Here is a 70,730-nt window from a genome sequence, read left to right as displayed (position 1 = left end):
GTTTATCATGCCTCACAGTACAGTGTTAAATTCTGCAATATACTCCTGATTTTGTTTTGAGAGCTTTTACATGTTTGTCCTGAGGACGAAGTTTCAGTGACACATGGTAGGGCAGTAGTTTTTAATCCAAATGCTGGAGCTACGATTCATTGTGTTTGCATCTATTGCCCTCTACTGTTCATTGACAGTAAAACTAACAGCAGCCCAGACTTCAGTGCATATCCATCCATCCATCCATCTTCTATACCCGCTTTTTCCTTGTTCAGGGTCACGGGGATCTGCTGGAGCCTATCCCAGCTCTCTCTCGGGTGGAAGGCAGGGGTACACCCTGGACAGGTCACCAGTCTGTCGCAGGGCCACATATAGACACACAAAGACAGACAACCTCACACACTCACACTCTTCAGTGCATATAAGGAACCTAAAATACGTATTGCACTGTAAGTACAACCAGTAAAATAATGATTACCACACAGGTGATGTGGTTCCTGCAGAGCAGACCACATGACATTTATCTGAGTGGTCAGTAAACTGACTTACTAAGTTCAGATGGATGTGTACATACTTCACATGTATACAGTTACCAATTGGCCTAACCCCAAAATGCCTGTTTCTGGACTGTGGGAGGAAAACAAAGTACCCAGAGAAAACCCAAGCAGACATGAAGAGAACATGCACACTCTGCACAGAAAGGCCCCAGATCAGCTGGGGTTCAAACCCAGAACGTTCTTTGTCATGTTTTGCTGTTTAACTCAGACATCTGGAGCCAAGGCTGCAGACAAAGAACTTTATTTACACGACACAAAGGAGAAAAACTCAAACTAGGGTATTTACACAGAACCAAGAACAAACCAGGGAGCAGGTGAGTATACACATGGGGAGGAGTAGAATGATCAAGGCAACCGAAATCCTCTGCTCAGTAGTAATAGCTGGGAGGCAGGAATCCAGGAAAGTAAGAACAACACTAGAACTGTTTTTGCTTAGTTACATATCCAGCAGATACAGAGCAACATCATCATTCACTTGAAGTCATGTTTCTGGCCTCTTGATGGAGATTAACTCTCCATTTAGCTCTGTCTCTGGTCTCTACTAATTAATTTAGCTGCTAAATGTTCTACTGTGTCCATCTGCTGTCTGTTTTATCTCTGTCTAAACTTATCTGTGATTTATTTGGTGCTGGGCAGGAAGTGAGACCAAACAAAAACAGAAAAGTTGAGATGACAGTGAGTTAAAAGATCCTGACGCACTTTGTAAACCGGTGCTGGAAAGAATGTGAATCTGATCTAAGTTTAAATATATTTAAATATACTTTACTTGAGTGCAAGCAATGTCTTCTAGTATCTTTCTATGTTTTGCATCTTGGTTTTAAAGAATTTGCGTCGCCATCCACAGAGTTCCAGGCTGTGCATAAACATGTGAGGCCACACACAAAAAAAGAAATAGTCAACTGTAATTTTACTGACATTTAGTTTTTATTACGGCCTCAAAAAGTACAGCACAGATAAATGAAGCACGCAATTACAATATCAAGAAGTACTTTGGGCTTTACTGAAGAATACAGAACGCCATAGCGATGACAGTGAACATATCTCCATGCAGATTGTGGTTTTATATGCAGTTTCAAAGCAGAATCTACAGCAGCATGTACCTAACTTCATCTACAGTATCATGGGACGTATTGGCCCTTATACTCCCATAGCACAAATGACTGATTTATTACCAGAAAGATAGCTGCATTTTTATTTTTACAGTAGTGCAAAGCTGACCATAGCAAAGCAAAGCAAAAATGCAAGCAGGTGATGGAAATAACACTGACATTCACTGAAGTAAACAGCTGCATAATACTGACAAAAAGCATTGACATTGACTTCAATGAAACAATGATATGCAGTACTATTAAATCACAGTCAACAGTTCAAGCATGGCAGTAAAATAATATTGTACTTTTTCAGTTTTGTGATGAGAACATTTGTCAGAGCTGTCAGCATCACACATGATGTTCTCATGAATAAATACAGTGGTGACATGTTGAAGAGAAGCAACACTGCTGCGAAGAAGCGGCACATGTGTCAAATGTGGGCTTTTGTGGATTGATCATTCAATGAATGCAAAATAAATTGTGACTCAGAGCTGAGATAACAATCGAACCAATGCTTGACAGAGGATGAACTGGATTGTGATTTTCTTTTAGTGCCTGTTACACAATTGTCACACAAGTCTGTATCTTTAAGGGAACTCAGTTTATCTATTATTGGTGTCTGTCCTGGTCAGGCCGCTATATAAAATAAATATTTTTAATCACAGGGAGACTTTCTGCTAAAAGAAACGCAAACTAAATTTAATTAATTTTAAAATCATGCTGACAGCAAATGGTGCATTGACTGACTGGTCAGCACCTCCATGATCAGCATTTAAAATCCAATTCTCTGTTTTAGTATGTGTCACCCAATTCATTCTCTATGGAGCATCTCAACATCTTTATGGTTACTATGTATATTTACTTCCAAATCTATGTGGTAATAATTTTTCTTCAACTAAATTCTGTGTGTAGCTGCTGTGTAAATTGCAGCTCTGAGTTAGAAAGCACAACAAATACTTAGGCACGCATGGTGCAAACAAATACACAAAATGAAAGAAATGCGCTGTGAAATTAATGTAAATTATTGCTTTGGCTGAACAGTGGACACTGTGTCACATTCAATGAATTAAAATAGAAACAAACAATCATGGATGTGAGGAACATTCATAATAGAATCTCTGTTTGGGGTCTAAATCAAATATTTTGCAAATGTAAAAAAGTGTTGAGTAATATTTTTAAATGGTTTTCTGGATGTAAGTCAGTATGTGGAATTTAAAAAAAATGTTTTCAAAATATTAATTGCAAGGAGAGAAGCTCTTTTAGTATCAGGAACAGTGCCGCCTATTGCACTTAATTACAATTTGATTTGTGTAAGTCAATTAAACAGCAAGTTTTTAAAACAAAACTACAATTTGATCTTACAAGATTTTTAAAGTTCACAACATTCAATATTTTGGCAAGGAGTAGAAATCTTAGGTGTCAATATCACGTTGAAATAAAAAATGCAATACAATCTACAGCAATTAATTAATACAGACAAAGGTAAGCGCTTAGCTGTCCCTATATTGTTTGATAGCTTTTAGCTGAGTCAGCAACATTTCAATTTCAACTTACATCATATATCAATAGCTCTTCATTTGGAAAACAAAACTTTTTATTGACACATTTAACCTCATGTCTGATATCCTGACCCAAAATTCTGCACTAAGTAAATTTGGTTTATTACAATAAGCAAAAATGTTCATAACCGAGGTGTAATGGCTGTGATACAATCATCATGAATCATTAAAGCAACAGATAATGAGTTGGTGAAGATGTGGTACAGCCTCCTCATGCACAGCTACAATCGCTATGGTCATCTCTGATGCTGGTGGTCTAACGTTGCAGTGAGGGTGTAAAGGCAGTGTGTGTGTGTGTACAAATGTGTGGGTGTGTTCAGCGATTGAATGAGCTGCTGGCAGTGACACGACATGACAGTAACTGGGATGAGGTGGGCTGAGCAGAGAAGGAAGAGAGTCTCCCCAGATGTGTCTAGCAGTTTAAGAAACCATCTATGTGAGTGTAAAGGGTTTTCTAAATTGTAAATTTTAGTTGGCCTACCAGATGTCCAGGGGAGACCTCTGTGGGAATATGAAGCGAGGGTGGTGATGGTGCAGGGGCACAGGTCATCAGTGCGTCTTTAGAGGTTGACAAGGTGAAGGTCGGAGGCGGAGAAGTGGGGGCACAGAGCCATGTCTGGGTTTTTCAGCTGTCGCAGGATCCTGCGGTGGAACTTGGAGCGGACTCGGTTGAACTCCATGATGTCACTCGGGTCCTCCTCAATCCAGAAACAGTGAAACTCCTGCATGAGGTAACCTGTCATGGAGAAAAGTATAAAATAATATAATATTTTTATATTAACAATCGCATGACTTGACTGCTCTGGGTGTGTGTTCACGGTGTGTGTGTTCACTGCTGTGTGTGTGCACTTTGGGTGGTAATGTAATTTCCCCATTGTGGGACTAATAAGGGTAATAACTTAGAAATGAAATGGATCACTTTTAATGGCCTAGAAACCCTCAAAGATTTTACAGTGTGTTTTGGTGCCACCCAGTGGTCAAAACAAAATCAGTCTAGTTGCAGGTTTGAAGCTACACATGGAATTTTCAAGCACACATAAGAAAACAGTTGACACAATCCGAATTCATACAGTTTTGGTTTATTTGCTAGTCAACAACTATATCATTTAATTCATATATTCATATCTATAAGTTATATCCACATACAAGATGCTGCTGTGATCTCAAGTAAAGAAATGTTGTTTTAATGTTGAAATGTAATATATGATTTATATCAAATTTTTAGTAGCTTATAAAGGGTAAAATAACTAGTGAACCAAAAGAAAAAAAGATCTTCATTCCAACTCACAGAAGGTCTGCTGGAAGTGCAGCAGGCTGGGCATCTCTGGGGCTACGTTGTACAGGTGGGTCTTCAGAGCTCCACTCACCAGCAGAGAGTAGGCCAAGTCTGTGATGTTGATGCCAACAATGGCAAAAGAATAGCTGGAGGGAAGTGATAAAGAATGTAAGTGTTCATTTGTATGGAGCTGTTGTTTTTGTTTTGGGTGTTTTATTGTTAGATGATTTAACAAGAAGGTTGTGCGTGATTGTGTGGTTTTTAGCTAGTTTTACCGGATGACAAAATTTTCCCATAAACCCGAGGCATTTGTAATTTAAATGTCACGGCTTTCATTAGTTCATGTCTGTAATGACAGCAGGACAGAATTGGCTAGAGTACACCAATCATCCATTTAATGTTCATAATAACAACAATAAAATTTAAGCACTGAGCACCTTTTGAAATAATTTTACAGTACAGTAAGTGAAAAATAATTAAAGCAAAGCCGCGCGACCATTAAAAAGGAAATCATCAAGTTACGAAACATTAAAAGCACAAAAATGTCAGCACACAGTGGAGCTAGAAAAATGAAACTGTGAGACAGGAGGATTTTATGTGTGTTTTTAGAGTTAGTCCTTGGTGCTTATCAGAGCTGGTGCAGACTGGAGGCGGAAGCCTGAGTGGGAGAGCAGCACACACACACACACACACACACACACACACACACACACACACACACACACACACACACACACACACACACACACTGAATCCTTCCACTGCTAAAGCTGCTTTATTAAGACCAACACTCCCACAGTTCCAGCAACAGTCACCCAGTTTATCCTCCACACAGTGTGTACATGCAGATACTTACCCAATAGCTTTGTCAAGGTTCTTCTGTTCCCATTCAGGGTTGTTTATCTCACTGTGAAGGACACACACTTGAGTCATGTATTGTCTACATGGTGTGAAACAGAGTGTACCAAAATCTAGGTCTACAGAATTTTTTTGTAATTTCATTTCATTCAGCAGATAGGCCACATATTTTATTAGGACTAATGATTAAATTAATGTAAACTGATATAATGCTTGTAGAAACAGCATGTCACAGCAAAACTATAACACTGGAATAGAGTGGTATATACTATGAAGCTGTAATTATTGTGTGTTTTCTTATGGTCACCAAACCACAAAAAGACCAAAATCAACAATGTCTTAGTCCTTCTCAGAAACTAGTGTTTTAATCCTCAGTAATTTCCTAAATGTGAGGTACTGTTTTGTATTTCTCTGTGACGGGGATATTCTTCTCAGTGTAAGCCTCACATTATGTTTCAGGCTAATAAGACAGCAGGGTGTTTACATACAAATCATGCTTACTGCAGCTTTAAATTGTGCACGGCTCAACTGAAAACAAGAAGCTATGAATGCAGCAAAAAGCATGTGAATGAAAGTGAAATCGAGTACCTTGGCTTTCTGTGTGTGCTCCTATGTGACATGTGACAGACAAGAGAGGGAGGCATGGACAGAAAAGTGGAGGTGAAAGAGAAAAAGAAGAAAAATCTTTGTTTGTGAAATGAGACAGCTCACTGAGATGCTGATGACAAACAACACCAAGCAGCAGTAAGAGATGTTGCAGTGAATGACGTCAAGCTATAAGAATGAATATAATCAAAGCAGTGTATGGTAAATGCAGAGGTATGGATGATAAAGTGCACTTTAAAGTTGAGGAGATGAACCGAGTGTCTTGTAGAAATTTTAAAGCTGCATTAGTTGATGTTTGACCACTACGAGGCCGTGGAACAAGATGAAAACAAAAGTCTTCATGTTCTTAGGTGGGAATAATTTGAACCTTGAGTTATTTAAACTCATCATGTACTCTACCCTTCAATTGCATGGTTAGTTTTAGCTGCACAAAATGCCATAAACACTGTATATGAACAATTTATCAGTTACATTTCCTTGTTTCCTGGACTTACTACTCAGGAGTCAGTGAAAGCACACCAATCTAACAAAGGGATCTTCTACCAGATACTTGGGTATTTCATTTATTATGGCCATGCATTGCTAGAAGTTAAGGTGAACCATAGTGACGTACTTGTGCTTTGGCTGCAGGGAGTCATGGAGCATCTGCAAAGCAGTAGCCTTGTCATGTTCTGCAAAATATCTGTGCAGAAAGGAATTCAAGGAACAGTTGAATTTTCCATTCAAACCTGTTTATACAATATATACAGAGAGTTATCTCAATGCTGATTTTTGAACCAGTAATTTCCAGTTACATGGAAAACTAATGCGTGTGTGTAAATGTATATTCACAAGTCCACATGTAAACACTCATATACGTATATCCTATTACTGTTTAACACTGACTGTTTTTTTAATTAGTATCAGGGGGACTGAGAACTTACAGCAGGTTGTGCAGGCCCAGTAAACCCATGCCTCTAAAATCAGTCTTGGGATCGCTTCCTTGGAAACCGATCTCACACCACTGTTTAGAGATGCGACCGGTGAGAGGAGTGTCAGGACGCAGCTCCTTCCATAGCTGCAACACAAACATATCACAGCTCAGCACAGTGTGTGTGCAAACTAGTTAGCATTAATTAGTTAACACAGAAACAGTTAAAAGTAATGTGTACAGAATAAAAATAACTAGCTTGAAGGGATGGGTGAACGATTGATTCCATATTTCTTCTGCTATCCCATTTAGCTGTATACCTTCATCAACATGTCCTCATGCTTAGGGTTTTCACAGTCATAAGGCTCCCTGCGCAGCTTCTCCACCTCCGCCACCAGGCTCCTGTGGCCCACAATCTGCAGCAGGCTTGCCTGCAGAGAGATGCCCAGTCTGGGGACATAGAGTTAGAGGAAGAGCCTACTGTATGAGGGAAATCTATTAACAGTCAACAGTCCAAACACCCTGACAAAAGTGACAAAGTAACAGGAGTATAATATGTGAATTAGTATCTCACTGTGGGTTTGTGTCTGGGTTAATCTTCTTCAAGGCCATGATGTCATCAATAGTTTTCTCCACTTTATCTGGATGGACACTGAGGGCAGACTGCAGCAGCTACAGAAGACAAGAGCAGGGACAAAATCGAAGGGCAGACAGCGGAATAAGAAGTGGGAATGAATGTAAACTGAACAGCATACTTTATACCAAAGACCTTTTCTAGATTTAGAGATTCCTACCTCATTTTTGGAAAATCTCAGAGACGATTCTGGAAAGCAATGGTTGTAAAGTGTAAGGCAACTGCATAAGGTGACATGGTAACATGAAAAGAAGTGCTATTTAGAACATTTTTGAAAAACATATTAATATGTGTTCAAGGCATGTATGGGAAGAACCATTAGATACAAACAAGGTGACATTAAAATACCGGAGACATGTTTTGGTGTAGATTTATCTTGGTAGATCCTGTTTAGTTATATATTTGGTTTAACTAAATAAAAAACCTTATCTAAAATGGCAGGCAGTGTGCATGTGGGCCTACCTATCTTGAGGGTCCTGCGGGCTCCATGCTTGTTGTTGTAGCAGATTCGCTGCAGCTCGCAGCGTCCCGTGAACTTCCTCACAACAAACTTCAGGCCCCGCCACAGTAATTTACAGTAGAGAAACACAAAAAATTGAGTCACCGCTCTGGAGAGGAGAAGACAGGAGAGGTTAGTTTGATAAGAAGATAGACAAGATACTCAAATATATGGCAGATATTATATATGTTCAACAGTACAAAAGACTGAACTGGTTTTGGTTTGTTACTCTTTACAGCCAAGCTATGCTTTGTAAGCTGTTGCCATCTATTATCTCCAACTTTGGAATGAATGAATGATTGCACACTCCTCTTTGTGCTGAAATGCCATGTAACAATTTCAAAAACAGGGCATTTTTCTTAGCCCACTGAAATTTCATGCAGTAAATGTAATGTTATCAGTATATTGGAAGTCTTGGACTACACCTACCACATAAAAAAGAAATAGAAAGACACGACACTAATAGAAAAGAGAAGAGCTAGAGGAAGCTACTGTTTAAAGAAAAGTAAGTCAGGAAATTGTGCTTCGCTTTTTGTCTACCAGGGGAGAATTGCAGCAGACCAAAGTGTGCTATTTTTACAGGTAACACAGAGAATGAAAATGGAGATGAGTGTCTTGGGAAATGCAGAGTGACCCATTAAGAAACTGTGCGGGCTAAATGGTCTCCAGCATACCCCTGCCTCACACTGCACTGAATATTAGAAAGGAATATTCTACTTCATATTCTTCTATCATCTGTTTTTAGGATCCTACATTACTAAAGATCCAGGAAAGGTTATTACATTTATTTTATTATGTATTATCAGGGATAACATTGGCAGTGAAGCTGAGAAAATACACCAGGAAAACAGCAGCACTCCCTCTGTGTGCCAAACAATCATTGCCTCACTCCCTTCTTTGTTTGTTTTTTGTGGAACAGAGCTGATATAATTTTCAGGTACAAATAAATCCTTCTCATTCTGAGGGATCACTGCATAACATCATCATCATTGTCAACAAGTAGAAGGTAAATGCATACAACCCAGAAGGATTAATTCCTCCTGTCTAGGTCCAAGGATGAGACCGGCATGCTAACACCTAATATAGTTTTCTTCTTAACCTTCAAGGAAGCGAGCACCAGGCAAGAGGGATGATAGTGGGAGTCACAGGTTTGCACACTAAACCAGTCACAGGTTTGACACTAAACCTACCACCTGCTAATTACCACTGTGACCACTGTGTTTTATAAATTTGTCTCTAGCTCCATGGAAGTGCAGTACTAATTCACTGGGTAATACTGTTATCAGCCAAACCCATTAAAGGTGCAACATGAATCATTTTTACATCAGTAAACTATTACCAAATTCATTTTAGCACATTAGGATAATTACTGTAAACAAACACAGCCAACAGTGAAAAACGTTGGCAGCCTGTACTGGCCTCCATAGCACAGGGAGTAAAATGTAAACTGAAAAATGTTTTCCAACAGATTTATTCTCTTAAGTAGTCCTGCAAACAACAGGGGATTTATGGGAAATGTAGTCTGATTAGGGAAAGGCACAAAAACACTGGTGTGAGCACAACAATTTGTTCATGGCAAAAAGGAGAATGGAAGCAGTAAATGAATGTGTAAAATGTGATTCACTCTGAGAATATATAGGGGTTTAATTTTATAATACACATATTTGAAGAAAATCTCAGAAAACCTGAGCTCTGCTCCAGCTTAGTTCATTTTAATCGAAGCTTGAAAGTTTTCTGTCTGACACTGCTGTTGATCAAAATGAATTAGCAACAATTAATTTCTTGCACTGAACTGTAGCTGCCCTGCACTTTTGTCTGTTTTCTCCATTTCTTTCTAATCTTATTTGTATGTGCCTTTTGATAATTCCTTGTTTTGCTTTCATATACTATGTAGAAACAATTGAAAATATCACTACTGTACTTTATACCCTTATATCTACAAGTTTGAATAGAAACCAGTCATGAGAATCATGTATAACCAGTAACAAGGGCCACTACATGTAAAACATGACTGTACTATTGGCATTTGTCAAAATGTATGTATAAAATGTTAATTCTCCCATGTTTTAAAGCACATCTTAATATATTGTATAGACAAGTTCACAATACTGCTAATGGAAGAGCATTTGAAAGGTCTCCTCTCAAACCAGTTTACACTACCTTCACTATCGATTCTGAAGAGATTAAACGGGAGAACTGGAAATAGGCAGTGCAGAGTATTTAGCATAAACAACTCATTACAGTAGATCGAGAATGTAATTTACAGTAGTAGTAGTAGTAGTAGTAGTGCAAATTTACATGCATTCCCTCAGGTTTGGACAAAAAATATGCAAATTTAGCCCTGCATGCATCGTAACAATAATGGAGTCTCACTGGCGTTTCTTTACCTCAGAAAATGCTTCATCTTGGCCGCTGTCACCCCTCAGGTGTCCTCGGTAGGTTTCAGTGAGGTGGTCACCTGAAAACAGAGCGGATGTCGGGGGTATTTAGGTTTGTGGATGAGGCCCACAGAGACGCTTGGGTCGGCCCCGCGGCGACGGCTCCGGAGCTGTCCGTGGTGCTGAAGAATCAACGCGCATGTAATCTGCGGCTTTCGGTTTCAGTTTAGCTCACACGGTCTATACGACGTCTCTATCAGGACACACAGGGTCCGGAGAAACACAAGCACGGACGGAAAACCTACCTAGGAACGTTTATTTCACCTTTCAGAGGCGCAGTCCTACAACATCAGCCGATTATTGCTCGATCATCTTCAGTCTCATAAGCGAATCGGAGCATAAACACCATGCAAGATCCGTAGCAACAGACGATTTAAACACAAGAGATATATGCAAGAAGATGCATGCAGTAACAGACACGCAGTTCTCTCACCGATTTCGGATAATAAGAGGCGAAACAATCGATGGGATGTGGCGGGGGAGCAGCGCTCAGGTCAGCTTCACTCAGCTACAGTCGCCTGCTGCTCCTCCATGATGACAGTAAGTGACTGACGCTGCTGAGGAGCTACAGCCTAAAAGCCACAGTACAGCAACGCAGTGCAGAACACAAAGGGTCAAAAAGCCCAACAACACAGCATTTTGGTCAATAAATAGATAATTTCTCAAAACATTATTAGTTTGTCCCATGACCCTGTATTTTCAGATAAAATGGCTTGATTCCACACATTTCAGTCCTGAAGCTGACACTCTCATATCTACTGTGACTTCAAAGACAAAGAGCTGATTGTCAGATCAGACAGCACTTACTGTAACATAAGTACAATATACTCTGCCACCGACACTATGTGCAGGCGTTTGTGGCCATCTAAAGCAAAATCATACTACATCCATCCCATCAGGCTTCCTTTTTATTTTTAAAACTGCAATTATTCTCACCTCACAAAGTGAATACAGTGAGTATATATTGCCATGTAGTTTCCTGTTGCACACATTAAAAACATTAACATAATAAATTGGAGAACACCAACAAAACAGTGAACAAAAAGAACTTAAGTGTCTTAACTCAGTGGTGGAAATATGCATAGTGTAAAACCTAAATTTTAAAAAAATGAAATGCGACAAGTTAGGGTGGCTTCAGCGTTGTAAATAAAGCATCTAACATGCCATAAAGAGGGGCTTCTGATTTATGTACAGTATCATTTACAGTACATTTTTATCAGTAAACATTTTCACATAAATCTGAAACCCACGGGTTTTATGTTTAGATCACTGAAAATAAAAATAAACACACATTACCCTCTAATGCAGCTCTGAGAAATGATGCAAAACTAAATTAATGTAAAAATGTTCTTTAATAGATAAAAAACTGGCACTTAAAAAAAAAAAAATCATGTGTATACTTTACAGTATATGTGGTAGATTACTAAAACCAACAACACCAGAGGCAACAATGGTAAAATACAACATTGCGAATTATAACTAACATTCAAATTCAAATGATTTATGTTATAAAATATCAAATATATTCATATAAAAAAAGGAACTAACCAGTTTCGAGACAAATATCAGTCATACTGGTCCACTATTGATGTTGAACATGTCTAATACAGTACAGTATACTACAGTACAGTAAGTGCAGTAACAAATATTTTATCATTAGCTTACCAAAATTTGTCTTAACAATGACAAAACTTAAATGGGGATAAAAAAAAAGCGGGGTCCGTACAAAATGTTACTTGCCAACTAGCCAATCAAACAACGTGTATTTTCAAACTGACCTTTGTCCACTGACCTGTACAGGAACAAAAACAAACAAACAAACAAACAAAAAAAACAAAAAAAAAACAGACACACTTTTGAGTAGTGCAAAGTAACGGCTTTCATCTCACCAGAGACTGCATAACTTTCACCAGGAAGTCAGCTTCTTCTCTCTTCAGTCAGTGTCAGTCATAGTCTAGCAACGGCTGTGAGTGTCTCACTTCTCTGAGGTTCTCTGCCCGCTGCCAGCAGGTGGTCTGAGGAGCTCTCAGCTGTGTGAACAGCAAACACTTCAGCAGGGTCGGCCTCCGGTAAAGCCGAATATGTGGGAAGGGCATTGAACATGATGAAACCCACAATGATGACAACAAATGAGACGATGTACAGGGCTGAAAACTAGATGAGACAGGGCACACGTTATTACTTTTTGTGCATTAGTTGCATGTTTCCACTTAAAAGTAGTCACATGATATTTAACAGTGGATGGCTGCATAAATGGTTGACATTGTTCAAGTCTGAACATATTGATTCTAATATCTTACTTTTCACTCTACGGTTATATATTTCAAACCAATTATTGTCCTTTTTGCTTCTGAAAATGAAATGAAAATCCTTCAATGAAGTGATCTCATATGCTTTTATCCTCAATGGCAAAGGCTTCAAAAGTGCAGCTCATTAAACCTGAATAAGAACCTGAGAGCAACACGACAGAACCAGCTGCTTTTTCATGACACTCACTGTGCAGTGGAACAGGAAGAGGCCACAGAAGAGGCTGAAGAGATCGGCAGTGAGCAGAGAGAGGTTGACTGCTGTGGCGCTGGTCATCTTCACCACGACAGGCATGAAACTGTACAGTGCATACATGCACAGGGCATAGACTGCAAACAGCATGGCTGCACAACACAACACACAAACTTCGGTCAGAGAAGGTGCAACTATTTCGGTCAAGTAGGACAAATCCAGTGTTTGTGATTTTGCTACAAACTATCAGATACTATAATTTAAAAAGAAAGAAATTGAACTTACTAATACGAAGGTTCCACTCTACAGCCAGTACTGCATGAGTTTCCAGTACAGCTCTGCAATCACAGGCAATGTAAAGTTATGACACATAGGAAATGCTTTAATGCTTTAAAACTCATAAACAAAAAAGAAAAAAGACAAATTTTGTTTTTTGGTATGGTGTGCTTTTTCTTATCTGTTGATACAGACAGCAATACAGCTTTGTAAAATGCACAACCAAAACAATGAGCTGAAAGACAATAAATTGATAAAAGTGTGCGAGTGAATCAACGACACAGTCTCAAAGCATTATACAATCAGGCAACAGCACTTTTAAGATGCTCACAACCCAAAAAATTGAACACTCTGCTTTTAAGTTTAATTTTTAAAACCACATGCAGAGACTCCAGCCAGCTTTAATGAAAGATGTAATCTGACCCCAAATTTGGTCCCGGTTTGATTTTTCAAGCATTAAAAAGGAACTTTATGTACCTTTATGTAAACTGATGAATTATGCATTCAGTTTTGTAAGATGATTAACCTTAATAAGAATAAGCAATCTTTTCAGATTAATTAGAATTCTCATTTGTTCACAGACAAAAACAAACTTTAATTGTGCTCTTACCCACTCTGAGTCATTATGTACCAAAAAATGCCCTGCAAGGTCATGTCTGACATCAGCAAAATTAAACAAAGCTCCACTTAATGATTTCATTTTATCACAACTAAGCACATATAAACCACAAAACCAAATAAATAAAAACTACTAACTTATGTTGAGGAATCAAATGATAAAAAGGGCACCAGAACACAAAGTAACTTACAGCTGTATGCCACTGATAAAAGTCCCGAACAGGCCAATCATGCCCAGGAATTCAACTCGGCTCAGGTTCTTCACTGTGTATTCTTGGCCCACGTTGGATACAGCATAGAGGACGGAACTGAGCAGCACCAAACCATCACCCAGCACAACATCACTGGCTAAAAGAGGAGGATTTAACAGTGAACACTATACTTTGGGTTTTTAGCTGTTAGCGCAACACTGTGTTATGATAAGAAAATGTCCTTACTGGATCCTTGGTCTCTCCCAGCCAAAATGTCGGCCCCTACCATGGCCCCCACACCCAACAGACACACCGTCACGGCCACAAAGTGGACCACCCTGTAGCGAGTCTTCAGGAAGAACCAGGAAAGTACCATCAGCACCGGTATCACGAAGCAGTCCAGCAGCTGAAAGACACAGTAACAACAACACTGATTAAAACACTTCAAGTCCTAGCTGTTTGGTAAGGAACCAATAGTAGATGTCCACTATTCACTGGAACTGGATCTTTATCCACATAATAAATCCCAGTTCCCATCATGATAACAGAGGGTATAGCGGCTACAACAGATAACATTCACCCACAAGTGAGTGAAACACAGCATATATCCACAACATAATCTAATCTATCATCTCATATCTATCCCATTCAATTTGAAATAAAATAATGGAATTTATTTAATTAGTTAGTAGTGTTAGTTATGTGATACTGATTTGAATCACATTCTGTGTGTGGTACAACGGTAACAACATGTCTGTGATGTGCAAGTCAAACAAAGCTACAACAGTGACTCCAGCAGCCAGAGTTTCCTCTTACCTGAATACTTGTCAGGTTGGTAAACTGGTAGGCTTTCACAACTGCATAATTTGCTTCCACATCTGCCAAGGCCAACACTAAATACTTCCACCACTTAGTTTTTAAAATCTGTAGGAGGTTCCTATCACCTGAAGAGGCAGATAAGGGTTATTTGACATTGGCATACAAATAGACTAAATGTGGAAAGATGACAAGAAACAGACCCAGTTTTTAATTACTGTATGCCAAAATGACAGGATTTGCCCTAACCATATCTGTGTCTTTTGTGATCATAAATCTTAAAACTGGTAAAATCCATCCATCCATCCCCTAAATATGCTTATTCTTATTTAAGGTCACAGGGATCTGCTGGAGCCTGTCTGGTATAATCTATGTTTTATAATAACAATGTGTATCTGTTAAGGGTCACTCAATGACATTGAGTGACTGAACATTGTCCTCTGACTCCATAGAACTTTATCTCTTAGCTCTATGACACATTTGATCCATCTGTCTGCTCTTTGTTTTTGTTTAAACATTATTGCTTTGGTACATCAGGGATAACTCCTGATGCAGGAGACAGCTCCATTCAGAAAAAAAGGCTATTAAAATAGTCTTTAAAAAACATTGTATGCAACCTACATCAAACAGCAGGCAAAGTTAGCAACTATCTGGTGAACACAGTGGAGCATTGAGCCAGATGTTTCTGTTAGAAATTAGAAATTTATGGAGAGTAAAAAAAAAAAAAAAAAGAAAAGAAAATTAAAGGGGGGAAAAAAAAAATCTGAATGGCACTGTTTTGCCATATCTACTTAATTGTAATGCCCTCAGAAATATTGATCTGAAAAAACTGGACAAATTTACCATTTTTGCTACTAAAACATAACCTGCATTATTTCACAGCAATGAATCTTTGGGAACAATTACAACAACAAAAAGGAATGATGGTCATACCTTTGCGTGTGCTGAGGATAGTGGTATAGACGAGCAGCAGCAGGACATAGTTGAGGAAGCTCTGCAGCATGGGCGTCTCCACCTTGGCAATAGCTAGATACTGACAGCTCACGGCTGTCCCACAGATCAGCAGCGACAAGACCTGACCCATGACTATGGTCTTCAGTAGATGCCTGGAGTCAAGAAGACAACATAAAAGTTTTATAATATGAGTATGAATCCAATCAAGCACAACAGCCCCACCAGAGTGACTCTTTCTCAGACTCATGATGGTGCTGTAAGGTAAGCAGGAGCTATGTTAATTAAAATATAATAATTATGTTCAGAAGTCCTGCATTAAATGCAGATATTACTGCACAATAAGTTTAAAATAATGAATAATTGCATTGTCCAAAAGCCTTGATGCAAAATATCATTCACACTGTATTCTTAACATGGCCCCAGCTCTGACACAATGTGTTAAAAACTTTGCAGTTTTGGTATGTGTGTATCAAGCAAACAGAGATTTCAAATGTGGCTGATGTAAAATACCAAAATAATTTGATAACTGCAACATAATAAATGCATGGTGTGTGCAGACTGGCCTTATGATGTAGATTTTTCTCAACAGCATTTTGACTTGTCATAATGGGAAAGGCCCAGTTGTTATTAACAACATTAAAAAGGTTAACGTCACAGTTAGACACCATGCACAAATGTAGCAGAAACAGAAAATGAAGCAGCCAAGCAGTTAAATGGTCCCTCCAGCTCACTGACACGTCTTTTGCTCAAAAGCTGGATCAGTGCTCACCATGTGAAGACATCCTTGAGATTGTAACTGTACAAACCAAAGGTGACCCTCCATTTCCCACACAGTCTCCCCTCTACATTCCCCTCCATTTCGTTTAGACTTAAACCTAGAAAGGCAGACAAAAAAGGATTAGCGTCTTTTACATTTGCTGTCATCATCAGACTACCTAAATCTTCACAGGAATGCAAATGCCTCACTAATCTCCTATTATGATTTTTATTCAAAAAGATTATCCAGAGCCTAATAGCACCTCAAAACTTAAATCCATAACAATAAAGGTATGAAAGCAAGGAATCCGCACCGACTAATTTACAGCACTGTGCCCATTCACTTTAACCTTACTGGACTTAACAGAATGGGTTTACATTAGAGGCGTTGGCGTTATTAGGGTGAACAGATAAGCACGTTTTGGAAATGTTTAAATAAAGCACTGGTATAAAATACTGACATCCCGAATTTAATTGTAGTCTCTAATGATTAAAAACTGCTGGATTTAAGAATGTTTAAGCATGAATTAATGATTAGCACTAACTGAATCAACATTAAACTGGCTTTTTTTTTTTTTTTAATGCGGCTTGGTTCTTTCAACCCACTCTAGTGATAGCGTGGCTTTCCTAAACTGCCAAGAGCTGAATTGAAATGTAATGTAAACAGAAGCCCTACGCTAACACATAAAAACAGATCGTGTATAAGCCTACATACCTTTCTTCTTCAGTCAGGACTGGTGTGACTCCGATTATATTTCATGTTTATTAAAATATCACTACAAACCGAAGCGAGCTACTTTTAGCTCAATCTAACCTCGTGCTTTCTGGGACCGCCCCCTGCTCTCTGATTGGTTGAAGGAAAGAAAACCCGGTGACGCATCCCCCGGAGCGTGGTGGTGATGTCTTTAATGACGTACGAAGCTTCATCCGGGCTACTGGCTCAGGAAACGCTTAGAGAAATAAACTAAACATGTTCAGAAGTAATAATATTTATCTCCGTTTGCGCAGTTACAGAGTCACTTTCACTGTTTTACCCCGTTGCATTTTTCTAGCTTTACTAAATATGCTTCTTTCCTTATGGCAAGAATATTCATTTTATTGTATTGGAAATATATTTCTCTTATACAGAGTTACATATACAACACTAGCTCCTATTATACAAATTTCTGTTTGTGTTGTGTTAATTTCAACCATAAAAATATTTGCATATATTCACTTTTTTTAGTGGGGTTAGTGGGTGGGAACATGCAAACTACACAGCCTACCTCTGTGTGGCTAGAGTCCCAACCAAAGTGCCACTGTGCCATTCTCATTGTGGAATCTGGAGGAAACAGAAACAAAAAGCCTAATATATTTTAAACATCTAAAATTGAATATTCTGCATTATACTAATAAGATTTAATTAGGATAATTAAAAGTATGTTGTGTCACCAGAAGTAAATCTGACTGAAAGCCTTCATCTCTGTGTAGCTTTTTATTTCACCCATGTTTCACGTCCACATTTCAACCTTCAGGATTTCCTTGCCTGCCTTGAAACCACCACTGTCTATCAAAACCACATTTTTATTTTTAGATTAAGGTTAAAGTCTGTTTTGCTTGTTTAAGAAACAAGGCTTCCAGGCTTATTTATTAACTGAAATAGAACTCCTATTAGGACTGATGTTTTAACCTCTTTTTCACCACCATTTAAACTAGAGATCAACTAGCTGCTCTGATAGAATCAGATAGGCACAAAACGTTTCACACACAGAAAGAAAGGTACTCTTAGAAAACATAAATAGATAAATAGAGATGCTGAAAATCTAGTAAATGTCTTTTTTCTTTCTGTAGAATTTCTTTTACTTTACAGAAATTACATCTACAAATGATATTTGTGTAATCTACTAAAGTAAATATAAACTATGACAATGTAAAATGTACAAACTTATATTGGAAAGTTATGATATATTAAAATAAAACCATGCAACAACTTCTGAATTAAGAGAAAAATCTGTAGCGCACTGTACATTAAAGATGCCACAGGCAATTGTGTGATTATGAAAAAAAATGCTTGCGTTTGAATTATTAGAAATATATAGAATTTTAATGAATAGTATAATATAGTATAGAATAGTATAGTATAGTAGAATAGTATTTTAATGAAGAATTGTGCATTGCAATTTTGGGCATCACCTGTTTTTTTCTTCTTTGCTGTTGTTTGTTGAAGTTGTCTATTAATACTTTATGTGTGCTGTGCGATTTTTTATTGTAAAATATTTATTTTATGTAGAAAATGAAACAGTCTTCTATGTGAGTATATGTAAACAATGACATATAACGTTATGTAATGTGATGAGCTAATTCTGTGAAGTATCAAGCTTAAAAAACTACAACTTATAAAAAGACAACAAAAATAGATGTGAACGTAATTCAATCAAATTGTTTTAACAAATACTGTCATTTATTTATGACGACTTGTTTAAAGACTAAAACTCCAAATTTAGAGTCAGTGATGTGATAAGGTTAATCAGCAACTCTCGTGCAGCTCTCGCGAGATTTTACGAGAGAATAAGTTGAGGGAACATGGCGACATCTAATTTACTAAAGGTAGGACCCACTTCAATTCAATTATTTGGATTTCACGCTCGCTGCATTTCTTGTCATTTTTGTAGTGTAATGTTGCCGTTTTGCTCTCACCTTAACGAACAGTCCACTGCATCTGGAGACGACGATGCTGTCAGTGTTGACTGTAGCTGGGAGCAGTTAAGTTACATCTGGCTAACATTAGCTAGCAATCAGTGATTTAGCTGGCTAACCAGAATAGCTACAACACAGCTAATTATGAAGGAAAGAGGCAGACCCCGGGGAGACGGAGAAACACAGGGATACAACGGGTGGGAGATACAACGTTATCTTTAACTTACCCTGCGCTAAAATACGTCTATTGTCTGTGTGTGCGCTAGCTACACATCATATCATCTGTCAGTCAGTGGAGCAGGAGTCTGGAGCTGACCAGCCCCTTAACGACATGGTAAAGGCTGCCAAAAACAACAGTCGTATTAGTTTCTATACATTGACTCGACGTTAATCCAATGCTGCTAGCTTGCTAACTAAGTTTAGCTTGACAGGCACCTATAGGACTGTGTCTAATTCATTAAGAAGCAGCGGCACAAAGTATAGCTTTATGCAGTTTCGTTATATAGCCTTAACATGGATTTTTGCAACGACATATAGTAACCAGGCAGACAGTGAAGTTAATGCCAAAACAGCTACCTTAATCTTCACTAATAGTGAGCTCCACTGCATTAATTACTGTCCCACCTTGGTCACGTTGTCTCTAGCATTGTAATAACATTAGGACAGGTTAGTGTTAGCATCTTGCAGAACAGGCTTTAAGGTGTAATTTGGTTTAGCCAAATATTTGCCCCCCAGCATTGCTGAATTTTTTTCTTTCATGGTTTGCATCGAAACATTTGCTTACTTTTTCACAAATCTACTGTAGGTGTCAAGGGTGGTGGATTTGTGGTTACCACTGTTGCCTCACAGCAAGTAGGTTCCTGGTTCGAAACCAGACAGGGGCCTTTCTGTGCAGGTTCTCCCCCATGCCAACAATAATAATAGTATTTTCAATAGCAGATAACCATCAGTTACATTGTATGTTGTTACATTTGTGAATAGGATTAGTTTGTGCCAGTGGAGTTTTACAGTAACACATGCTGCTGTAAATTGCTTTTAGCTAATCGCTCTTTAACGTGAAAATAACTGTCCTTAGATACAGCCTTAAAACAATGGGGTATAGTGCACAGAGTTATATTGAGTGCACAGAGTTATATTGAGTGATATTACCACAGGAAATTCTTCTGTAACCACAGTTACAGTTCATTAATCAATTACCTGACTGACTAGTTAAACTATTTTGATAATCCATTCATTGTTTTCAGTCATTATTCAAGCAGAGAAAGCTTCTGAAATTTGTAGAATTTGGTTCTTTTGTTTGCCTTATTTTGTAATAATATCCTTTGATGAGACACCTTGAGCTATAGACAGTGGTGATGGCCATAACAGATTCTGAACACCCTGAATCATGCTTTCACTTCCCTCTGTTCATAGAACAAAGGCTCCCTTCAATTTGAGGACAAATGGGACCTGATGCGTCCCATAGTACTGAAGCTCCTACGGCAGGAGTCCGTCACCAAACAACAGTGGTTTGACCTGTTTTCGTAAGTTTACTGCTGCTGTATGAATTCACGTTCAGCTTTGTCTCTTATACTGATCTGTTGTATGTACAGGGATAGGTCATATTAATCTCCTCTTTGTTTCCACAGAGACGTCCACGCTGTATGCCTGTGGGATGACAAAGGTCCAGCTAAGATCCACCAGGCCCTCAAAGAGGACATCCTAGATTTTATCAAACAAGCACAAGCAGTAAGACTATTGCCATAATGGGATTTTTTTTTTTGTCTTAGCATCTGTGAAATGTTGTTGTGTCATGTATAATCTGCATTTTTGGCATTTCCTCATTGCCTTATAATACTGTAAGATGCAGTGTTTGGCGAAAGCTGCACATAATAGTGACTATCATTGACCCCAAGCTGTCCCTGTCCTGGTATATTGTTAATGTCCTGTGTTTTATCCTCTCATATAAAATGTGTGTTTTATATGAGAGGATAAAACACAGGCCAGGGGATGTATTCTAAGAAAAAAATCTTTGTGTCATTCTTTTATTTTTATTGTATTTCTGGCATCACCTTTAAGTTTGTGCTTTTTTGTAGCTCTTAAGAAAATTAAGTATTGCATAACAATACCTAAACATTTTCTAAAAGAATTACAGTTATCTAATGCTGACAATCGAAAGCTATTTTATCCATCCATCCATCCATCCATCCATCCATCCATCATCTATACCTGCTTATTCCTTAACAAGGGTCACAGGGATCTGCTGGAGCCTATAAGCTATTTTATTTGCTTAATATCTGTCAGATTCTGCAGGTGCTAATCATATGGTCTTGCATTTCTTCCTTTTTAGCGGGTGTTAAGTCACCAGGATGACACAGCGTTGTTGAAGGCCTATATTGTGGAGTGGAGGAAGTTTTTCACACAGTGTGACATCTTGCCCAAGCCTTTCTGCCAACTAGAGATCACTCTCATGGGGAAGCAAGGAAGCAGCAAAAAGTCCAACATGGAGGACAGCATCGTCCGTAAGGTGAGGAGGAACAGGATTGAGAAAAAAGTTTTTTCTCTGTAACCCAAAGAAGCATGTGATTTGTATATGCTGACAACATATTGTGAGTAATACTATATTCACATGTTTGTTTTTTTGTGTCTGTCCTCCCTGTGCAGCTGATGCTAGATACATGGAATGAGTCCATCTTCTCCAACATTAAAAACAGGCTACAGGATAGTGCCATGAAGCTAGTCCATGCTGAGAGGCTCGGAGAGGCCTTTGACTCCCAGCTGGTCATTGGAGTGCGAGAGTCCTACGGTGAGAAACCTGAACACAGGTCACCTTATAACTTAATATCTGAATCCTGAGAGGCTTCTAGAAGCTTCAATGCAAAGGGCCAAAACAGGGGAAAAACATATTGTTGAATGTGTAGCATGGTTGGGATGTATACTCCATATCTCAGTGTGTGATGGCAATGTGTTTTTTTTTCCTCTGAATAGTAAACCTGTGCTCCAACCCTGATGACAAGCTCCAGATTTACAGGGACAACTTTGAGAAGGCATACATGGATTCTACTGAGAGGTTCTACAGAACACAGGCACCTGCCTATTTGCAGCAAAATGGGGTTCAAAACTACATGAAATATGTGAGTATAACTCATGCATATCTACTTTGAAAACATATTTTATCAAGGATCATCTTACTATGAGTGATAGGATCTCAGACATACTATAATAAATATGTATTTTAACCTGTTGCACAACATTATTTTCTAGGCAATCTCTATCTGGCAATATGGATAAAACAATTTCATAAAGTTTAGGTTGAAAGTCATAAAGACATATCATAGTTATCTACAGCTAGTCAGTTGATGGTGTAAAAGGGTTGATATGCTGGAATGACAGTAGTCTGCTCTGTGTTCAAACAGTATTTAGTCATTTCACTCTGGATTTGTATTGGCTGCCCCCAGCTTACTTTACATTCACACTGAAAGAAAATCATCTTTGGATTTCTTTGTAGGAAATGATAACTGCTGCCCCGCAGATACATCTTACAGTATGAATTTCAAACTTGAGACTTGAGGCTTCTCCTCCCTGTTTTGGTCGTCTTGGCAGTAAGCCAGCTGGATTTATCAAAACAGAAAATGGTCAAGATCAGCTGCTGTGACTGATCTCAGGCCTCTCCTCTTCACAACACCCTTCTTGCTTAAACAAAGCTGACACCTCATGTCTTTTTAAACACAGCATGTTCAGTTTCTCTAGGAACCAGTCCCATGCTCAGTTTCTTGTTTGTCTTCAGAAAGACTATGACCTTGTTCTGGACAACTGTTGTACAATAAAACTATTCAATTAGATGTATTTATAAATAGTCCATACTTGAGGAGAGACATTAGACTGATTGTTGGAATAGAATTGTAGGAATTGCACTATTTTTATTTTGACATCCCTTTTAACTTATTACTCTGCTTTACAAATGTCTGTTCCTGAATTATTTACAGGCTTAAAATCTCGTGAACAGCTATGAACAGCAAAAATAGTTTGTTGATATGACAAGTTGGAATTAAAGTATTGCCTTTTTTTAAACTGGCAAACAGTTTCCCGTTCCATTTATTTGTTGATTAATGGTTGCATTTATAGTTCATTTTAATTGTTTGTAAAATCAATTAGAATTTGTGTTTTTATTTGTAGTTATCTGGTAGAGAAGTGGTAGGTGCTAACCTCTCCTCTAAAATAATTATAAAATATATGTGCTGTTTACTGTTTTGTGTGGAATAAAATGTTTATATCTTCTAGTAAATAATGTTAGTCTTGTGTATTTTCACCAGGCCGATTCAAAGCTGAGGGAAGAGGAGAAACGTGCACTGCGATATCTGGAGACGAGACGCGACTGTAACTCTGTACAAGCAGTGAGTATTACACAGTATTCTGCATACAGTTTTTTTTTTTTTTTTTTTTTTCTTCCACACACCAATTTTTTTTAGTTTGCATTTTGATTTGTGTTTTTCCTTTTTCAAACTTTTATTTTAAATTGTTCGTAAAGCTTTTAAATGTTTTTACCTTTTCTTTTCAGCAGTTGTGTCATTGAGGTTGTGATATAGTTGGATTCGGGTGGGTACAGATTTGCAATGCCAGAGTCATTCAAGGCTATGTATTGGAAACTTTAAAGAGCTGAGTGGTGGCCTGTTGCACAAGTCCGTGGTTTTTTGACTTCTACTTTCACATCAGTTTTGCCCACAAACTGTACATGTTGATCAACACAGTAGCCAAAGACACAGTACAGAAGTGCTGGGTGCATAAAATAACCTTGTGTTTGTCCAAAAGTGGTTACAACACATAACTCCAAACTACAGCTACAAAAATTTACCCATGTACACATTTTTTTGTTTTTACATTTCTGTTTTTCTACAGATGAAAAAATGAGACATTTGAGATTAATATTGATCTTATCATCTAAAAACAAAATTGTTTGTTTCTAAAAACAAAATTTCTAGACAAAGTTTCTAAAAACTTAAATTTTTCGGTGTGTTATATTTTATTGATGTACTGAACATAGAATTACATTTTTCTCCTGTATTTGTCTTCCCAGTTAATGGAGTGTTGCGTCAATGCACTGGTAACGTCATTCAAGGAGACTATCTTAGCCGAGTGTCCAGGCATGATCAAACGAAATGAGACAGAGAGTGAGTACGGCAGGACTGCTCCCACCAAAGGCTCAGCCAGCTCAGGTTTGCACCAGGAAATAGCCCTGACCAAACCTTTGTGTCCGGCACCCGAATGCCTGTAGAACATTAATTTGTGTCAACACCAATGTATGTGATGATATGCTGAGGATAATCAGGAGCATATTTCAACTCCAGAGCCTGCCTGAGAATCAGCATGTTTTTAAGATTTCATTAATGTTGGAGTTACCTAGTGACAGCTGTCTGTACATTTTTGGGCACACCAAAAAATGTAAACAGATAAAGGCTCTAAAACTGGCAAAAAATGCTATTTAAATTATGAGCTGGATGAGTAAACAATAAGTCTGTAATATCTGACCAGCAGTGCAATGTCACCTCTTTGTACGTGACAGTTTTTTGTTAGTTTCTATGATGCATTTCTTTCATTGCCAAAAAAACAAAAACAGTATTGGGGTTTTATATCTGTCAGTGCTAGAATAATGCCATAATTGCTATTTGCCAAACCTCTGTTCACTTTCCTTGTTGACACAAGTTGCAGTTCAGATTTGCTCATCACAAGTTCTGAAAGTACATTCAGACGGGCATTTTTCCCCAGACATTTTTAATGATTGAAAATGTAAAATAGAATAAATTATCTTAACATTACATTTCAGCGTAGATTGAAGATCACTTGAATAACTGCTCCATTAAGTGCTCATCATTATTTTTAATGCATTTTTGTGTGTGTGCATGTTTTCACAGTAATGGATTTTAAAGTAGCTCATCTTCTGCTAGTTTTGTAATGCAGCTGCCGAATGAAAGTTCAGTTTTGAATACATCATCAAATGTCAGCTTACATTTCCATTGGTATATTATAAAACAAGCCTGGTAACACAAGTAAGATTTTATTAATTAGTATAATTTTATTATCTTTTTTTAAATTATTATACCTGCTCATTTCTTTTAAAATTTGTTCTAGGGACAATAACTAACTAAACAAAGGCAAACACGCTTAGCAGTTTGACCAGTACCATTCAGTTTCAGTCAGCGGGTATTAGTCTCTTCAGAGTATGTGTAATAATCTTTTGAAGTAATACTAATCATCAGTCAACATAGGACTACCTCCAAAGCTCAGAGTACGAATTTATCTAAAGAGTGATAACTTTGATTTTTCCTCCATCAGAGCTGCATCTAATGTTCTCTCTGATGGACAAAGTGCCCAGCGGCATCGAGCCAATGTTGAAGGACCTGGAAGAGCACATCATGAGTGCTGGTCTGGCTGATATGGTGGCCTCAGCAGAGACAATCACCTCTGTGAGTTTTGCATGTCAAAACATACATTATATACAGGTATAAATTAAAAACTGTGTTAAAAGATTAATTTATTTCAACTTGTGTTTTAGTTACAATCTTTTGATTGTCTTTTCTCTCTCATGGGGGTGTACACACCATAGTAATTGCTGAGATCTGCTAATACAGTGATTATTACTGCACTAAAATTACTACAATAAAATGTAACAGCGTAGGAAATACAAACAACTGTAAGCAAGACAGATTGTCCTAACCAGTGGTTAAAAGCGCCAGAAAAACTAGTTATTAGATCCTGATTATGATTATTTTGTCAAGATATTGTTTTCAATATTAATAATGAACTTTCACGATCATCATGTTAATATGTAATACCACTTGTTTTTTGTTACAGGATTCAGAGAAATACGTGGAGCAGCTGCTCACCTTATTTAACCGCTTCAGTCGGCTGGTGAAAGAGGCCTTTCAGGACGACCCACGCTTCCTGACAGCTAGAGACAAGGTGACCTTTGACTTTTTCCAACCTTCTCACCTTCTTTATTAACAGGATATTGTGATTGTAGGATACACCTGTCAGAAAATGTTCTTAACTGTTTTTCAAACCTTCTTACAGGCATACAAAGCTGTAGTGAATGATGCCACAATATTTAAATTAGAACTTCCTATGAAACAGAAGGGGTAAGAGATGTTCCCTGTCTGAAAGTCACTTTTTAATTTGAATGGCAAAAGCAATGACTTATGGCTACTACTGTTCTTTTCTCTCTCGTGTTTATAGGGTTGGTCTGAAAACTCAACCTGAGTCTAAGTGTCCAGAGCTGCTGGCCAACTACTGTGACATGCTCTTGAGGAAGACCCCACTGAGCAAAAAGCTCACCTCTGAAGAGATAGAGGCTAAGCTCAAAGAAGTGGTATGTGTCAGAGCACGTCCATGTGTTTTTTTAATGTACCGTGGTTATTATCCCTGGTGTTAGCAGTGGATCTGGTTTTATCACTGCAGTCTTTAGTTTATTGGAATTCGTGTACAACAACTCTTTTTAATATCCAGTCAGGTTGCTGCATACACACTCAGTGTAAATACACACATGCAGATATTTATCTAAATTGAATTGAACTGTTGTAAGTCTTACAATACAATTACATTTAAAACTAGAAAGAGGTTATAAAAACCTTTTTAAGATAAAAATAAAAAGTGAGATTTGGCTGCCCAACATACAGCAAATTCACTCATTCATCATTAAGTCTGTTTGAGAAAAACAGCACATTGTACAAATGTTCAAATGCAGACAAATTGTTTATAATATTCTATTAATTTGGAAAAGGTAAATATTGCTGTTTTTAAAACTGAAGAACATAATTAAAATTTAAAATGTCAGTAAAATTGAAACTGTGATTGTTCTTTAAAAAAACTATCACTAATATTTTGTCTCCTCTTTTGTAGCTGCTAGTGCTGAAATATGTCCAAAATAAAGACGTGTTCATGCGCTACCACAAAGCCCATCTTACTCGTCGGCTCATCCTGGACATCTCTGCAGACAGTGAAATAGAGGAGAACATGGTGGAGTGGCTCAGGGTAGGAACTCGGTGGATGGTTTTGTGTGTGGGTGTACGCGCGATCGCGCGCATGTGTTTGCGCACGTGCGTGCCACCTGAACGATTGTTTGATTTGGCCAGTAAAAATGATAATGTATTAGAGGAAACACCTCTTCATCACTTTTAAAAACTGGTTTGTTTATTTGTTGTTCATTTATCCTAACAGGAAGTAGGAATGCCAGCTGACTATGTCAACAAGCTAGCCAGGATGTTTCAAGACATCAAGGTGTCAGAGGACCTCAACCAATCATTCAAAGAAATGCATAAACATAACAAGCTTGCTTTACCAGGTATGAGATACATCAGTTAACATGATATAAATTACTGTCTTCATCATATATACGAGTAACTGCAATCACTATATATTTGGCGTTTTATTTAATAAATTGCTAAAATAATGAACTGATTATTTTGCTTAATTCAAATTAAATGCTTTTAATGGATAAAGGAATAATGTGATATTTGTGATATTTTTAATGTGAGTTAAATGAGAAGGTTGATACCACTCTCACGTCTGCCAAAATATTAAGCTGGAACCAAAAGAGAGGTAGCTTAGCTTAGCATCTAGACTGGAAACATTTGTGCAGCTTAAACAAATGAGATAATAATCGTTAGTGCTGGTAGTAATGAGAGTTTAAGTCTATAGTACCCATATAGTTCAAGATTATAATTTTGTACAACATGAGCTGTGTTGATTGTAAGCAGCTGTCACTGAATATTTCTTTGTCTCTTGCCCTCTAGCTGACTCTGTCAATATAAAGATCCTGAATGCTGGAGCTTGGTCTAGGAGCAGCGAGAAAGTTTTCGTCTCTCTTCCCACAGAGCTGGAGGATTTGATACCAGAGGTAGAAGACTTTTATAAGAAGAACCACAGTGGCAGGAAGCTTCACTGGCATCACCTCATGTCCAACGGCATTGTGAGCACAACACATCTGTACAGAAAGCACACACACATACCACATATAGCTTAGAAGGCAATACAGTTTTGTCAAGCCATACATATTTTGTGGGTGTGGATTTTGATAAACAAGTTTGTTCATGTTCATTGTTGTTTACCTGCACTGAACACAACTATGCAGATTTATGTATTTACTGGCACAGATGAGCAGGTCTTTATTACATGCAGCCTGGTTTAGGCTGGGTTGCTATATGTTTAAGAACCGCTTATTTATATCATCACATAATCAAAGGTTATATAGTGGGAAGTGATGATTTAATCCATGGCAAGATCAAGAAACTAAATAATAACTGCAAGAATTTAAAAAAATCTTTTACATCATTGTTTTCCATGATTATTTAATTTGTACATGTTGTTTATTTATATTTTTTCTCATTGAGGGTGATTATCACAAGTGGTACTTTTCATGAATTTCTAAACGCAGTGTTTGAAACTGGACTCCTTGTTCCACCCCCAATAATTTTTCATTACTCCCTCTGGTAAAACTTGTGCGAGGGACTAAATATATTGTCCTTTATTTCTCCAGATAACCTTTAAGAATGAGGTGGGCCAGTATGACCTGGAGGTGACCACCTTTCAGCTGGCTGTGCTATTTGCCTGGAACCAGAGGCCCAGGGAGAGAATCAGCTTTGAAAACCTCAAACTCGCCACCGAGCTGCCAGACGCAGAGTTGCGACGCACTCTCTGGGTAAATGAAGATGTGTGTGTGTTTGTGTGTGTGTGCGTGCGTGCGTGCGTGCGTGTGTGTTTCACTGAAATAATGTCTGTGTTCACTTTCACGGGTGACATTTTTTTTACTTTTATTATATCAACTCTTTCTTTTGACCTCTCATGGTGTTCTCTCTCCTCACAGTCTCTGGTGGCATTTCCCAAACTCAAGCGGCAGGTGCTCTCGTATGACCCCGTGGTGTCTTCACCCAAAGATTTTGCAGAAGGAACACTATTCTACGTCAACCAGGAGTTCTCTCTCATGTAAGAAACATTACATAATATTCAGCATGTTCATCGTGCCACTTTCACATATTTAACTAAAGAGCTTATGGGCTTTAGAAGTGCAAGAATTTAAAAACAAGAGTTAAAGAGACATGAACTCTGTCAGAGGTCTTGCCATCAGCTGGTATGGCATCATGTTGTGTCTTGAGTCATTAGTTACTGTTAAAAGAATGTAACTGTCCAAAGTGAATAGTCGAAACAGAGGAATAAGTAAAACAAACCAGAATTTGGTGCGATCGGATCGGATTCACTAGTGTGAATTTTTAAAGGAACTTGGCAGCTGGTTGTTCCAAGCATCTTGAGAACTCAGTGGCCAAACCATTTGTTGCAGGACTAAATGTTCTTGTCACTGTAGGTGTTTTTTTTTTTTTGTGTGTGTTTTTTTTTTTTGTGTGTGTTTTGGCTGTGTTTGTGTTGTTATCAAGCTGCAGAATGAATTTAGGGCCAATCACTGTACTGCATGATGGATAACAATCTTAACATCTAGTTATCTACATATATTGTTGAGATGGAAGAGGTACAATTCTAAATCGTCTCCCGTAACTTTTAACATCATTCATTTAGGTTTTTATTTAATTTTGCAGCAAAAACTCAAAGGTTCAGAAAAGGGGGAAGATCAACCTGATTGGTCGGCTCCAGCTCACCACAGAGCGAATGAGAGAGGAAGAGAACGAGGGTATTGTGCAGCTCAGGATACTAAGAACACAGGTATGTTGATGAGCTCGAAGCATGCAGGTGATGATGCAGCTGGCTCTCCTCTCTTACATAACTCCACCCGCTGTGAATAAATGTTATCATCTTACATTTCCCATCGTGGACATCTGCGCTTTTGTTTGTGTAAACTTGCAGGCTACAATGTAATCCATATGTCTTCTGTTGCACTCTGATCTATTTGAATTGTTTTTTCTACCTCTTTCTTTATATTTCCCGTGACCAGGAGGCCATAATCCAGATCATGAAGATGAGGAAGCGCATTAATAACGCCCAGCTGCAGACTGAGCTGGTAGAGATCCTTAAGAACATGTTTTTACCACAGAAGAAGATGATCAAGGAGCAGATCGAGTGGCTGATAGATCACAAGTACATAAAGCGGGACGAGACTGATATAAACACCTTCATCTACATGGCATAGCACAGCACAACACATTAGAATGACTCATGTTGACTTTGGTTTCAGTGGATCAGACCTGATGGACTCTAGTATACTTCCAGGCTCCCCGTCTTCTATTTAACAAAAAAAAAATCTAAACTTTCGCAGGGAGGCATGAATTTAAGACTGAGACTTATTTTAAAAAGTGGAACTTCCTGCCTTAAAGTTGTACAAAGGAAAAAAAAAGAAGAATGCAAATGCAGTGGGAGTCTGAACCAAGTGGTTAAAACTGTTTTTAGTTGGAGGGAGTTTCCTTTGCTGTGCAGATGAAGCGGGTAATTGTTAATGGTCCATTTTTGATGCCATGGTGTGTCATCTGGGCAGCTTCCACAACACTCCTGCTCAACGTTTGTGCAAGTCTAAAGGCATGCTGACAGGAAAAGGTGAGAAACTTTGGATCTCAGAACATCCACAGTCCAGTTTAATACGCATCAGACACAGACCATCTGAACCTTGAACAAAACATGGCCCTCTTCACTCCGGGACAATGCTGCTTTAACCCAGCTACTCAGTGATGCTGTCGTGACTTTCTCCCGTCACAGTTAAAGTGATCAGGCATTTAATCCGGACATTCCAGTGTATAAAGAGCCAGATAAGCACTTCACAGTTTGCAGGACTAAACCAGACAGCAAAGAAGAGTCAACTCCACTCTGTCCCTGGGTACTAAAAGAGAATATGGAGAAAACAAATAGCATATTGCTGCTATCCATAGTCCATTTCTGTCTACCTAATGCCCCCAAGGACAAAGGTGGTGTTGGAGTTAAATCAGGAGCTCAGCTCATGTTTTCAAAATCTCTTTTCTGCAGGGAGCCTGAGAGAAGAGGTTGAGGTCAGTATTACACATGGGAAATACTACAGTTGAAAGCTATAGGAGAGTATACCATGAGATGTGAATAATAAAATGATTAAATAAACAGCACCTTATTATAAAACAACGCATAGAGTTGTCATTCATCCTAGCTCAGTCTTACCATTTCCACTTCAATACTGTGGGAGATAACAGATTTTTATTTTTTTACTGTCAGTCAGATGGCAAGATTGATTATTCTGCCGTCTGTACAGTAATGCGGAAGTTACATGCAACTGTCCCTTTGTATTCATGATGAAGGACTGCCAAAATTTATGAAGCCACTGAAAGTTGGTGAGAGATGGCCTGAAAATATGCACAGTAACTGTTCATAGAGGTTTCCTGTCCAGTATGTTTGGGTTTGGCAATTATGCATACGGTACCACTGGGCTGGTACTAAATAGCCTTCAGCATGTCTTTTTTCTTTGAAACATAGTTTTTACATAGCCCTATTATTAATTCTTAACAACTGCACAATGACAAACAATGCTTTGGTCTTGAGTGAAGCATGGTGAGTCATGCCAGCAGAAACTTTACACTGCAGCCTCCACTTCTGGGTGTCCACAGGAGGAGTTAGAGCCATTGACAAATGCTTAATGATGCATTAATAAGCGCTTTAACCTTCATGCAGTTATATTCTAGTATGGTATAAATAATTCAGTGTTTAGATACATCTTATAAATGCTAAACAAGAAGGGTAGAAGTATTGCAAAATTCATATTTTAGATATGGTGGAAATTACTGTTTTCTAATCAACTGAATCAGCACTGCTCTTATTTTACCCAGCAGGTGGTTCAGAGGTGATCATCAGAACCACATCTGCTATGACCCCAAGAGACTACCAGGATACCTCACTATCCTGACATCAGTAGGGCTACTTCCACTGTCCAAAAAAAATAATAAAAAGAGGATTATTAAAACTTTAACCCACTGGTGATATATTTCAGTCTGGACTAATGTCATGGACTGACCATCCCTGGTCACTAATGTGACTACTGAAAGTTCAAACCAGTAATTACTCTTCAAATGAAATCATTTACTTCAATAAGTTTAACTAATGAAAGTTATACTCAGTAAATATTAACATATATAAAGTGACTTATATTCACATTGCCATGTTCAGTACTCTGCAGATCTCTCTGTGAGCTGTACATCACCTGTGGATGAACTCCTTTTTCATGAGGACACCACTGAGAGTGGCGGTTAACCAATAGATGGTGCCAGAGCAATTCAGTTCTAACAAAGTAATGTAGGAACTGAAGTCTGTATAAAACCAGTACTTTTGTATAAATGTTCAATACAGCTGATTTTTCTTTCCCAAACTGAGAGTCCTACTTTTTCAAGGTTTGTTTTATTTGCCTTAATTTTATTTACCTTTTTGCTGAGCCTTATATTCTATGTATCATCAAATTATATCAAAACTCTCATACAGCCGACAGTGACAAGACAGTCTGGTTCCATATCCAGAAACTTTTGCTAAACTGATTTTTCTTTGTGAAATTTGTTTAAGAATGAATATAAATGGAGCTGCCATGGTGTGTAGTTTTAAGTTATATCATCGAGTTACACATAGGCAGCACTAACACCACTAACACAACTTAGCCTTTAAGTAGCCTAAGTTGTGTTAGTTTTTTTTTTTCCGTCTTAATTGCAGCATCTTATTTGTGACAAAGGGGATTATAGCAGACCTGTGAGCTGAGCGCATGCTCAGTCTGCAGCATCCCCACGTCTGCCTCTTCACTCCACCACTGTTATGGCGCGACATAGGAATTATAACACTTCCTGCCCTTACCTTCAAAATAAGTTTGAAGATAGGTCTAATTGGAGGGATTGTTGTAAGGCAGGAGTGGGAGAGTATTATTTTACAGTGTTATAAGAGTGTTTTTACTTAGGTAAAATCACTGGGTCACTGGTCGTTGAAGTCATGTTAAAAATATTAGAAGCGACTTGTTGGGGTTAGAGATATGGTTTAGTTCATATTTTGGTAAAGGGAAATAAAAACAATGAGGTGAAAAAACAAAGCTTTTTTATTTTCAAATGAAATAATTTATAGTAATAAATAATCTGACATCTTTGGAGATTCTTAGTCGTCCAGGTAAAGTTATCTAGGGGTTGAATTATGGCAACTGGACTTCCAAGGAAGGATGCTCAGAATTCTACATAGGAGAAACCAAACCACTCAACAGGGGCATGGCCCAGCACAGGAGGAGCAGCTCCTCAGGACCACAGTCAGCTGTGCAACCTCCATTTAAAGAAAACAGAACACTCATTTGAAGACAGTGATGTACATTTTGGACAGAGAAGATAACTGATTTGAGCGAAAAGTCAGCAAAGCTATATATGTTCAGGTGGAAAACCTCTCCCTTAACAGGGGATTGTGGGCTTAGACATAACTCATCTTCAATCTTCCAGGCTGCCCTTTCATCTGTTCCCAGGAAATTAAGGAACACATCAAATGTCTTCCAGGGAGGACACACTCTTGGTGAATCAGAGTGGTCACACGAGTCCACCATTAGATCCTAACCACCCTCACCTGAGCTCACTTCTTTTGTTCACCTAACGAGCCTATTCAGACCAGGTGTGAAGTGAAACCAACTCAGGAGTGTGGGTCTAAAGACTCTCACCTGATTTACACAGCTCACCTAATGAGCCTATGGGACTAGGGGTGGAGTGAAACAACCTGAAGGATAAATTGGTTCCATACCAGCTTTCTGATAGAGTGGTGAAACTTTTCGACCTAAAAAGTAGAAGTCCAGGTGCCATGACTCAACCTCTAGGTAATTTCCTATGACGTGAATATTGATCATAGATGATAGAAGTTTTAGAATTGTGGCAGAACATAATTTGTAGTCGTAGGTATGACATTCTCGAAAGAAATAGTTTTATTTTGAAATCAGGAGAACAGAGCTTTCTGCCCTCTTCCGTCCGCTGCTCCGCAGCAGCTTGACGCTGCTTGGCTGAGGAGAGGAGAGAGGAGCTCCGCTAGCGGTCCAGGGAGAGCGTGGTGAGGAATCCCAGCAGCCCCAGGAGAGTGAGCCCGGCTGGACCCCCGAGAGAGAACCACGTTGCCACGGGAGAGGCCTCAGTTCAGGTAACCGTGCCGTGAAACCGGTTCATACTGCTTCTCCCCGGGCAGGCAGGTGTTTTTTGGAGGGTTGCTGGAGATGGAGAGGCGGCGGTCGGAGAGCCGCACGAAGCGGTTTGTTAAATCTCAGGAGATCCCAGATCTTATTACTTACTTACTGCGGCCGTGTGTCCGGGGTAGCATAGGCGATAACGGGAGGTGATGCTGGGAGTGAAGGGGGGATATTTGTCGAATTGCTGTATTGTACTGGTGAGAAATGGACCGTGCGTCTTTACTTTGCGCATAAATAGCGGCATATGTCGGATATCTGTGCCGCTGTTCCAGCTTTACTGATTGTATGTATGCTGCTGAGCTTATTATCCTATTCAGGGGAGAACATGGGCGTTAATTGGATATAACATTATAACAATACAAAGTATAATCTTGTCATAATTACAGTGTGCACGCTATAAATCCATATGGAAGCCATATCTGAAAATAACATCAGTAGATCACTGAGGGAAGGTAATTACTGGTAATAGTAGTTTGATAACATACAACTCAATATTACTCAATAATACCATAATACCCCCCCCCCCCAATAAGGCTTTGGAGACTGTCCCTTTACTGAGCATGTTTTACTCAGCAAGGAGTGATAAATTAATAAGTTCAGAAGTGTATTGTCCTGCAGAGCACCAAGAGAGACATGAATGCACATTAATAGTCTGTGCCAAGTTTGGGCTACTTGCCAGGTGTAATGGCCCTAAAAGTGGAATCTTGGGACTAGTGGTTTGATTTCTTGGGTTTAAAATGACTCTTAAATTTTCAGAAAAGCTTTGTGAATGGCTGTTTTATTAACTGATTTGACTCTCACTATCTCCAGTCCAGTTTAATACAAGAATAATAGTTCTTTTGAATTAGATAAGGATCCATGGCCATGCTGTGTGTATGTGTGTGTCTGTGTGTAGATTCCTCAGAAGCAATTGTGTGTATTCAGCCTTATTGTTCATCAGAGCGACATCTCACATGATGAAGCCACAAGGAAAGCCTATCCGTTACTATTATAGGGATTACATGTGACTTCAGTGATGAGTGCATAGCAAACTCATGTCATTTTGTATTCCTAGAGCAAATCAAATTCTTTAGAACTTTGTATTTGAACAGCATCTTGTTATGATTCGTTATAAGACTAGGTCAGTTCATAACAGGTATCTGGATAATACTGTATTGCCATTCAGATGTTGGGGAGATCCCAAGAAGACAGAACTTAATATGAAAAAATCAAGCGGGGTGGACTTCTGAGCAAAGGAAAATTACTTGGTGTAAGGGTTGTGTTTCATGGCCCAGCCTGCAGTAACTGGCAATGGGAGAACATACTGCAGAGAGGAGATTGCAATGCTGGGAGGATGGGAAGCTGGGATAGCCCTCCTACATGATGCAGGGGGGAGTGGATGAGGGATGATCTGGTGCTCCCCTCCCTCTCTCTTTTCTCCCAATCTGTCTCTCTCTGGTATACTGGTGCATTACTGCTCCCTGTTCATTTCGCTGAGCGTAATCAGTCTGTCGACAGAAGCAGATTCAATCAGTCACTGCCCCACCACCAATACCACCAACAACCAAACATGTACTTCCTGACCACGGTGCTGCTGTAATCTGTTGCTGCCTGCTGTGTACATTAATGATGTGATACACTGAACAGATATAATATTGATCTCTAATGGTGGAAAAACAGTTATTTCCTTGACAATAATATTTTTGTTAGGACTCAGAGTGTAGTCATGGTTCATTTTGTTTATTACCTCTGATAGTGTGGTAATTGTAGCCTATAATGTTCATGTATTTGCCTCTCAAATTTGCATATTTCATTGGTTTGTAATCCTGCAGCAACCACGCAGTGTTTAGCCACTAGATATACAGCAGCAAGAAAAAGTGTGTTAACCCTTCTGGTTTTCAACTGATTCTAAAATACGATGGGATCTTTATTTTATGACACACGAACACAATGTGCTTAAGCTTATAACACACAATATGTCATTTCAGGGGGTGCAGATTTGAACAGTTCTTCCCCACAGAACTGCTTCAGATTAGCCATATTCTTAGGATGTTTGGTATGAGCAGCTCTCAGGTCATTCAGCAGCATCTGTTTTGGTGTTAAGGCCTGTTCCCTGACTAGGCCACTCCAACAGGAGGATTTTCTGTCTGTTATTTAACTCTAGAAGATTTAGTTCAGTGTTTAGGGCCATTGGTCTGCTACATCATCCAGCTTCCACTGGCAGACAGATATCCTCACATCATCCCACGAGATTCCTCAATAAATTGGGAATCTATTTTCTACTTTTCAAACTCTACTGATCCAGCAAAGGAGCCCCAAATCTTGATGTTCACTCTACTCTCCTTCACAGATGAGTTGATGTTTTGGTAGTGCCCTCTCCCCCCATACGTAGTGTGTGTTCTTACCAAAATTCAAACATAGCTTCATCAATCCCCAAAACGTTTTCCTGTAGTATTATGGAGTTGTTGTCATATACTTTATCCTGTGCTGTGAACGCTTTTATTAAAATTTGTAGCCTATGGTCAGTAAGAACAACATGCCCACATCAAATCCAGAGTAAAACAGGTAAAGTAACATGCTCTTTTTATAATTCCAAGCAGAATGTGGAGAAAGCTGAACACTGGAACACTATTATCCTCTGGTGTTACCACCTTCCTAGATGTAATTAGAATTGACTTTTTCTGACCAGTTGATTGGGCTGAAACAATGTTGGCTGCCCTGGTCTAAGCACTCTGGGTCCTATTTAGTGTAGTAACACGGGAGCTGTCCATGGTACCACCTCATTTGTTCTGAGTGGGTAATACAGTAAGTATCCTTGATTATAAATGTTAAATGTGTTTCCTTTCACTTTCATTGTAGGAGAAGTATGGGAGAAGTATTTGCGGTGAGGTGCTTGAGTTAAATCAGAGGAGGGTACATCTGATTATACATGTACAGTATAATGTCTCTTTTAATCATATCATTTTAATTTCTAGTCATCATGTTTCAAATTTAATGACAAAATTTTCAAAAATTGGATGGTGTGTTATACTGTTTAACAGATAGTACCAATGTGACAAACTGAGAATTTCTGAACGTGAAGCCTGAACAAACTATAAAGTAGTTCAACATAATTTAGTTATGGTGCCTATAATGAATAGTTTTATATTAGCGGTGGATCGGCATGAGTACTTGAATGTGAGAAGATTTCATGTAGAGTTGAAACCACAGAGAATTATTACCAACTCTGCAGCTGCTCTCAACTCTATAAACACTTATGGTGTCATAATTCAGCTCAGTGTTTTAGTTTTATGACCCACAACAATACTGCTTTGGTTCAGTCTCGCTGCTCTCAGTGTCATAGTGTTTCAGCCACAGTAGACTGCTGCTCCTGGCAAACAACCTGTATAACCTCAGTGTATGTTCACAGTGAGTTAGTGGAAATCAAACTAGGCCTAGAAAGAGAGTCAATATTGGACTTCATCAGGTGGCCAGACATGCACCCCCAAATGTTCCATATGCTAATGTTGAAACATACCACAGTGTCCTAAAAAGTTAATGGGATATTAATGTGTCGGTGTTGTTTAAACCTTGTTTCTGCTGCCCTCAAGTGGCCAATAAATCAGTTATTACTAAGTTTAAAGGAAGTTTAGAAACAAATCAAACATCAATATACAATATTTTGAAATAGCATTTCCCCATCGGGTTATTGTGCCTTTAGCCTGTAAGGCACCTGTAGTACTGTCAAATTTCACTTGGCTATGATATGTGCCTTTGTCTCTTATGTAAAAATGCCTGTTGCTCTAATGATCAATACACATTGCTATAAACACTGATGAATTGAATTGCCAGTGTCTTCTATTTAATATCCACCCATCTACCCCAGTGCTGGTCACATAATGTTAAAACATAAGCAGTAAATTCTGTGACCAGTGTTCACATAGTATGAGGTCAGCTAATTGTGGATACTGGCAAAACAAGACACTGACATGATGTAAATTGAAGCAGTTGTGTGGGAGATCAGTATAGTTTTAAAACCCTCTATTTCTCTGCATCACTTTTCTTTTTATGTTGCATGGCATGTAGAGATGCAGCACAATTTGTTAGATGTATTTGATTGAAAACGATTGTTCATAAATGAATTAATCTTGGAACAATGGTTCAGAACAGAAGTGTTGATCTGTAAAGAATAGTGCAGGTTCATTTCATTCTGTAGATATGGAAAAATAATAGGGAGGAAAACACTACTGTATTTAACCAGTAATTTATATCCTGTCAGTGGTAGGGTGGAAATGTTTCTGATAAAATTAATGCAGTCAGTTGCCACAATTCTTGAATGTTAAATTATGTAGTGTTAATATTTAATATAGTATTTATATATTTATGCATATTATATACAGCATATACTCTGTTTCTGACAGTTTATCAAGCCTTTAAGCTTTTCATTAGAGCAGTGTTGGTGGTGTGCTTGTTGCAGTAGTAAAGACATCCAGCACAGTAACTTCTCAGGATTCGTTCTCTGCAGGTAACAATATTGGCCGTCTGCACGGGCCAGATGACAGCATGGTTTTCCCCAATCACGAGCCAAGACACCAGGCCATCTGTCAGTTTTAGCTTCCAACTGCGACCTCCTCATTCCCTAAGGAATCTACTTTATCACTCACTCAAGAGTCAGCTATCTTTTTAATGCCTTTTATTGTGAAATATTATTTAATTTATGTCAAAGGCTCTGCAGACTCCAGGATTTGGTCGATGGTCAAAACATAGCTCAGGTGTTATTTGTGACCTATGCTCGTCTCCACTAGTTTGTGATAGTATTGAAAGGGCAAGTCTCCTGTTTGCATGTATAGTAATATGTGATCATAGCTATTATTGAACTGTAGAGTATATATCATCTGTGGTTGTGCATTTCCTTGGCTGGTTGCATGACCTCCTTAGTCTCAGCATAAATGGATTCTCCTAAATATCAGGAAAAGTTAGGTTTGATACCTTCATGTTAAAACTGTTTGAAAGATCAGTCCTCAGAGATCCAGATTCTTCTCTTGCCCTTTTAATTTAGAATTCCTCTATTTTCTATTCACTTAATTTCCTTCATATATTAGATGTCATTAGGAACCACTGAAAGGTGAACAGGTTAACCCAGCCCAATTAAAAATAGCTTTATTTAATAGTGTTGGCATTAACAATGTGGCAATAAGGAACCTAAACTCATTAATAATTTGAAAATGACAATAAATAGTGAAAAAAATAACCACCACAGTTTCTAAAGGCCCATTAGTTATTTTGTCTGTACAGCAACTGAAAAACCAAGAGCAAAGCAAATATTCACTTCTAAGGGGCTGGATAAATATTTTGGTTAAAAAAATGACCTCAATGATTAATGAACTGTGAATATGTTTCAAGTTTATTTTCACCAATTTCAATTAAATTAATAATGAATTAAATCATACATCATGTATTATAGATTTGATTTGCTTCGCATGTTTGTCCAAAGTGACATGCAAATAGGGATCCATTGGTATGTACTCATGAACTTTACAGACAACACATACAGTACCAGTCAAAATTCTGGACACACTTTCTCATTCAGTTCAATGGTAAAGTGGAAACCTTTGACTGATAGTGTATATTGCAGTAGTAGGTTATAATAATGAACAATCATGTATAATGGAGAAGCACTAGGTAATAGTATGAAACTTAGGAATAAAGGTTGAAAAGTTTAAACTTTACCCTGTTTGTGTTGCTTTTCCCTCTGTTAGCTTAATCTTAGTCTGCCGCTGCCCTGGTTCACCAGTCCCTCTTTATGCCCTGCCTTTACGAAGATAATCAATGTGTACATGGCTCCTTCAATGCATGGCAGTGACAATTAGGCCCCAGAGGATCTCAGTGAATTGACAGATTAATCATTTCGACCCCATCCAGGCTGTGCTCAAGGCAGCAGTACACATCGACTTTCTATTCCACTAAGCACTTTCACTGTTAAGGTATTAAAGTATGCTGGATTTTGCTGTCAGTCAACTGTGCGTGTATATGTTGTGTACATATATATATATATATAAAACATATGTGTGTGTGTGTGTGTGTGTGTGTGTGTGTGTGTGTGTGTGTGTGTGTGTGTGTGTGTGTGTGTGTGTGAAAAAACACAGGTGAAGGAAGAAAATTGGGTGCAGAAAATGTCAGGAGATGGAAGGCTTGGGGAGATTTGTAATGAAATACAATGTTCGTAAAATGTGCAACTGAAAGTGTGGGGTGATGATATATACTCTACAGGTTTGATCTGACTGGTATCACTCCTTGTCACCTGGGTTGTGATCCTCAGGGCTGCAGGATGTTCACTTCAGTGAAGGCCTTCGAGGGACAGCAGCACTCCACCCTGAAGAGACAGTGCTTGCAGAGTGGCCTGCTCTTTGAGGACCCCCGCTTCCCTGCCACCGATGACTCACTCTTTTACCAGGGCAACAGGATTGGACGTGTAGTCTGGAAGAGACCTCAGGTAAGTTGGTTTGTGCAGTAAAATGTGCAGTTTCAATTGAAACTATTGTTACTATTATTTGGTTTGATGCTGCTAATGGAGCAGTGATAGAGCAATATTAACCAGTATCAGCACACATGTGACCTGGGAAAACAAAGGCCCAATTTAAATCTTATTTCAAGTGTCCTGGGGAGATCACATAATATCCACCCACATATTATCTGTGTCTGCTTGTTCCTATTTTAGGGTCATGGGGAATCTGCTGGAGCCTATAACATGAATATCCGAAAAAGAAAAATGTACAAACATTATTATTAATTGTGGTTTTAATTGTTTTAAACTGACTGTAATTATTAATGATTAAAGAAGTTGCATCACCAGTATATGTGCGGTGATGGAAGATGGTATCAGATGTAAGACTTCAGGATTTAGAGAGCTGACTCCCCTGCTACTATTATCCCTCACACACAGCAGGCTGTGGTTCTGGATGGAGTAACCTCCTTCTGCCTGTGTGCCACTGCAGCGACAGCCAGCGTGCATTGCCATGGAAACTGGGTCACGCAGATTATATGTTTTGGTCTGTGTTGATGTCAGTCATGCAGACTGAAAACTGGGAGAAATCGTGAGGAGAAAAAGCAGGAGGAGCCTCCTTTTGATTATTCCAGGACACGATTTGTGTCTTCCCTGACAGTGATTTGTGTCAGGAGGTTGGGCACATGTTGTTCAGTATTAATAATGATAATCACAGGACTGAATCTGGCCTTCTGATGGTTGCTAACAATTTCTTGGTTCCATCTGATGCTGGTAACGCCTCAGATCTGATACTTTTAGACTTGAGTGCCAACAGGGTTGCCCATATGGTCTTGTGATACCTTGAGAAGTGGGTCAGCATTTCTGATTTTTGTTTAAGTTTTAATATATCTTAGGTCCTGTCCTAGGACTTAAAGGACTCACTGCCACTGTATTTTTTCAACAAAAGCCACAGAAAGGCAGCCATTCCCCTTGTTGGTCACTGATGGCAGAAAGAGCTTTCCACTTCACCACAGCTTTCAGGTCATCTGGTAATATTGTTTACTGCTGGAAAAGCTTAGTTTCTCATGAATCCTCAATCTCAAAAAGACCTTCACTGGATAGCTATCTTATATTAAAAAAAAAAATTAGAACAAATCAAGAAGGGATGATGTTGAAGTTTGTCTCAAAATGTCCCATAGGTTTGGTTCCCTGGGTTTGTGCAGATCTTTTTTTTTTTTTAAATGAATGTGTAAAAAATGTTTCCAAACTAAATAATGTAGAACATATGCATGCATCATTGATGTTGACACGTCAAGATGATTGTGTTCACAATTTCACATTTACGTTGTAAATGCAGAGATCTGTGAGGTGGCATTAACAGTGTCATGGTGAAGGTTGACAGGCATAACCCCCACCCCCACCCCCGAGCCTGTTTTGCTTGATGTTGTCTTTGCTCAGATGCATTTAGGTGATATTTATGGCTCCAGTGAAGTCCCAGTGGCAGAGCGTGCAAGCATAAAGAGCCAGCTCTAATAAAATGTCTGTTTGTGTCACATTGTCTGTCAGGCTGTCTGTATGCTTTCCCCCACTGCCCGGCCTCTGTTCTTCTGCCTGCATGTCTTCCTCTGCTTTGTGGTTATTTGTCTAGGTTATGCCAGGGTAAACTGACGCCACAGTATCTACTGTGAGACAGTGGACGTTTGTCAGTGTGTCGAGTACAATTTTTCTGTACCACTTATACCAATGTTGCTATCCCTTTTAAAGTGCATTAGGTCATTGTGGGCAAAATTGCTGCTGGATGTTTTGATTTGGTTTGCCTGATCAGTATTAATGATACTGACCGGGTTGAGTGGGCAGACATTTCTGTCATTATAAAATTTGTTATTTCTGCTATATCTGAAATTATTCAATCACAATAAGCTGTTTATTCTTGTTTTGTTGCAGTAGCAATACCAGGCCTCACATAAAAACACTGCCATGATTTTATACATTGAGTTATGCAGATTTTAAATTAGGGAGAAAGAAAGCTCTTATGTCAGATTGCAGAAATGTGATGAAGTACATTTTTTAGAGGTATGATGGTGACGACTTTAGTTGTAGAAGAATGTTTTGTTTTGTTTTTTTTCTTCATTTTAGCCAGATTTAACATTCTATTCATTAGTATATGATAATTGCAGGTGTCTGGGAACATGATCACATTGCTAAGAAGAAGTCAGGAAAGATGGAGCAGTCAGGCAGTCAGTTTTTAAAGAAACCCCCAGTACTGCAGTTTAAACCCTGTTGAGGTTGAGCATTAGTATAAAAAAAATAATTTGTAAATGTTTTTTAATGTGTCATTACTGTGAAATTTAAGTATAGATTACATTCTTATTCACATTATCATCAGAACAGTGTCTGATCAGTCCCACATTCATTCAAGGATTGGATATGTACTGTATTGCTGGTCTTTTTGTGCTGATGGCTGGTTGTGTGTTTGTGTGTGTGTGTGTGTGTGTGTGTGTGTGTGTGTGTGTGTGTGTGTGTGTGTGTGTGTGTGTGTGTGTGTGTGTGTGTGTGTGTGTGTGTGTGTGTGTGTGGCTGATGGTACCTCTCACAAGCTGATGGATGGTGCTGAGAAGGGTTAGAAAGCTGGTTGAAAGGTTCTCAGTAACAGTGTAAATGATTAGGCTGTGCTCAGCCACAATATTCACATTATTTCAGTGTGAGTTGGACAGCGATCGATACTCTATTATGCTTCCACCTGAGCCAACCATTGAATGGCGGGCCAACACAGGGAGCCCTCACCACTTCTCAGACTCCACTGAACTGCTGCAGACCCCAAAAAAAAGAGCGTGATTAGAGATCTTAATTCTGGCACCGGTCAGTACCACAAAACAACATCCACATTGACGCATATTTGTGTGGACTTGCACAGATACATGTTTCAGGCAGGGAATACTTCAGTGCTGGTGTGTGTAAGGTGAGAGGGGCTGTTGGAGACTGCAGCCCTCCAGGGAGCACTGCAGTGGCCTCTGCTTCTGATTAACAGTGATGCTGCACTCAGCTTTGCAGAGTCAGCAAATTACTGACCTTGGCTTTGTCTGGTGTCTAATTGTGTATATGTGTACTATATGTGTGTGTGTGTCCATATGCATGTTTACTTTTGGCTTCCGGTCTTAAACATATGCCAACATATGCGCTATATGCTGTGAAGGGAAAACCAAAATATGAATTATACAGTCAGATGTTTGATGGCTAGTGGAGACATGAATGTGGTTAAGTAAAGAACATGTATTAAAGTGTATATGTATTTTATCTGGATACAAGACACTGTAAATGTGGCCTTAAAAAATATTCACTTGCAGTGGTTAAGTGTATCTGTAACATGTGCGAACGCTCAGATACAACCCTCTCCTTCCTCTTTTACTTTTCTGACCTTAGTTGAGTGTTGGGAGTGTGTAGAGATAAAGAGCTGGTAAGTGGTCCTGTGCTTCCCAATGTCGGTTAAGTAATGGCCAATGAGTAAGTGCCCATGAGCCTGCTGGTGCCATAAAGCAGAGAGCAGAAATCACGGACTGTTCATGGTGCTAACAATTCTGTTGGTTGTAGTAAAAATTAAGTTGTTCTGTATATTATATTGAGCAGGTGTTAACTTCATATTAAAAACAGATCTCGTCTAGTTTGTGGGGTGATAAATATGAAGCAGTTTGATTTGATTCAACATTTATTGTCAAATCAATGGATCATGGTCATGACATTTACCTCAAATTCTATTACATTTAGGTATAAATGAAAATGTTTTAGCGATATTAATAAATGGTCAGAGGTTTGTCTATTTGAGCCCTGCAGGATGATCACAACAAGCAGACTAAACAATGTGGATGACATATCCCTACATGTACACTACAAGTAAAGAAAGCTAAAAGGAAAATTAAATAGTTTACAGTTCTTTGATATGCATAACGGTCAATGGGTGAATTTTGATAATAGACACCCCCACCCCCTTTTTTTTTTCAATAAGGTCACATAGTGGTTGATGGCTAATATACTTTTAGCTGTTCAAGATGTTGAATGTCTATGTGGTACAAGTGTAACAGAAAAAGAGCAGTTCACTGAGCACCATGTTAGCAGTAATAGCAGTTTGTACTGTTCATAGACTGGCAGAAAATGGGCTTCAACACAGTAGTCACAGGAAATGGGATTTCACAAATACAGTCCTCCTGCACTACAGTAAAAGATCATGAATATGATATGTGGGTGGAAAAGCACAGATGGTCTGTTTGTGATTCATGAATTTGCCTCAACAACCCATTAATGATCCTCTGTGTCTTGAATTTTGGACTGTATACATAATTCATTGACCATTTCCCTGTGTCAGGGCCATTTCTCATCATACAATGGATCCAATTTATAATGAAAAAACTAAAAACACAAAATCAACACCTTATAATTAACAGTTTGATAATAGTAGCAGCATGAAAATTTCCATATCTCAACTTCAAACTAGATCGCCCATCATGTACTCTTCTTGTCTGTCTTTTGGAGTGTAGGAGCTGTGTGAGGACCCTCACCTGTTTGTAGATGGCATCAGTGCACACGATCTCCACCAGGGACAGCTTGGTAACTGCTGGTTTGTAGCAGCATGCTCCAGTCTGGCCTCCAGAGAGTCTCTGTGGCAAAAGGTAAAAGTGTGTTTCTTTGTAATGTGTATATGCATGTTTGTCTGTTCTGAGCTTCTTCTCTTTTCTTTCATTGTTATTGGTTTTGAGGCCAAAGGTTTTCATACCTCTCACATGGGTGTGTAGATGTGAGTGGACCTGACGGACCAACCTGATCTCAAAGACCTAGTGGCAAAGTGATTCTTTCAATCCAAGCTAAAAGATGACTTGTCTATTGTGTTAGGCGATGCATTACTTCTGCATATTGAGTACACTGCCTTTAATAGCTGCATGTTTCACATCAAGTCAGGCATCTAATTAAACCCATTACTGAATTACCAATGTCTGCAGGGAGTACTGCTGAACTCTGCTGCAAACACTGCACCTCTGTGAGGTTTGAGCACCATCTGATCAGGATCCAAAAAAATATTTCAGTATGTTTGTGGACTTGTTTGAAAAATGTAACATTTTAAACATGCTATAAATTTCTATTTTTAAGTCTATGTTCACAATTCAGAAAGCACTAACTTTTCTCACCACTGTAAAATTGATTTAACATTGTCTGATGTTTAGAAGACAAGCTGTCAACATAGCTATATGGTATTTGTTTGTTGTCGAAGAACCGGCTGATCAACAATTTCCAACAGAGCCAGAAACACCACAGAATGTTTTGAAAGGAAAAAAAATGAACTCTGCATTTACTCAGTTATGATTTTTCCATGCTTAGTGTTTCATAAGTGTCCATTATAACCCATTATGAAAAGAAGTAAACATATGGACTCTTATAGCACCACAATGCCTCTTTGGTCTGAACAGACTCCAGCAGTCAGGTTTCCACTAGCTGATGGAGTCTGCTAGGACAGGCAGTCCTGTTGGTAGCGAGTTGAATCTGAAAGTGTTTTGTTTTTTGTATTTTATTTGACATGGCTAACCCTCAGTGGAGTGGGCGGATGAATAGCCAGACACAATTGTCTGAAAAAGTTTAAATACAACTGGACAAATAACATATTTTGTTTGAAGTGAAAGAAAATTCAATTTAAGTACTGCATTAGTGTGGTGTCCAAACCTCTGCACGGCACAATTACAATTTTGTACAATAAGCAGAATATTTTAAACAGTAACTAGAATACATGGTACAAACCTGCTTGAAGGTAGGCAAGACAAAAGCACTATTGCCAGTGTTAGTAATTAGTGATGTCACATTTCAAATAAGCAGCATTGTTTGAACTGTACTGAGCTTTTGCGTTTCGGCTGCCAGAATTATTCTGAAATGTTAGTTGGCATCCATCCTGACAGAGGAAACAAAGAGATGACGGAGGTTTAACAGGATTTGAAGCAAGATGCCTCTGCCTGTTTTAGTGAGACGCTGGTTTGTGACAGACAGCTCAGAATCTACATCTACATGCTGGCACGTTTTCATGGCATCCTTCTCTCTCTTTATTTCCTATTTAATAGTTGATGTATAAATGGGCATTATTTCAGTAGCTGAAGTATGTAACTAAACAGGTGACAAGCACAGGCTAGTCTTCTGGTGGTTTGTAGTTGTTAATAACAGACTTAGGTGCTTTACCATCACTGTCTGGACCAGACTACCTTGATTAGTAAGTGGCTGGAGAAAACCAATACCTTTTTGTATTTCTCTGCTCTACAGTTTTGTCTCATAAATGCATGAAATAGAAAGATGAAAGGAAATAAACTCTGCATCAACTTTGAAGCAGAGTGACTTGCCTTTCCTCCTCTCCCTTGTATTGAATACACTGCTGTGCATTTTTAAGGCCACTTGAGACTCTGTTTTTGGAAAACAGCAGCTTTATTTCCGAAGTAAAGACATGAGCCATTTGCCTTAAAGTGTCTACTTGTCTTGAAACTGTCAACCCAACAATGCCAAATGTAACTACATGAACCTGTTTAACCATATAAAAACTATAATATCATAGAAAATGTGTAATTTATAAAAAAATTAGGGGAAACCAAACCTGCAGTTACTACACAACAGCTAGTTATTATGTAGTTTTAGCTGTTTTTACACATATATGAGACTGACTGAAGGTATCATACTATAATGGATAAAATAAGTAACATCAGCTAGTCATTATAAATCAACTACCATTTAGATGGTCCAAACATAGACATACAATAGACAATGGTATCTGATTCTGTTTGACAATAACTTCTTTATTTGGAAAAGGGAGAAATAGGAATAATTGTTGTAAAAAGTATAAGATTTTAAAACTTACATAACTGCTACGTATTTTGGTTAAGTAGCTTTAAAACTTCAAACCATTTGGTTTTAACTTTGCTGGATCTGTAGATAAGCTTTTCTCCTTTTGTAGAGCAGCATAGTCAAATCAGCCATGTGCACAGTCTCCTCTTGGCAACTAGCTTTACTTTCTGTGATTGCAAAACAAGTAATGGTCCAAATCTCAGGAGCAGACACTGTTCCCGAGAGAAACCAAGTGCTGATACTTCAAAACACTATTATTTTGTATTGCTTTTGAACATGTTAATTACCTGGCAAACGCTTTCAAACTTGCCTTTCATTTCATTTTCAGTGTGTATCTGTTAGATCCTTGTAATTACTCAACACAGGACAGATTTAAAGGTTAGCTTAGTGCCTTTCTTTGTCATCAGTGGGCTAATTTTTCCTAAATCTGTTCCATTTGTCACACCTCGGTCATAGGATGACAGGCAAGAGTGAGCAAAAGGACCCATACCAATGAGGACACTCAATAATGATTTATATTCATGTATTCAGGACTATAGGCAAGATTGATTTAATTGAGACTCCTGAGAATGTGCAGTGTTAGACGTTTATTTCAGGGAGAAAGGGGGCTCAGCCTTTAAAGATTTGACAGTTAGGTGGCATGTTAGTTACATTCTTTGTACTGCCAAGAAATCTAATACCTCCTGACATCTCGGATATTTTTTTCTCCAGCACTCTATCTGACATGAGCCTTCTCATTCACAGTCACTGTTACAGTTTTATTCCTTGGGCAGTGCAAAGCAGCGAGGGCTAACCTGCAGGAGGAGGAGGCTGAGAGATGAAATCCACATGCCTTACCTTTCCTGTTTGTCAGGGGCACCAATGCAAGACGGAGACTGATGAGGCAGCAGGAACCTGTTCCCCCATTCGCTGGGGAATACTTACACTCACACACACACACACACAAAATACAGACTGTCGCTATCCATTATCTCATGTGGGACCAAACCTGTCATGCCTAGCTGTTTGTCAAATAGGCGGAGAGGGAGGATGATCGTTTTGCTCAGCACATAAGCCCAAAGAATGATCTGTGTTCAGACACTGATTAAGAAAATGCACACACACCATTTGATGTACTGGATTTATTTGTTTTTAACTGTATATATGCCCAACATCATAGGATACAAAGGTATAAAGAAACACCTTTTTTGGTCAACATGTTAAATGGCAAATTATTTATTTGTTAATGCACTAAGATGTGTTGCAGAAGCATGAAGAGAAGCATGAAGTGTGAGGTCATGTAACTTTTCTCCAAAAACAATTTGCTGCCACTTAAGAGGGAGACTTTAATATAAGAAATGCAGGGTTAATCTAAAATGAATTTCTCTCTAACAAGCACACAAGCACAGAATAAGTACAGACAAAGAGTTTTTAATAACTACAGAGATTTTTACTGCCAAGTCTCAGCTATCCACTGTGAAGGTGATGGAGCAGTCAACAGTCTCTGGGTTGCAGCTTTCTGCAAATGCAAACAAAAAGTACATCACCTTCCTTACCTTAGCCAGCTCAGCAATCCTCTCGCCAAACTCATGTGCATCAGCCTCGTAGCACTGGACGGGTGCATCGCTGGCATCACCTGCTGCCCTCCAGAAAGTCCCGACAGGCTCCAATAGTTGACGTGTCATCAGGTTAGTGAGGTCAGGTGTCCACAGCTGCGAGGTGGCTGTGATGGTGAGGCGTCCCGGTTGAGCCAGCCGCACTGTCCAGTGCAAGAATCGGAGGGACTGTTGGGAAAAGTCCAGCCGGTACACTGCCTCATTGGGCTGCAGTAGCCGCTCGCCATCCTGCCTCTTCTGGCCTCGCTGCTGAAGAGACTGAACCCTGAGGCGCATCACCTCTGTTAGCTGGGTGTCAGGCAGGAAGGGCAACTCCATTTCTTTAGACATGCCTGGGCTGCACACCTCAACAAGCTGAGAGGTCAATACTAACTGCAAGGCTGGATTAGATTGGCAGATATGCCAAAACAAAATGTCTTCACTTTCTTTGTGTCAAGTAACTCCTACTTTCTGCTTTTCCTGCAGGCTTGGACAGTGTGCATGTGTGCATGTGTGTGTGTAGCATTGGTAGAAGAGGGAGGAGGCAGAGTACCCATGCACAGAGGTACTAGGCAACCAGATCTAATGACATTTGCAACCGCAGCACAAGATTGCCTTCAGGGAATTGTCTTCAGTAATGTTTGCCATGCATTTGTTTGACTCGTGTTAATGTCCAAAAACTATTAAAATCACAACAATGAACCACGCCATTACAGAAAATTAGAGCATGATAGTTTTTCTATGAACACCTCTACAAACTAAGACCAGTGATCTTTTTTAAAGTCTCTAAGAAGTGAAATCAGATTTTGGATGCACAAACAATACTTACTAAAAGAATTCATTGTTGGTTTTAATCTTTTCATGCAATTTTTGACAATAATACAAATACAGAGAATTGCCAGTTTTATCTGTTCAGCACCAAGATCCTAGAAGTTTGCATGAGCTGCAACATAACTGTGAACCTAAAAACTGTGTTATAAGGGTAAAGTTGTCCCTTGGTGCTGTACTCTACTGGGTGAGAGCGAATCGTCTTTATTCCCCTTAGTGAATGTATTTGCAGATAACAGGAGAAACCAAGGTGCCTTTTTCTTGTTTTGTTTTTTTTTTTTTTCAGTCATCAGTCACTTACCTACTGGAGTTCAGCTGCTGCATAAGGACAATGAGCCCTGATGAAAGATGAGATAGACAGAGCCTTTGGTCTCTCAATATTCACAAAGCCAGAGAGAGTAAGCAATAGTGTAGTGAAGTACAAGAGAGATTGCCTCCCGAAGGATCACAAAATGACTCTGAGGTATCTGCGGTGCAGCGCTTTGTTTTTTTTCTTCTTCTTCCTCCTCCTCCTTCTAACTGACCCAGCCAGTTTCTTCCCATCAGCAGAGTGTCACCTCCCACAGAGAGGTTCGACAGGAACTGCTGTTCAGTTAGCGCACCTTGACATCTCCAAGGACACCCACTGGTAGTTCATATGTAGTGTCGGTCACTGCAACATTTTTAGTTTTTATTGCATGCAATGTTTATATATCACAAGTGCCCTTTTGCAGGTCATTTCTAGGTTGGGTGCTCTGTTACGACACTGTGTCACTGTGGGATAATGGGATAGCCACACTTCATAACTTTAAAAGAACAATCACAACATGACATAGTGCAGAAAGGACTTGTTACGCTCTTTGCTGTGGCTGTGAACCATGTATATCTGGACACTCTTCTTCTAAAGTTTTAAGCACTTTAGTTGTTTAGATTCTTATCCATCATGCAACACCATCAGGCAGAACTCTAGGGTTGATAGGAACTTACGGAAGAAAACCTCAACATTAAATCTGTATCGATTAAAAGCAAATCCCTGCTGACTCTGGTGAGAGGCAGGGTGCTCCCTGAACAAATCGTCTGTCTATCACAGCATCAAAATATTCACTGCTTTCATGTCTTCAGGTCTCAGGAAATTGTTGAAATCAAGTAGTCCCTGAAGCTGGATGTTAAATGGTCCTCTAGAAGGCTTCTTTAAGTCTTTATTTACACAAGGTTACAGGACAAGTTGAATTTGGCAAGACTGGTTTCTAGTACTACACACCACACTACTCAAAGCAGCTGCAACACATGTTGAGGTTAAGGCCCTTCATTTGAGAGCAAGCTTTACCAGTTGTTTCTGTTTAATAATCTTTAAGACTTCTAAGCAGCATGGCTGAGTGTAAAGTTTTTGAGGATGAAAAAAATGTTATTTTCTCATCCATGGTGGGAGGACATTACTTTTAAGGTCTTAACTCTAAATAACTGTTTTTTGTTGTATATTATACAATTAACTGTATTTACCATATAATTAGTAATGTGAAGTATAAAGTTACATTTATTTTACCTTTATCCTGAGTGGAATCATATTTTCAGCCATTATTTATATATCTCTATTGACTTAACAGTATGAACTGTGCTGTTCTGTATGTTTCTTACTTTCCATAGCAGGATTAATGTCAATAAGCAATGTCTGATACCTGTTTGTGATGGCGCTTGTTTTGTTTTTTACTCCTCTTGTCAAAAATAATGACTCCAGTGTGCAAAATGGAGGCTCGGTTATAGGGATTTCAATAAACCACAGCAACTGCACGCAGATGAAATACACTAAATGACACGCACACACTGCAGTTAAACAGTTATTACCTTTCACCCATGTCCTATTACAGCTAGATTTATGACCAAGAGCCAAGGTTATAAATTTGTCCCTTAAACTTAAATGCATCAGCAGACCTGAGGGTATGCTGGCTCGCCCTGGCGCTCCACTCCACACTGACATTATTAATGCTGTTTGTTTGGCCTTCCTCCCCTCAATCCCTCTTCCTCTGTCCTCTTCCTCCTCTATCACCCTCTTCCTCCAGGTCATTCCTGACTGGAAGGATCAGGAGTGGGACACGGAGAAGCCAGACTCGTACGCCGGGATTTTCCACTTCCGCTTCTGGCGTTTTGGAGAATGGGTGGATGTGGTCATTGATGACCGACTACCGACAGTGGACAACCAGCTTGTCTACTGCCACTCCAATGACAGCAATGAGTTCTGGAGTGCCCTGGTGGAGAAGGCCTATGCCAAGTTAGTACTAGCAGAACTAAAGATACAGATTTAGAGAAGGAAAACATCCTGAAACTCAGGCACTGGATTTAGTCATTTTAAACTTCTACCTTTGAGACACACCTTTCATATAAATCTAATGTCAATAGACCTGTCTTTGTCAGACTTCAGACAATAGATGATGTAATGATGATTTGATGTTAAATGTGCTAACATTAGGATTAGTAGTGTTTTCGTTAGTCATTAATTTACAGTTTATTTTCTTTGTCAATAAATTCATTTTTCCTGTTAAACAACAAAAAAAAAAAATCTTTCTCTGCAGTGAGCAAATGTTTTAACATTTTTTAATTAATAAAATAATTCATTTTCTGACCAGAATCATTGCAGCCCTAATAAGCATTAGCCAGCTTTTGTCCTCCTGCTGCAGGGTTTATGGCTGCTACGAGGCTTTGGATGGGGGAAACACGGCCGATGCACTGGTAGATTTCACTGGTGGTGTTTCAGAACCGGTGGACCTGTTGGAGGGTCAGATGGCTACTGATGAAGTTGCCCGTAACCAGCTGTTTGAAAGAGTTCTGAAAGTCCACAACAGAGACGGCCTCATCAGCTGCTCCATCAGGGTAAGCATAGAGTTGCATGGCTGAATCAGATACTGCAGCTTACTGCAGAGGGATGCTTTTTAGACCTGATTGCTTAGATTAAGATTCACTTCAGTTTTTAAGGGGGTCATAGGCAAATATAATATAATTATTAATTACATGCTGACATGCTCTCAATGATAGTGTTTAGTAGCTTAATATTTACTGAGATTACAGTCTAAGTATTGCAGGAAGGGAGCAGGCTGCATATTAAAAAAACATTCGAAAATACTAAAGTCCCAGTTTTACAGTGTGTTTCAAATAGAGCTTAATAAATCAAACTTTATAATTTCAGTCAGTGAAATCCCTGATTCTCTGCATTTGGTGAATTCATGTCTGTCTAAGAAAACATATATGCTGCAACTCAGAACTACAAGAAAGTTTGGCACTTGGTCTAGTGTCCCATTACAGTCTTATTCCCTGACGTCTTGCTCCAGCAAGAACTAATTCACAATCCCTTAATGTGATTCAGAATCAGGTGCAGTTCAATTCTTAAATGATATGCCTCTTTTAAATGCATGAGCTTTTACTCTAGAGAGCCTATTATTCAATAGAAAAAGTGAGGAAAGCTCAGACAACATAACCAATACCATACAAAATTCATTTCCACCTTTCTCAGTTGTTGTTATTACTTTAACTTGTATTCTTCAATCAGAAATTATTGTTTTGGGCAATGCATGAATTGTACATTTATTCTCTGGGAGACCCTTTATTTATTGCGGGATGCTGTTATTCATGGATCAATGAACATATGGCTGTTCTGCTGTTACTCCTAATGCATTTCCATCATCCATGGACAGATTTAAGTAAAGAAACAGGCTGGAATAAACAGCAGAGAAGGAGTGATGACACATAAGATTGTAATGCAATCATTCATTATCCAAATCTCCTACTTTTTATATGAATGTATGACATCTGCAGTGTAATGTGTCATAATAAAGACAAGTGCACTAAATACACAATTATTGGATCGAAGAACCGTTTTCTGATAATGCTGCGTAAAGACTCTCTTCCCATTTCCTTTTATCATCAGAGCTTTTGATTCACAAATGGTGCATTGCTCACATTTAGTAGTATTACATCACTTCATTTGCTCAGTCAAATACACTCATCTAAACTCTTCCAGTATGGGGTTTCCCCAAGCAACAACACAATAAAACACCTCCCTCACATGTGCTTCCTCAAGCTGCCATTAAAAACCTTAATCAGCCTCCATTATTTCTGTAATTTTTTGGGGATACACATTAGCGTCTAGGTTTGTAAGCAGCAGACTTCCGTATTTTGCGGTTTCCCAGGCGACTACTGTGGAGGACATGGAGGCACGGCTGGACTGTGGCCTGGTTAAGGGCCACGCCTACGCTGTGACAGATGTACGGAAAGTTCGGCTAGGTCACGGACTGCTGGCCTTCTTCAAATCAGAGAAGCTGCACATGATCCGAATGAGGAACCCCTGGGGAGAGAAGGAGTGGAGTGGCCCTTGGAGCGACAGGTGATCACAGCATTGCCAACTAGAGCTGTGGATGAACTACAGCAGCTCAGCAAGTCTTAGCTCTTGTCTCATGAAAGTTCACTGAGCCTTCTTCTTACCACATTTCTTAATATTTAGAGTGATCTGTGTGGGTCAGATGTGAAATATTTCCAGAACAACAAAATTGTGACTTTGTAGTGACCTGTACCAACTTAACCAATTTCACTAATTTAATTCTTAAAATGTCAAATGCTGTTGGTCCTCGATACACTGGTTTCTAAAAGACTGAATGTGATCAATGAGCAAAGAACAAATGACCAAAGCAGGAATAATGCCCACAGTGCCAGACTCTGTGAAACAAACAGGGAGGTGGTAAAGGCGGATCATAATGGAGCCTGAATTATTGATAAGACCGAAAGAGAGAGAGATGTTATTAAAGCGATGTGAGTCATCTCTTTTCTTTCTCAGTCATTCACTCGCGCTCACTGAATAATTTATTCATGGTTTGATAAAACCTGCTTACTGTAAATGGAGTCTGACAGACTGTTGAGATGTGGCCGTTTGTCAGTGAATCATAAACAGACAGACGTAAACACAGAGCTAATGCGTCCAGTAAATGCCTGTGTTTCCCCTGAGTAGTGAATACAGAATGGACCTTGGTGTTTAGGTACGATTCACAGTAACCAATAAACATACAAGGTGTTATGACAGTTTAAGATAATAGTACCCATGAGGGATAGACACATACATGATTTATATGTCTGAAAAATAAATGTTACAAATGAAAGATTATTATAAGGATTTGCAGCTAAATGACCAACTATTATTCATCAAATAAAATCACAAATCACTACTAACATTTTGAGGTTAAAACATATCCAACCTCTTTACTGAATCATGATAAACAAGAATTACCTGTTTACACTTTTTCTGCGTCCAAAATTATTCCGAGCATGCAGGGAATTGTCAATTTGTGTTTGAAGTTTTGGACTAAAAATATATTCTAGATGTGACATGTAAAAGCCAGAGTTCAAATAATGGCAGAATAAAAAAAAAAATTAAAAAACACTGTAGGTGTTACCTGCAAATCCCTCCCCCCTCCACCTTAATAACTAATCTTGCTGAAAGGCAACTTGACAATAACAATTATTAAATTTGTCACAAAATGTTTTCATTGAAAACAGCTTAGCTTTAGCTTTTTTCTGAAAAATTTGAAAAATGTAAAATTATTGGCATAATTACTATAAATATATTGCCTCCGTTGGAAACAGTATATCCTAAATGTGTCTTTGACCTCATGTCTTTCTTTACTGTAGCTCTGAGGAGTGGAACAAAGTCAGCAAGAGCGAGAGAGAAAAGCTGGGCGTAACCGTACAGGACGATGGCGAGTTCTGGTGAGAACCTGAAATGTACTGACATAAGGAGTACTTTGACATTTTGTAAATATGTGCCCATATATTTGCCCATCAGCAAAGAGATTTAATGAGAAAATGCCACTCTGTCAATCCAGTAAGGCTACAGCCTGTATGTAGCTGGTTAAGTTAGTTTAGAATCAAGTCTGTAATCACAGAAACAGACTGACACTATCCAAGGGTGATAAAAACTGGCACAACCTAAGATTGCCATGTACTGTATCTTACAAAATTGGAAGTGCAAAAACAACAGTCTGTGTTTGGCTACTGTGTTTTTAAGGAAGACAGCATGAAAAAAAAGCAAGAAAAGACCAAACAGCACTGCCAAACCTCTTATCTAACAGCAAGAAGGTGAATAAAAGTATTTACCTTCCTAAATTTCCATGTCAGCACCAGAAATGTTTATTCCCCCTTTAACATGTGACTCTTTCCTTTGTTCTGGTCTCATTTCCTCTATTTTTATACCTATTAAAGCACTTCTTCTTTCAAGCTCCTTCCTGTGTTTGGAATCAACTCCCTCTGGTGTCTTCTCTGTTCTTCTCTTCCTGTACTCCTACAGGATGACGTTTGATGACTTTTGCCAGTACTTCACTGACCTGATCCTGTGCCGCCTCATCAACACCTCCTACCTGAGCATCCACAAAACCTGGGAGGAGGAAGTGATGAGGGGCTCCTGGATCTACCGTCAGGACCCCCTCCGCAACCGCTCTGGAGGCTGCATCAATCACAAGGTCACCTTCCTGCAGAACCCTCAGGTGAGTTGAGGTAGTGATGTGTGCAGAGGTGTTACAGGCAGGCGTGTGACCAGCATTGAAGTGTGGTGTTCCAATTTCTGCTTCCCAGTACGTCTTTGATGTGAAGAAAGTGGAGGATGAGGTGCTGATCTGTTTACAGCAAAAAGAAAAGAGAGCCACACCTAAAGAGGGAAAAGGAGAAAACCTCGCTATAGGCTTCGATATTCACCGGGTAGAAACACACACATGCACAAATGCCACCTCCGCAACGCTTTCCACTTGTGAACTGTCAACAAAGGCAAGATTACTGCAATTTTTTGTTAGAAATGTCTTTTCATCTTGCAGGTGGAGCTAAATCGGAAGTACCGTATGCACTCAGCCCAGCAGAAAGTAGCGGGTTCCATCTACATCAACTCGCGCTGTGTCTTCCTCAGGAAGGAGCTGAAGGAGGGCCGCTATGTCATCATTCCCACAACCTTTGACCCCGGGCAGCAGGGCGACTTCCTGCTCCGTGTCTTCACTGATGTGCCTTCAGACTGCAAGTAAATCTGTGATCTCTCTCTGTGGTCTCTTGTTTTTCCATCTCATTATATGTCTGTGCCAGATATATTACCTAAATTTAATGACTATTGTATTTAGTTAGCTTTAACAGTCCTCTAACTCAGGCACTCTGCCTTTCACAGAGAACTGACTCTGGATGAGCCTCCTCAGACGTGTTGGACGGGGATGTGTGGCTACCCTCAGCTGGTCACTCAGGTCCATGTCATGAACGCTGAGGGTCTGCAGGGACAGGACTCCAATGGAGGTAAAACCCACAGCACACAGTGAATAGCTGCTGTGTGTGTATTGTATCTATATGCTGATCATCATGTTCCTGTGTAGCGAAGCACTGTAAACATCCACAGAGTTTCACTACTTCAGTTATAGGAAGAAAAGAATTATGAGCAAAGCACAAGGTACCACAGCACCATCTGCTGAAGCTACAGTGACTTGATTAGTTCTAACCCGCAGTATACAGCAGTTACCCCCTTGATGCTCCTATGGTGTGCACATATCTGTAACTTTCAAAGCCACCATGTGTAGATTTTTAAGCAATTATAAATTCTTTCACAAGTAAACATGCTTTCTATCTTGAAAAATAACTAGCTGAAAAATCAATATTGATCATTATAATACAGTGGATATTTGGTAATCACCCCATATAACCTGATGTAGACCTGTGTAATCAAACCAAATGCATGCACAGTACCAATAATTAGTTTTTTATCAGCACAGTAAAATGATCTGAAGACTTTTTTATCCTGCAGCTGTAAATCCCTACATGATCATCACCTGTGAAGGAGAGAGGGTTCGTTCACCAGTTCATAAGGACACACGGTGCCCAAACTTTGACATCAAAGGCTTGTTCTACCGCAAGAAACCCAAGGAGGGTATTCACATTGAGGTGAGCTGTCACTCTGCAGTCACCCCCCTATGGGGCTATTTAATAGCAACTGACCAAACTACATGTGTGTCAGAGCTTTGGTCTGCAACCAAAATGTAGCAGCTCAGATCAACCCCATTCTGACCTGTAGAATCAACTATGACATATCTCACCTCATATCTCATACATTTCTCACCCCAGGGTAATTTTATTCAAATTTCAGATAAATGTGATATTTTTAATTCCATCTGATGGTATCTAGTCATGCAAATGATTTTGATTTTATTTATATAAAATAAACCTCAAGAGAAACCTCAAGTGTTGAAAAATTACAATTACAAAATTCAGCTGCAGCAACCAAATACTTCAGTATGGTGCTACAGTACTAGTATGTGAGAGAACATATATTCTTTCTGTAGTTCACAGTACATCTGATACTGACGCCATTGAACAGAAATTGGCACGTCAGGTAAACACTCAGAGCCTGCTAATTCCCTGAGCCTGTGCTGCTCCCTGTTAGCAATGTGATGCATGGATGGAATATGTTGTACTCCTCTTACTCTTATGTGTCATTAGATCATTGAGTAGTTGCTGGACAAATTTGCTCAGCTATGATGTGTTTAAGAAGAATATTTGCTTTCTTGTCTGTTTGACTTGTTGAAGTGGGACCTCCTTTAGCCACGAAGGCTGGAACTGAACTAGGGAGTCAAAGTCTGTGTTTCCTCTGTATCTTAAGACTTGTGAAGCCAAAGAAAATTAGAGCAATAACATTAAAATATGACAGCAGTGTTTAATAATGCAGTTTTACACATGAGGAAACAAGTCATCAAGTAGTTTTTTTGTGTATTAACTGCTGGGTTGGAGTTAATGAATAAATAAAAAGGAGACTGAAAGCCCCCCTAAGTGACGTCTAACACAGGGTTTGATGGTTATTTATTTCTAGTTTAGGATATGATCACAATGAAAGCATCAGCAAAATAATTTTATTTTTTCCTCTACAAGAGTTCTTCCTTGTTTTATGGATGAGGTTGTACCCAGTTTTCCACAGTGTACTTATCTATGTTCAATCCTGCAAACTCACCGTGAAGTTCAGAGGTGTTTTTACACCTGATCTATAGAACAGGAAATGAATTTCATGTTATTTCATGTAATTCATTTGGTCAAAATGTGGATGAAGGTCCTGACTTCTTCCCAGGGAAAAATTCCTATATTAGAAATGCCTTAAAAAATGAAATGCTATGTTTATCCCAGCATGTTCCACCTCACCTCCTCATTTAAGTACTCTCATTTAAGTAGCCCCAAGATAGAGTACTCTTAAGTAATCTATCTTGACATATGCTGGGCAGCCCAGCTAAATTTGCTTGAATACCCTTAACCAATCAATTCCAGGGTCAATCTCAACTAATATGTGCAAGCAGTGTACTCGTGGAATTATCGTTGCTGATGTAATGTTAAATTTACTTAATAGGACCTGTGTAATTGCATCATTTGTATTATGGTGAATTGTGTCAGTCAAGCTGGCCCTGTAAATAGGGCCGCAGTGATCTGACGTCTTCTCTCCCAATATGCACACTCAGGATATTGGCTGATATAGAGTGCCAGTCTACCGTAACACACTCACTTTCTGTGGTGACCAGATAAGAGACTTTACAAACAGTGCTGAGCTGCTGTGATAATTGATGGTCAGAGTCAATGCTACACTCAGTGTCCTCTGTGTCCACATACTGAAAAGGCATCACTCAGTTTACATGCTTCTGCAGCTCTTCTCCAAACCATTACTCTTGTGCATGGCTGCCTTGTCCCTACGGAGCGAATGTGTATTTACATACATAAGGGTTGTTGTGTGAAAAACATTTATTCTCTTCTACTTATTGCTTGAAATTCATAACTCCAGTAAACTAATGCTTCTTATCCTCAGTGTTTCCTTTCTGTGCTTCGTAGTGTCACTATCTTCTATCAGACTTTAAAGGATAGGTTAAAGTCTACATTTTACTTATTTAGAACAATTGTCCTGTGTACATATAATCATTGAAACAGGCTTTGTTTTCTGTAATTGTTCCTCTTGTTCCAGTTGCAATGGGGAAGTCTTTGTTGCAAAAATGTATTTGAGTTTATGTGACGCTAATATGAGGATATCCTCCAACGTTAAAGTCTTGCTTTGTATACGATGTGCTCTTTTAATAGCTTTAATTAAGTTCAATAGGTAAAACAGTGATTTTTATACTAAAAAGATTAAACTCTAAAAAGTAAGGATATTTAATTTTACACAAGCAGTTATTAAGCTGAAGGTTCATATTAAGTTTAGATAAACTTTTCAATTCATTTTTAAACAAAAATGAGCACTGTGGACAGGGACAGTGTCCCCTATCATTTACACTGAAATCTTTCTATGACCAGTGTAACCAGGAGGAATCATTACAGCAAGCAAAACCTGTTATAATTATCATATGGGCACCTGTGAGCCTGTTATTTATTGCCTGCCCTGTGTGTTTTTTCTTCAGTTTTTTTTTTCTCTCTCCTTTGTGACTGTTTATTGCTCTTGTCTTGTTTCTCCTTTCTGATTCTACTTTCCCGTTTGCTTTCGGATCACTGCCGTCCTCCCACGAGCTGCGAAACAGATCTACAACAGGAACATGATTGTGGACACCTTCCTGGGACAGATAATCCTGTTCGGCGACCCCAGCGAGCGGCAGGAGCAGCACACGCTTCACCTCCGCGACAAGGGAAACCGCCAAGACAACGACCTTCCGGGCACACTCACAGTGCGCCTGATCACCTCCACCACGCTCACTAACATCTGATGCAATCGTTTATAGGGGTACAATGACCAACACGCACGTTGGTGTTCAAACAAGCCCATTTATGTTCACCGTTCATCCTCCAACGTTCGTGGGAGTTCACTGTCTTTTTCTACCACTTGTGCTCTTTTTGTGTCTTTTCTTGTTTTCCCTTTTTCTCTTTCTTTCTTCTGCATTTAAACTTAGCTTTGTTATATGGAGTTTTCAAAGGCCTATTCCAACATTTCTGGATGCATGTTGTCCATGGACAAAATTGGGGTATTTTACTGAATATCTTTGAATACATTCCTGCCAAAATTATTATCTATTATTAAGTGCTGGTTTCAGCCTTTACTTCTTAAAGGAGGTTCCATTTGCAGGTTTTGCAGCTAGAATCTCATCAAGTCAGCAGAAGATGACATCAACTGAACTACAGTTTAACAGATTTTTAAGAAAAGGCCAATATTTTATCAAATGAGTTCATGAGCCTGAACCTGATCTATAAAAATGTCTTTTTCTTTCTTCATAGTGTTATACACACAGACCCACACATACATACATGTACAACACATACAGTATGTAGACATTTCTGCACTCGCCATGCATGTGCCAATGTTTCCAAGGGCTATGCATTGCCTTAAGGCTGAGTCTGTCTCTCCACTTTGAGGAGATGGGGAGGGGTTATATTAGATACTCTTCATGTTCTTCCTCAGCTGTCTTCAGTGTTAGCACAGCCTCAGTTTGTGTTTGTTAAAATCAGCATTACACCCTACTTTTTGTTATGCTTTTGGTTTCTCTCTCATATGTTGTCTTAATATATGGTCTTTGGTATCTGTGGATGATCCTCCCACACAGTCTGCCCACCCTGACACCTCAAGTCTTCACCAGTTTGCCGGTGCTTTGGAGAGCATGCAGCACTGTCTGTCACTTTTTACTGTGGACTCTAAAAACAAAAGCCAACAGCAGCTATTCTCTCCCTCTCCTGAGAGCTTTTCTGTGTTGTTCTGTGAGCGCAATCACGTGTGAAATCTTGCCTCCCGTCTTCCATCACTAGCGCCATTTGAAGCTACCTGAGATGCTTTCTGCCGGTTGCTATGGACGATCTCCAAATTGCATGGCTTAAAAAAAACTAAACTCTGCCTGTGCCGCACATCTCTCCAGTCGTAGCTTAGCAGCCGGTGCTTTTGACAATGCTTCCCTTCCTCCTTTGATCCCCCCATGTGTACATGTTCCCAGTCCAGCGGAGTGCAAAGATTCATGCAGACATAAATCAAGTGCTTTATGGGACCAAAGAAGAGCCAGGCCCTTTGCTCTCTTAGTCCCTTTTGGACTGGCCTGCCCTGGCCCAAGCCTAGCTACAAATCACCACCCCCTGTGCCACATCATCTCTTAACGGCAACACCACTGCCTGACGCTTCCTCTGACTTGATTCTGTCTGTCCGGGCTAAAGACTCATGCCACGTGACCCCAAGAGACAGCAACTGTGCTTCTGCTGTTGGCACAGAACAGACGTGTGTGTGTGTCTCTGTGTGTGTGTGTATGTGTGAGTGAGTGTGTGCGTGCGTGCGTGTGTGTGTGTGTGTGCGTGCGTGCGTGTGTGTGTGTGCGTGCGTGTGTGTGTGTGAGGCTAGTTTCATTGTTCTTAAATGGGAGTATCTGGGAATGCTTGGATGAATGTATATCTGTAAATCCATGTTGTACCCGGAAAAGAAAATGATTTCTTAGGAAAGGTGTGAACTGTGAACACGAAAGAGCCCTTTAGTGGAAAACACACCTTGCACTTTATTTTGTTTTAAAAGACCCTTTATGATGAAAGAAAGAGGAGGGGGAGCAGAGGAGACATCCTGCCAAATAACCTGTGCCATCACCTTGGTCCTGGCTTTGCCTCCACAGCAGGAAAACAGCAGAGAACATAGGGTGAAATGTTCAGTGATTTCAAATGGCTTTTGCATATTGAACCAATTGAACTGGTATAAGGTAAACGTCTCATATGAACCATGGTATTTATTGCATAGAACATCCCAACGGATTTGATCTTTTAGAACTTAGTGGACTTTTTGTGACAGAGGCCCAGATAGAAAATCTCAACTTTTTTTTTTTTTTATTTGAAAGTGTAATATCATTGCAGAGATTTTTCATTCCTAGTTTCCGTTATGTCTTAAACTTATTTCCCCCCATGTTTCATTACAAATAATAAAAATGTAAGTTACTGTTATTACACATTTCTTTTGAATGTAAGACAGTTAGTGCACTAGTTTCTCTGAAGCTAGCATGTCCGTTTCCCTAAATCTTTCAGCGCCTTTTTACATGACTTGAACTGTCAAACATGGCATTTAATCACACACCTTTGTGAACAGCATCTTTAAAAATGTGTCTTGCATGGGTTATTTTCCACTATGTTCATGGCCTTGTATTGTACTATTTAATGATTACTATCTATATATATATATTTATTCTTTCTATCTCAAAAATCTTGGTAATACTAGTTTTGAGCAGTCCGCATGTCCACAGTAATGCACCTCATGTCAGTCTGATCATATGAACTGGTTTGAAGCAGTTATGTCCTGTAACACAGTGATGCATTCATAATGCCTCTAGCAATTGTGAACATTAGCAGCAGTTGTTGACTACTATTTAGGTGCTATTTACCTTCTCTGTGCTCTTTTTCGTTTTTAGCCTGACAGAGGGACAGAAAATGAGAGTTAGATAACATAAGACTGCATTTTCATGTCACTTTAGCTAGACATCCACTGTTAGAAATTGTAGTGCCAACCACAGAGAGCTTAGATGTGGGCCATGCTGTTTTTTTATTTATTTACAGAAAGAACCTTCCCCCTATTAACTATTGTTGAAGTGTCCTTCTGGAAGGCACTGAAGTCCTGACTGCTCCAGTGGAGCCTCCTAATAGTCAGCTATTGTACAGCTCAGCTCCCAGCTGTGACTGTACATATTTGTGTAACTCTAATCCCCCCGAGGCTAATACTGTGAATATCTACAAAATCTGCTTGCAGTGGCTGACAGAGGGTTATGATTGCTGAGATTATTGGTGCCAAAGGCGTTGGTCGCTACATGGATTTGGTTAAACTGACAATATACAAATAACAAAGTGATGTTAGCCCCAGTTTGTGTGTCAACTAACAGCTAAACTAGACAAAATACCTTCTTATAATACCCTCCTACATCCTGCTTCTTAGTCAGCATGTTAGTGTGAGGGGCTGGGTTTTCCTAGCAGCACCCCTCCACTATCTGCTGTAACCCAGATTTGTTTAATGAGGTAACAAACAGGTAAACCACATGAGGTTTTGCCCGTATGGGCTCGTCTGTCTCACTCATTCACTGTTGGTTGGCACAAACTGCAACTACTTGGGACTTAAGGATGCTATGGCATTTACTGTACGTTACACAGTTAGGGAATAATTTAGTAAATAGTCAGACTCCTACCAAACTATGTTGGATTACATGTTACAACACAATTATCTGTTTTGCTGATGGGGCTGTCAAAGACAAAATGAATAACAGGATATTATCACAAACATATTGCACTAATGACTGCTAGTTGGTACATCCATGTATGCCAGTTCAAAGTTCATGCTTAAAGTGATATTTGTGCCCTTATTGTAATTGTGAAACAGTGTAGACAGTTGACTTTAGTAGATATTTTTAATGTTAAAAGGGACTTGATAAATACATGGATTTGAACTTAAGCTGTTTATTTAAAAATTAAATCAATTTACCATTTAGCATCTCAGAGCACAGACTCTTACTGTTAATAACACGTTTGATTTATCACATCCACACTCACGTTATTTCTTGCAAATGCCAAATAAATTGTATGGATTGTAGAGTAGCTGTACAGATGAATACGTTGACACTGCTCGCACATTATGCTACAAGAAATAGACCTTGTAGGAACTGGCATTCATGAGTGTGCTGTGATAATTAGATAATGACAGCTTCCATTCAGTGATGTTACTGTAGATTTTATACTCTAGACTTCCCCCCCAACTGATGCCACTACCATGTTTTACATCAGGTTTTTAGCAATGGCCAGTTGTGTTTGTTCTTACTGTTGGTGTGGTTGTGACATCAGTGCATAATGGTGGGCACAAAACCTGACTGCTTTGACATAGCGGAGTGTCAGGTTTCAGAGTCATTCTGTCACTCACAATCATAGAGTAATAATAGGTAAGGAGCCAAAATAACAGTGTGTCAAGGTTAGTGTGAAGTCTTATTCATTTCTCTTCACACTTCTACTCATGTGCTACAGCAGTGCCAAAAAGACCCATGATCTATTGTAAAGGGATGTTTTGCTGGTGGTTTTTGAAGTTACATGATGAAGATGTTTGCTATGGATAAATGTTATCACGTGAGTTGTTTTGTACCTTTTTTGTTTTCTATTACGTGTCTTTTTTTTTTTTTGTCTGGTTACCCATTGTAATTGTTGCTCATTGTGATCTTTTGCCTAAAGTGTTATGGCTTTCACTGTTAATAACTGTATACACACACACACACACACACTATCCCAACAGCTACTAGACTAACCAGGTGTGATTGAAGTGTATGGATTTCAACTGGTTTCTTCACAGTTGCTCTAAAGGCTTATCTGTTCCCTGTAGAGATTTTCTGCACGGCTATGCCAAAGCAGGTTTTAAGAACACGAACCTTTTGGAGGAGACTGGACTGCTCACAATGTTGGTGATTTTTATATGAATCCAAAAATGCCAGTGCATGTAGCAAAACCGCTTCAAACTTGCTCGCACCATCGCGTATCACAAAATATATACTGAATGACTTTTGGTTCTCAAGAGTGTTTTACAACATAATCCGCTGTTGCTACTTTGATAAACATACTGTGTGAAATACAAGGCTTATATTGCACACTTGCATGCATTAAAACAGTATCCCGTTTTATAATATTTTGTATTCAGTGACCTGCAGTATACAGTATGTATATAAAAGTAGCAGCAATTTGGCTTAGCAGTTATTACTATGGTATCCATGTTTTGATGGACGATACACAGTATATTCTGGATATTTATTTTAGAAGGAAGATGTTCTTGCTCACTACCTCTAGTGATCAGCAAGAATACTTAGAAGAATCAAGTGAATTATGGACCTCAGTCCTAGTCCCATGATATCTTGTGTGACTTATGGATATGACCTCCAGTGATTGTTTTCACTAACCGGGCGATTGTGAGATTTAGCACTATGCTGCAGGTGTTTTTTGGGGAAATTAATTAAGTACAAACCCAGCCTGTCACAAGGGAAAAGTTTGATCTTTTTGCAAAATACTCTTAATTCACTTACTTGCCAAGAGGGAGGGAGAAGAGAAAAAACAACTGGAAACAGCTGGCCTGGCACTGTGAAAACATAATGAAATTTGTCTGCTAACACCTTTAAACCTCAGTCGTCAATGAGGTTTATCTCTGTTGCATAGTGTAACAGCCGCTCTCACAAACACCTGTTAAGTGTCACAACATATCAAGGAACTAGGAATAAGGTGGATAGATGACACAGAAACTCTCAGAGTGCTGGAAAGTGATTTTGTTGCGGTTATTTAAGAGGTTTTCTCCTTGTAATCACTTCAGGACAGAACAGTGGTCACAGCTGAGGTTTGCTTGTCTTTTGAGCCTATAGACTCGTCCACTTGCATACTGCTGCATGTGTCCAGACAGAGTACACCAGGTATTTTGTTTATCTCAATGACAGCATCATGTAGACTGTACTGAATTTGACTCCTGGACATTTTTATCCAAGATCGAGTCTTGCCCACTCAAGGAATGAGCTTGTGATTCTTCTTGTATTTTTCTGCTGATGTTTATTAACTGGAGACTGGAATACTTACTGCATGGTGACACTTCTAGAAGATGCTACAGTCTTTATAATGAGTATCTTTTATCAGTATTTTATAACCTTGTTCATTTTATATATCCACTTTACCTTGCGTTCCAAACTGGTATGTTTACTGATAGCTAGGTATCAGAGAGCTGTGCTGTACGTTCTGTACCGTGTGCTTGTCTGTGTGTTATTATCAGCGTGAGCTTTCCTTTTTATTTTTTTAATGCCTCTTTGTTGACTTTGGTTCTCGGTTACACTGTGGTTATTTTATAGCTATGATTGAATTTATTTATTTATTTATTTCATTTTGTATTTAATGTCAACTTGTGGCATGACTTTGAAATAAAACAGGAAAAGCTATGCTGGTTTTGTCATCATTATATGGGAATTGAGCATGGAGATGAAGTGGTAAAGAAAATGCAATGCCGAGCCCAGGCTGATCAGGCGTTACAAAAGCAATTCAAACACTATTTGCTATATTCCTTTGTCACGCTGTCATTACGTTCGCACACCACCTTTTTCTTTTACTGACCTTTTTATGGTCATCCAAATAAAAACAAGTTAAGGAGCTCTTCTTCGTGCTGTCAGGAGTTTGCCATCATGTTTTCTAGTGCAGTTTTGGCAGAACGTGTGTGTTCAAAATCTCAATTGTAGTGTGTAAAGAATGATGTGTGTGTTTCTGCTGTAAGCCCACACAGCTCCATACTTAAGTATGACTCAGGTTTAATAGCACAGAACAGAAAGTACAACTGACAGCAGTGAGCTTGTCAGTGGCTTTGCAGGTATTTGGTCAAAGATGATTGTGCTGCATGGAAGCTGGGGGTCACCAAGGTTATTACAGTTCATCATGAGAGGGGCATAAATGTCTGTGCTTGACTTCACTGTAATGTAGCTGAGATTTGTTGGGATATTTGAGCCTGGAATAAAGTGGAGGCCCAACCATCATGTATGGCTTGTTTTTCAAGAAAAATGTTCTCTGGCTAATACACTAAACAGTCAGTAGTGAATTACTGACAGTGTGGCTTAAGCTGAGCAACAGTTTCACTGTTTATAGGATGACATGCTGAATATTTAAATGTAATTGTATTCAGTGAGTTGTGAACACAAATGACACAGTTCCATTCACCTTGAAAGCCACAGTGATTTTTTTCTGTGAAATGACCCTTTTAAAATTACTTGATGGTAACAGGGGAGTACATGACCTGGGTCATCTCCCTCTTCACCTCCCAGCTGGTCTCTTTCTGCCACCAACAGGCTCCACCTCCCAGATAATCAGGATCAGCAGCCATGAATGAGACAGAGCGAGAGCCTGGAGAACCCCGTCCCTGCCCCAGACAGCAAACTCTAACTGGACTGCTAATGCTGAACCACATACAGGAGGCTTGGACATAAGAGAACCAAATGAGTTTAAGTCTGTGGGAAATATGTTTTTATAAAAGAAGGAGACTGACCAACAGAGAAGCAGAGAGCAAACCTTGATCCTTGAGCTTCTTCTTAAATCGTGTACTATTTTGCTCAACCACTGTTTCACCTCACACCTTCCCAGGAAACACTGGACCAAAAAGACTGTCAAGAACAGACTACTAGGAAGACCAGGAAACCCTACGAAGTGTGTTGAGAGGTAAGTGGGGCAGGTGAACATGGGTCGAGGCTGAGGGCTTAGCCTACAGCCAGGCCGCTGTGCTGCTGCTCTGCTGTAGCTTTAGGTTAAAGCCTCTTACTGCTCCCTTCGTGCTGTGCCAACACTTAAAGGAGCCATTAAGTACCATTTAAGGTGTGTGTTTATTGCATAGAGTCTAAATGGTATCTTTACTTCCAAAGTGTCTGTGTGAGACACAAGGAATTATAAATGTGAATAGTAAAAATAACATGAAGCATAAAGGCTGAACTCAGAAGATCAGTCAATATTTGCATTAGAAAAGAAAAAATATCCATCCATCCATCTTCTGCTTTATCTGGGGCCACGTCGCTGAAGTCACTGAGGAAAAGAAAAAAATAAAGATTGCCAAATAATGATCTTAACTGAAGTAAATTGCAATTAATGATTCATTAATTACCTTTAAACTTACATAACCACTTATTGATCCTGTACATATATATAGTATACCAGCCTCCTTAAAAACTGAGAACTGTGGAACTGGAACTGGCCAAGATGGAGCCAAGTGTATCTCATGATGGGAAGTTTATGTGAGACGGTATATAGTTTTCTTAGTTCGGTTTACATTTTCTATGTAAAGCTGTAGCTTGGGAAGTTACTATTTATTATTGCTTGATTATGTTGTAAAAAGTAAAATAGATGCTTCTGTAATGTAGACAAATAATATGAAGTTAAGTACAAGTACCTCAAAAACACCACTACTATTAGTACTACATTAGTGCAAATATTACAAGTATTTCTGTTATTTTATTTATTTATTTAATTTTTTTTTTGCAGTGAGGGAACCACAGAAGTACAGCTCCCAAACGTTCTTGGTCTGTGATGAATGTTTCAAGCCCAGCAGTGCCAGCACCTCTGAATCCCTGCCATGTGAGTCAGAACTGATGCACATATGCTATGCATACTACACACACTATAGCAGCATTATAAACCACACACACAGATTAGCAGCCAAGGTATTAGCAAGATTGCTGTTGACCCTTATGTCTCATGAGCTGTGATGCTAAGAAGTTGAGATTTTGAACTCTGTGGTTTCACCTTTTCTCTGAAACTGCTGATTTCAATTTTGACCGTGTGGGACATGTAATCCTTGAAGAAATGTATTTGGTTTGTTTGATGGATTCTGGTGCTAGATTTGGGTTTGTAATTTGTGAGAAGAATAAAGGCCACCCTCTGAATTTTAGTAGAAATCTTTAGGTCTGTGTTTGGGCCAGGTACCAGATTCACAGCCTGTGATTCTGGATGAGGCTTTATCTTGGCATAAACTAAACATATTGTGACTAACCTCACATGGATGAACTTGGCTGAAGATCAGATGCGTGTATACCTGCACTGCTGTAGTAAAAGGTTTACTGCCCATGCTGAGAATGAATCTGTGGATATGTCGTTCATTCTTAGTTTGGATTCCTTTGTTTTGTACTAGAGCTCACCCAACTAAATGTTAATCTACTTATTGGACCACTAATGGATCATTAATACACTTAGCCACACCCCCCGTGTCACATGGGTTGTCTTCATCACACAGTCTGGGTTTTTTAACCACATAAGCTATCAATGTTTTCAACTTGTTTGCATTCCTGAAAGAAATTAATTAGGGAAAGGCCAAGTCAGTGTCACTGTCACTGTTATTCAAACTAGTCACTGCTATTTTAAACAATCTGTTTGGTTTCATTGCTGCTGTAAATGTGACTGTATTTTTTTAGCCAGTGGGCCAGTGGTGGTTTTTAAATGGCAGTCATATTATACTATAGATCATTTTTTGTATTGAGTACTGTTATTTTTGCAATTGAATCCATAAAATATACCATGTTTACAACTGCAAAATGAGGCTGTGTCCACTTTGTCTAATACCTGGAAACAAAAAGGTTCTGCATACCATGCCACATCGCCATCGTGATCATGGTCGCGAAGTAAAGGCTGCTAAGTGGTGGTGGAATGAACCAGCAATCATAACTATGCCTCATACTTAAATCATGGGATTAGCTCCAGGAATCCAAGTAATCCTTTAACAGCCCACGGCAGAATCTATATCGACCCCCCCACCCGCCACCCTGCAGCTCTGATAAACTTTGCTGTATGGCAACAGCAAGCAGCTGCACGCTGCCTGTCCAACCTAAGTTTTGAGGGCAATAACTGTATTGAAAATACTGTATTCCTTAATCTTTATCACAGCAGAAACATGTTCTTAGCAGTGTGGGCTAATAATAATACACTTGATGATCCACAGTTTACTACAAAGCTTTGATTTCAGCCTCTTTAGTCTTTGTCTCATGTATAATCCAAGAAAAAGAGGAGTAAGTTTGTTCTTCGAGGTTATTGATGTCTACAACTCATCTCCTTTGCAGAGGCCACACGTGGTGAATTCTGATGTCCTGGAATCGACACGAGGCTGAACCATGGTCATTCTGCAGCAGGTAGGTCATGTAGAAAGGGCTCGATCAGCGTAGTAGTATTTTTCCACTAAGCCCTGCTCACCTTAGCTGCTGCTGCGACTGTCAAGCTTTTCATTCTTGCACAGAACGTGCAGTGTTTACAATGAG

The 70,730-nt window shown here is 39.1% G+C and overlaps 6 protein-coding genes across 10 annotated transcripts in view; 3 read left to right on the top strand and 3 right to left on the bottom strand.

Annotated features, from left to right (window-relative positions):
• Positions 1-1,600: 1,600 nt before the first annotated feature.
• On the bottom strand, positions 1,601-10,977 carry elmod1 (ELMO/CED-12 domain containing 1). Its single transcript, XM_026328516.1, has 11 exons — positions 10,853-10,977; positions 10,369-10,439; positions 7,945-8,090; positions 7,643-7,671; positions 7,423-7,520; positions 7,169-7,298; positions 6,862-6,995; positions 6,552-6,620; positions 5,331-5,381; positions 4,487-4,620; positions 1,601-3,934 (listed from the first exon to the last, which is right to left on the bottom strand). The coding sequence occupies exons 2-11, from the start codon at positions 10,383-10,385 to the stop codon at positions 3,759-3,761; spliced, it is 984 nt and encodes a 327-aa protein (XP_026184301.1). The 5' UTR covers positions 10,386-10,439; positions 10,853-10,977; the 3' UTR covers positions 1,601-3,758.
• Positions 10,978-11,791: 814 nt separating this feature from the next.
• LOC113143099 (solute carrier family 35 member F2-like) lies at positions 11,792-17,367 on the bottom strand. Its single transcript, XM_026328566.1, has 9 exons — positions 17,245-17,367; positions 16,543-16,648; positions 15,753-15,925; positions 14,820-14,947; positions 14,250-14,409; positions 14,004-14,160; positions 13,204-13,256; positions 12,916-13,070; positions 11,792-12,573 (listed from the first exon to the last, which is right to left on the bottom strand). The coding sequence occupies exons 2-9, from the start codon at positions 16,629-16,631 to the stop codon at positions 12,367-12,369; spliced, it is 1,122 nt and encodes a 373-aa protein (XP_026184351.1). The 5' UTR covers positions 16,632-16,648; positions 17,245-17,367; the 3' UTR covers positions 11,792-12,366.
• Positions 17,368-19,069: 1,702 nt separating this feature from the next.
• Positions 19,070-32,109, top strand: cul5b (cullin 5b). Of its 5 annotated transcripts, none has more exons than XR_003297028.1 (20): positions 19,070-19,115; positions 20,619-20,728; positions 20,834-20,933; positions 21,535-21,711; positions 21,849-21,990; positions 22,173-22,318; positions 23,498-23,578; positions 24,259-24,397; positions 25,515-25,645; positions 26,034-26,141; positions 26,253-26,317; positions 26,415-26,547; positions 27,078-27,209; positions 27,396-27,519; positions 27,971-28,146; positions 28,714-28,875; positions 29,041-29,159; positions 29,765-29,888; positions 30,118-30,713; positions 31,967-32,109. XR_003297028.1 is itself a non-coding variant. In XM_026329036.2 (19 exons), exons 1-19 carry the CDS (start codon positions 19,092-19,094, stop codon positions 30,310-30,312), a joined length of 2,343 nt encoding a protein of 780 aa, XP_026184821.1. In that variant the 5' UTR covers positions 19,070-19,091; the 3' UTR covers positions 30,313-31,937. The 5 variants fall into 5 exon arrangements, 2 of the variants coding, with proteins under 2 accessions (XP_026184821.1, XP_026184819.1); XR_003297027.1 differs by having other exon boundaries at positions 31,964-32,109; XR_003297026.1 differs by having other exon boundaries at positions 30,118-31,159; positions 31,964-32,109.
• A 2,045-nt stretch (positions 32,110-34,154) lies between these two features.
• capn5b (calpain 5b) lies at positions 34,155-60,719 on the top strand. Its single transcript, XM_026328428.1, has 13 exons — positions 34,155-34,268; positions 40,592-40,765; positions 45,286-45,417; positions 52,056-52,264; positions 52,671-52,863; positions 54,177-54,370; positions 55,666-55,743; positions 56,321-56,516; positions 56,605-56,727; positions 56,841-57,037; positions 57,179-57,300; positions 57,803-57,939; positions 60,537-60,719. Exons 2-13 carry the CDS (start codon positions 40,601-40,603, stop codon positions 60,717-60,719), a joined length of 1,929 nt encoding a protein of 642 aa, XP_026184213.1. The 5' UTR covers positions 34,155-34,268; positions 40,592-40,600.
• ompb (olfactory marker protein b) lies at positions 49,059-49,542 on the bottom strand. Its single transcript, XM_026328427.1, has one exon. The coding sequence runs from the start codon at positions 49,540-49,542 to the stop codon at positions 49,060-49,062; it is 483 nt and encodes a 160-aa protein (XP_026184212.1). The 3' UTR covers position 49,059.
• Positions 60,720-70,586: 9,867 nt separating the features above from the next.
• myo7ab (myosin VIIAb) overlaps positions 70,587-70,730 on the top strand; it is a 24,135-nt gene continuing 23,991 nt past the window's right edge. The window contains exon 1 of the mRNA XM_026328173.1: positions 70,587-70,604. Within this exon, the coding sequence (XP_026183958.1) occupies positions 70,587-70,604 (18 nt within the window). The remainder of the gene's footprint in view (positions 70,605-70,730) is intronic.

Source organism: Mastacembelus armatus, chromosome 14 (genome assembly GCF_900324485.2).
Source record: "Mastacembelus armatus chromosome 14, fMasArm1.2, whole genome shotgun sequence".
NCBI classification, from domain to species: domain Eukaryota; kingdom Metazoa; phylum Chordata; class Actinopteri; order Synbranchiformes; family Mastacembelidae; genus Mastacembelus; species Mastacembelus armatus.
Note: the sequence above shows the minus strand (reverse complement) of the source record. Positions and strands in the feature narration are given on the sequence as shown.

What these genes read in the sequence shown, in the direction of transcription:
- elmod1 (XM_026328516.1), bottom strand. An exon ending in AACCCAGACACAAACCCACA is followed by an intron (nt 7,299 to 7,422) that starts GTGAGATACTAA and finishes CTATGTCCCCAG; the next exon opens with ACTGGGCATCTCTCTGCAGG. An exon ending in AACCTTGACAAAGCTATTGG is followed by an intron (nt 4,621 to 5,330) that starts GTAAGTATCTGC and finishes ACTTCCCTCCAG; the next exon opens with CTATTCTTTTGCCATTGTTG.
- cul5b (XM_026329034.2), top strand. Translation starts at nt 19,092, where the DNA reads ATGGCGACATCTAATTTACTAAAG. An exon ending in TTCAAAACTACATGAAATAT is followed by an intron (nt 22,319 to 23,497) that starts GTGAGTATAACT and finishes TATTTTCACCAG; the next exon opens with GCCGATTCAAAGCTGAGGGA. An exon ending in ACCTCATGTCCAACGGCATT is followed by an intron (nt 28,147 to 28,713) that starts GTGAGCACAACA and finishes TTATTTCTCCAG; the next exon opens with ATAACCTTTAAGAATGAGGT.
- ompb (XM_026328427.1), bottom strand. Translation starts at nt 49,542, where the DNA reads ATGTCTAAAGAAATGGAGTTGCCCTTCCTGCCTGACACCCAGCTAACA.
- LOC113143099 (XM_026328566.1), bottom strand. Translation starts at nt 16,631, where the DNA reads ATGGAGGGGAATGTAGAGGGGAGACTGTGTGGGAAATGGAGGGTCACC. An exon ending in CTCAAGGATGTCTTCACATG is followed by an intron (nt 15,926 to 16,542) that starts GTGAGCACTGAT and finishes TCTTGACTCCAG; the next exon opens with GCATCTACTGAAGACCATAG. An exon ending in TCTTCCTGTTCCACTGCACA is followed by an intron (nt 12,574 to 12,915) that starts GTGAGTGTCATG and finishes TGTCTCATCTAG; the next exon opens with TTTTCAGCCCTGTACATCGT.
- capn5b (XM_026328428.1), top strand. Translation starts at nt 40,601, where the DNA reads ATGTTCACTTCAGTGAAGGCCTTCGAGGGACAGCAGCACTCCACCCTG. An exon ending in CAGGACGATGGCGAGTTCTG is followed by an intron (nt 55,744 to 56,320) that starts GTGAGAACCTGA and finishes GTACTCCTACAG; the next exon opens with GATGACGTTTGATGACTTTT. An exon ending in AGGAGGGTATTCACATTGAG is followed by an intron (nt 57,940 to 60,536) that starts GTGAGCTGTCAC and finishes GCTGCGAAACAG; the next exon opens with ATCTACAACAGGAACATGAT.